This window comes from Pseudophryne corroboree, chromosome 3, assembly GCF_028390025.1.
Source record: "Pseudophryne corroboree isolate aPseCor3 chromosome 3, aPseCor3.hap2, whole genome shotgun sequence".
Classification (NCBI taxonomy): domain Eukaryota; kingdom Metazoa; phylum Chordata; class Amphibia; order Anura; family Myobatrachidae; genus Pseudophryne; species Pseudophryne corroboree.
Window position 1 is genome coordinate 53,288,500 of NC_086446.1, and position 60,948 is coordinate 53,349,447.

At 45.5% G+C, this 60,948-nt stretch overlaps 1 protein-coding gene and 1 pseudogene across 1 annotated transcript; one reads left to right on the forward strand and one right to left on the reverse strand.

Annotated features, from left to right (window-relative positions):
• The first annotated feature begins 12,889 nt into the window (after window positions 1-12,889).
• On the forward strand, window positions 12,890-13,007 carry LOC134898406 (5S ribosomal RNA; annotated as a pseudogene).
• Window positions 13,008-14,460: 1,453 nt separating this feature from the next.
• LOC135057151 (NACHT, LRR and PYD domains-containing protein 3-like) lies at window positions 14,461-59,588 on the reverse strand. Its single transcript, XM_063963050.1, has 10 exons — window positions 59,318-59,588; window positions 51,891-52,181; window positions 49,982-50,020; window positions 46,506-48,219; window positions 43,466-43,564; window positions 36,065-36,232; window positions 18,646-18,813; window positions 15,864-16,034; window positions 15,580-15,747; window positions 14,461-14,533 (listed from the first exon to the last, which is right to left on the reverse strand). The coding sequence occupies exons 1-10, from the start codon at window positions 59,586-59,588 to the stop codon at window positions 14,461-14,463; spliced, it is 3,162 nt and encodes a 1,053-aa protein (XP_063819120.1).
• Window positions 59,589-60,948: the final 1,360 nt, after the last annotated feature.

Below are 60,948 nucleotides of genomic sequence, written 5' to 3' on the forward strand. Positions count from 1 at the left end.
ACAATCTGCTTTCACAGGTGATCTCCCCACTAACTGGGGGCATTTTGCGCATGTCATCCATCTTCCACAGAGCAGTAACTGTGAGGCCACCATGTCTTGGTACCGTAAGCCATCACTGTCCCTAGAGAACCTTGCTGCTTGCCCACAAAGCATGCCTAAGGGACAAAGAAGGCATCTCATCAGACAGCATCCAAGGTACCTGAAATAATCCTGCCTGAGACTCCATCATTGCTACACCAGTAGGTGACCCTTCTCTAGTGCGCTGTCATACTATCTAATATGACCCATTCCAGGAGAGACAAAAGTCACGGTGCCTACTCTGTTCTGAGGTCTACCAGGTGGTGCTTATTCAATTCCGCTTGCCCAGCAGTCCTTTGGCCTACTGCTAAGCTAAGCTTCACCTTAAGAAGCCACCTTTCCAGGTTGAATTAGGTCCACCCCATACTCAGATCCCCCCAGGACTTATGAATGGACAAGGTGACTATGGGAGGCTGGGCAAGAGAATGGTATAGTGCTGAGAGATGCTCACAGGGTGCAACCTAGATAAACTGCCCAATACACAACAGATACAAGTAACCGAATGTACGTGGGTGCAACAATGCACAGGATGATGTTTGAAACTGTATGAGAATGCAACAATGCACAGTGTCACGCCTGAGGGTTTGGTTTGGACAGGCGTTTATGAATGGAGCTGACACAGAGGAATTATAAATTAATTGAGGAGGCTTTAACCACATATGGCGCATAGATTTGAAAGCATTATTGATGTTTTAGCAGTGACAAGCCTAGAGGTAATTATAATAAAAAATAAAAATGTATTAAAGAACAACATGTTTCACTGTAGTTACTGTATGCTGACAGAAGGTACCTGGTTAGCCACAGGAATGATGACTGGAATGAAACTGAATTGGACTGAAAAAGACAAAGTTCAAATAACAGTAATATCCTGGATTGGACTGTAGAAGACAAAGTTCAAATAACAATAATATCCAAAATGAAACTGAATTGGACCGTATTGCTGACCGGGCTTGATCTGGAATCTAGACACTTGACAGTATTATAGTAAGACACAGTTCAAATGACAATAGTATCCGGAAAGGAACCGGAACGGACTGGAGTGCACCCTGGGCTTGATCCAGAATCTTAACAATGGCAGTATTGCAGAAAGACACAGTTCAAATGATAATAGTATCCAGAATGGAACTGGAACGGACTGGAGTGCTCACCGGGTTTGATCTGGAATCTTGACACTGTCAGTATTTCAGAAAGACCCAGTTTAAATAACAGTAGCATCTGGAATGGAACCAGAACTGACAGGAGTGCTCACTGGGTTTGATCCGGAATCTTAACACTGGCAGTATTGTAGAGAGACACTGAAGAAAGGCAAAGTCCAAATAGCAATGGTAGCCGGAATTAAATCGGGACGGACTGGATAATACAAAGTCACTGGAATGAAGGAGCTCAACACAGAGCTGTTAGAGACTGGATAGAGACTGTTGTACTGATGAATTTGTAATCCCCGCAAGTTACCTTAATACCTTGCAGTGTGGATTCATTGGATGTCGCAGTCAGCTGAGGAAAGGAACTCCAAGATTGGACAATGGAGGATCAGCTGATTGAATTCAAGATGGCAGCACCCATGTCTGAATTTGGAGGGAAACTCTGACTATGCCCACACACCAGGAAGTGAGCACAATGAGAAATAAACACTGAAACAATGGAAGACAGTGCTGTGAAGTGCTATGCAGGAGACTTCATGCTGGATCAGCACTGGTGGACCTCTGGGAATGATGTGTGGATACAGAGTGTAACACACAGGGTGGAATAAGCAACTGAGGATTACTGTATTTGAATGCAACAATGCACAAGATGGTAAACAATAAAGATCAAAAGATAAGAATATGTGTGGACGCTCCACACAAAACCTGATTTCAAGGTGGACTGGATCTGATCAGAAACACAACAAGGCAAAGAACTGACTTCAGGAATATGCTAAGCTGACAGGTTCTCACATGAAGCAGGAACTTATAACCAGTGATTTGGGAGAGACCAGGAAGGGAATATAAATGGTGCTTGCACCAATCAGAATCCTGTAGTCTAATTAAACAAACTGTATGCAGCTGCCCTGTGCACATACATTACACCCTAAGCAATGGGGAATGCCATCTGCCTCTGACGTCACCGCTGCTAGGAGTCTGGCGGCTCGCAGCACCCGACGTTAGCCTGTTGCTAGGTGCCGGGTGGGGACCAGGAGGCATTGCTCCCGGCATAAGCCTGTTCTAGGCGCCGGGTGGGGTCCAGCGGGAGGCATGGCATCCCGGCTCCCAGGCAAAGGCCAGGATGTGTGCCTCCCAACCCTGCTGCTGACAGTACCCCCCTTTAAGAGGGGTTAAGAAACCCCTAGATACAGGTTTCTGGGGATATTTCTTGAAGAATACTTATTTTAGTACAGGAGCATGGAGGAACCTCCCAGACACCCAAGGTCTTTCCTCAGGACTGTAGCCCTTACAATGAACCAAATAATGTACTTGGCCCTGCACAAACTTGGAGTCCAGGATTTTCTCCACAATGAACTCCTGACATCCCCGAACCATGACTGGAGAAGGTCTCCTGAAACCACCTACTTTAAATTTTCTAGAAACAAATGCCGGTTTGAACAAAGAACAATGGAAGGCATTATTAATTCTCAGAGATCTGGATAATTGAAGATGAAAAGCAACAGGATTCACTTTCTGGATGATTTGAAATGGTCCAGTGTAATGGGGACCCAATTTCTGGGATTCCTGGTGGAGCTTGATGTTCCGAGCAGATAACCACACCATGGGGTATATTTACTAACATTCGTAATTTTCGGAAAAAGGTCAAAGTTCAATCACGAATGACATCGAAAGTGTAAACTTGCAACTTTTTGAATTGATTACGACTAATTTACTAAGCTGTTGTATTCTGCATTTTCATTTGTTCCGATGTCGATGTCATTCGTGTTTTTTTTTACTTTTTTTACGGCAGTGATTAGCAAAACACTGCCGACTTTTTAAAAATGAATCTCGGCCGGATCTGTGTGATCCGTGCTGGGGTTCATTTTTTTTTTTTAAACTAAACACTGTAAAATTAAAAAAAAAATTGCGTGGGGTCCCCCCTCCTAAGCATAACCAGCCTCGGGTTCTTTGAGCTGATTCTGCCCTGCAGTTGACCGAAAGTGACCTCACCGCTGAGCAGAAAGTTACCACCATTGGTTACAATGGAGCGCATAGGCGCTACATTGTAACACTGCCGTGTGCCGCCTGTCAGTCAGTACAGGAGCACACAGCCGATCAGGAGAGTGCTACAACGTGGCGCTCCCTGATTGGCTGAAGAAACCCACTTAGACAGAAGTCAGAGTGGGTTTCTGGCAGTCGGGGAAAGGGGACCCATGTGCAAACATGGGTCCCATTTCAGTGCGTGGCTCGGGTGTCCGTTTTTTTATTTTTATTCAAGTACGTGGATTACAAATGGATGCTACGAGGAGCCTGGGACCCTGGAGCTGGTGAGTATAATTTATTCAACAGGTACCCCATGGATTCTACTGGACAAGAGGACCGACCTGCGTGGGGCCATAGGTATGTATGTATGTTTGTGTGGATGTATGTAATAAATCTTTACTTTCAAGGTGTGTGTGTCTTGTCTTTTTTTGGGTATTTTTTTAGTAATAGTACTACAGGTACCAGCGGGCCCGTTTTTCCGCCGCATGCTGGTACTTGTGGTTCTCCAAGTACCAGCATGCGGGGGAGGCTTGCTGGGACTTGTAGTACTGCTACTAAAAACAATATCTTTACTTTTTCAACAAAGGCTATCAGCCCCCCATCCGCAGCCAATTGGATGGGGGGACAGCCTCGGGCTTCACCCCTGGCCCTTGGGTGGCTGGGGGGGGACCCCTTGATTGAAGGGGTCCCCACTCCCCCAGGGTACCCCGGCCAGGGGTGACTAGTTGGATATTTGATGCCACGGCCGCAGGGCACTATATAAAAGTGACCCCCGGCTGTGGCATTATCTGTCCAGCTAGTGGAGCCCGGTGCTGGTTTTAAAAATACGGGGGACCCCTACTCTTTTTGTCCCCCATATTTTTGGAACCAGGACCAGGCGCAGAGCCCGATGCTGGTTGCTTAAATATGGGGGAACCCCTGTCAAGTTTTTCCCCATATTTCTGCAACCAGGGTCGGCTCAAAGAGCCCGAGGCTGGTTATGCTTAGGAGGGGGGACCCCACGCAATTTTTTTTGAGAAAATAAGCACTTTCCCACCCCTTCCCACTGATATACATGCACGGATCTCATGGATCCGTGCATGCCTATCCAATCACGGATCAAAAAAGCAGGACTGCTTTTTTTTAGCACTTTTTTACGAGTTGTAATTTTTCACGGCAGTGTTTTTTTTGTTTTTGCTTTGCACTTCTTAGTAAATGACCGAGATTCATACTTAAACAGCCGCGTTTTGACCGATGGTGTATTCATTCGTAATTTTTTTGTTGGACTTCCAAAAAAATACGAATGCCCTCATCACTGCCGTGATTTGAGTTTAGTAAATTACCGAGATGACACTTTGAAGAAAAAACAGCATCTCGGTCAAAATCGGGATCTTAGTAAATATACCCCCATGTCTTCTACTTTGAAAGAGCAAGGTTTACGAAATTGATCACCAATTTCTTAGACCAGATTGCCGCATCCTCCAGGGCTTGATGTACCTCCCTCCAAATCCTCCTGAGAAGTGACACAAGAGGAAAAGATGAATTAGACTGTAGTGATGAAATGAAAGTATTATATTTAGGATGACATGACAACCGGATAAACAAAACAATGGAGACATGGAAATTGACGAATGTCCAGAATAGTTATAAGTGAACTCTGCAAAGGGTAGTTGGTTAACCCAATCATCCTGACTTATAGAGATATAACACTGCAGATACTGCTCCAAAGACTGATTACCCCCTCTGTCTGCCCATTGGACTGTGGATGATATCCTGACAAAAGGCTGATGTTGATAACCAGTTCAGAACAAAAGGACCTCCAGAAACATGCCACAAATTGAGAGCCTGTATCAGACACAATGTCTTGTGGGAATCCTTGAATGCTAAAGATGTGTTGAATGAACAAAGCAGCAAGATCCTTAGCACTAGGCAATTTATACAGGGGAATGAAATGAGCCATTTTACTGAAGCGGTCGACCACCACCCAGATGACTGAAAAATTTAGAAGATTTCGGTAGACCCATAATGAAATTCATAGATAAATGGGTCCATGGTTTGAAGGGTACTGATATGCACAGGTATTGCATGCCTTTACAAACTCTGGTACATCAGTCTTGATAGTATGCCACCAGACAGAACGCGAGAGAAGATCTAATGTTTTGACAATCCCTGGATGACCTGAGGTCCTACAAGAATGGAATTCAGATAAAACAGCAGCCCTAAGTTTTTCAGGTACAAACAGGAGTCCAGAGGGTGTTTCAGATGGAGCCTGTACCTGTGCTGACAGAATACGTGACTCGAGATTAACAGTGAGCCCGGCAAAAATGCACTTCGGGAAAACAATGGGCTCGGGGGACTTACTGACTTCTTGAATTAGCATAAAACTCCTGGATAAAGCATCTGCCTTTACATTCTTGGATCCCCGCCGAAAGGTAATCACAAAATTGAATCTTGCAACGAATAACAGCCATCTTGCTGTCGAGAGTTTAATCTTTTTGCTCATTCAATATAGGCTAAATTTTTGTGGTAGGTGAGTACTGTTACTGTATGCCTTGCCCCCTCTAGCTAGTGCCTCCATTCCTCCAAAGCCCATTTGACTGCGAAGAGCTCTCAATTTCAAACATCATAGTAGCTAGCAGGGGAAAATTTCCGAGAAAAAAAGGCACAGGGGTGGAGTATATGACTGACTGGATTCTCTTGCGAAAGAATAGCTCCAACACCCAATTCGGAGGCATCTACTTTGACAATAAAGGACAGATCTGGATTGGGATGCCAGAGAACAGGAGCAGAGATAAATGCTGGCCCTCAAATGCCTTAACCGCCTGTGGTGACCAATGAGCAGGATCCACACCTTTCTTGGTTAAACTCACAATTGGAGCTACTATAGTAAAGAATGAATTGATAAATCTTCTGTAATAATTAGCTAAACCAAGGAAACATTGAGTAGCTTTCAGATTAGAGCAGGCTTTTTCAACCAGTGTGCCGTGGCACACTAGTGTGCCGCGACCAGTTGCAAGGTGTGCCGCGGAGCCAGAGCAGCTTCCTGCACCTTCAGAGTGAACTGTTTTCCCGGGCTCTTCTTAAAGGATCATTCATGCTCCGGCTGTGACCTGTGCCTTGATAACGCTGCGGTGTGATATCATAGGTCACGGCCACCGCGACTCACCACCCAGCATACACATCTTCCAGTTCCCGCCTGCATCCACAGCTTTCTTTGCCTACCCGCATCCTTACCTGCCTGCCCGCCCGCCCACTGCTCAGTATTCGCAGCAATCCACTATGAACAACCCCCGCCACTGAGGGACAGGGAGGAGGACAGCTGATATTTGTTATTTTATTTCTCCTGTGGAGAGCAAAAGGATTTATGTGGGGAGCAATGTGATTGATTTATGTAGGGAGCAACATGATTTATGTGGGGAGCAATGTGATTGTTTTTTCTGTGTAGGCCAATGTATGTGTGTCTCTTTTATTACTGTGAGGGCCAGTGTGTGTTTTTTGTTTTTTTTCCTGTGGGGAACTGATGGTGTGCCTTGGCAATTTTAAAATATTGTTCGGTGTGCCGTGAGTAAAAAAAGGTTGAAAATCACTGGATTAGAGGGACAAACCCAATCAACAATTTCATGGAGTTTCTTAGGATCCATAGAGAAACCCTTGGACATGATGATATATCCTAAGAAGGCCATCTTCTCTACCTTAAATTCCCACTCCTTCAGTTCTGCATAAAGATGATTTTTCCTGAGCTTGGTGAGGACTGCTTTAACATGAGCTCGTGTTCTTTGACGGAGGCAGAGTAGATCAAGATATCATCTAAATAGATGACCACAAATCTTCCTAGGAATTCCTGAAGAACATCGTTGATGGGATCCTGAAAAACGGCAGGGGCATTGTAGAGTCCAAACGGCATTACTAAACTACTCGTAGTGTCCTGAGTGGGTATTAAAAGCGGTTTTCCACTTGTCCCCCTGCCATATTCGAATGAGATTGTATGCTCCTTGCAAATCAATCTTGGAGAAGAGTGAGCAACGTTGAATCTCTTAGGGAATCCTCTCATAGCTGCAGCCTTGTGATACAATTAATTGTATCATTGCAAAACAATTTCCTTTATGTACATAAAACGGAGGAATTGTAGTAATCAAGCATTTGGCATTTGAAGTGATATTCCTGATTAAAGGGATATTCTTGTATAAAGGTATACACAGATTTATGACGGGTTATGGTGATACAATTTTCAACGGTGTACATATATGTACTTACAGTACATCCCATGAGGGGATATGCCCTCAATATCATTGTGCTTATAAACCAAAAGTGTGACCTTTATGCATCTGTTTGTGGTGTTGACACTGACATGTCCTTAGGAGGCCAAAATTCAAAGGTCTGGTGACACACAAGCACACAAAAAATACATATTAGCAAACAGCCGCAGGGAGATGTTTGTTCCCTTGTAATACATTTCTTTGAATAAGATACAATGCAAAGTGGTGATTAGCAATGTTGAACCTCCCTATGGCTGCAGCCTTGTGATACAGTGAAATCCAGTTGTTGCATATTTTAAAACTTAGGGGGTCATTCCGAGATGATCATAGCTGTGTGATGATAACAGCTATGATCATGTTCCCTGACATGTGGGGGGACGCCCAGCACAGGGCTAGTCTGCATGTCAGTCCCCCCCCACCCCCCCCCCCGAACAAATACAAACGCATCGCACAGTGGCGATGCCTTTGTGTTTGAGGAGTAACTCCCGGCCAGCACAGCTCCTGCGACTGGCCGGGAGTTGTTCGCCGCTCCTGCTGGCTGCAGCGGCTGCGTGCGATGACATGCAGCTGCCGCGGCCCGCCCCCCAACGGTCCGGCCACGCCTGCATTGGCCGGACCGCTCCCCCTAAACGGTGGCTTAAAGCCGCCGTTCAGCCCCCACCCACCCAGCGACCGCCTCTATCTCAGAGACGATCGCTAGGTAACGAAAGCTGCCATGCGCAATTCCGACACGATCGCTGGACTGCGACAAACTGTAGCGAGCGATCGGGTCGGAATGACCCCCTTTGTGCTTAATAATTGTTGTATTGTAGCCGACAGCAAAGATACAATATACTGATACATTGTAGTAGTGTTGATATAGTGGATATATGACAATAACCACTTATGAGTAGTTCCGGGATTTAAAATATGTCCTTATGCTAAATTATTTCTTTTTCTATTAATAATTGTGAACCCAATGCAAATATGATGGTTTATTAATGTAATTCTCTCGGGTTCTATCACATGATGTATTAGGAATCTGAGATTATAAATTTTCTTTGTAATATAGGAAGAGTTTAGTGCTCAAGAGGAGCACTGCAAATAATTTTGTTGTACATAATTAGGGTGTGATAGCTATTGGTACCATTTTACCGATCACATGCAAATGAGGCCATTTTTTGTATTCCTTTGCACCCCATATTTTTTATAAGAAGGACTTGATGGCTGGAGACATAAGATGGAGGAGACTTGATGGCTGGAGACACACAAGGGGAAGAGATTTGATTGCTGGAGACACACAAGGGGGAGATTTGATTGTGGAGACACACAAGGGGAAGATACTTGGTGGTTGCAGACACAAGGTGGAGGGAGACTTTATGGCTGGAGACACACAAGTTGAAAGATTTGATGGCTTTAGAAACATAGAGTGGGAGGAGACTTTATTGCTGGGGACACAAGGTGGGGGGATACTTGATGGCTGCAGACAGACAAGGGGAAGAAACTTAATGGCTAGAGACACAGGATAGGTAGAAGCTTGATAGCTGGAGACACACAAGGGAAAGAGACCTGATGGCTAGAAACACACAAGGGGGGAGATTTGATGGATGGAGACACACAAGATGGGGGATATATAATGGCTGGAGACACAAGGTAGGGGGAAACTTGATGGCTGGAGACACACAAGGAAAAGATACTTGATGGCTGGGGACACGCAAGGGGTAGAGATTTGATGGCTGGAGACACTGACATCCTCTACCTTCCTAGTCACCACTGTCATGAGGCCACACCCATTTGGTGGAGCCAGGCCCTCTTCTTATACACCTGCAACGTAGCTGCATGCAGAGGGTCCCACATTGGAAGAAGAGGGGGTACCATCCAGAATCTTGCCTGGGTCATCAAATTGGCCATGGCGATCTCTGTGTACATAGCCAAACCATTTCTGGTGCCTAGTATATAAAGCAGATACCTTTTATCTTCTATTATATATATTAATAATCTTTATTTGGATGACAGTGTATAAAGCTGTGCCACACTTGCCGACTTTCAATAACCCTGCTCAAAGAGAGTCCAGAGGGGGCAACCCTATCTGATGGGTAGGGGGCATGGTGCTGCATCCTCTTCATTGTGACTCTATCCCTCAGTGTTTAGAGCTGCTGGTCACTGTATTTTACATGGGGGGTGAAGCTACATGTTATTGTGGCCACACCCCCACTGTTCAATAAACAATTTGCAGTATTTTGCAGTGGGGGTGGGGGTAGAATGAAGCTAGGTGAACATTATTCAATGTAAATTATGTCATCCAACCTCTGTTGGAGGCTGGGAGAGCTTTTTTTTGTTAGCACATTGTAACCAAAGCAGTGCGTCCAGTCATGGCTGCCTCACATGGTACTCTGTGTAGAGGAAATAAAGCATGGTTCTGATGAGCTTGCAAGGTTCTCATCTAATAATTTTCTCCCTCATTGTGGGACATCGGTTCCAGGCATCACCTATTCCACCTAATGTGTTCCTATGTAGTGCACTTAAAATGGCTGCCTCACTGGGATCCTTTGTAGGTAGGATGAATGATCCTGCAGTTAATGACCCAAAATTGCTGCTGTGCCTTTGTATTATCTCCACAGTCTCTTCTGCTTTTCTTGCAAATCCAAACCTCCCTAGTATGTTCATACCTTTGGTAATGTTTTGAAAATATAAACCTGTGTATCCCGTTCTTAGTATCTGTCAAGCACATTGAGTCCCATGAGAGAAAGAGCGCTATATAAATAAAAATAATAATAATAATTATTATTATTATTATAAGTTTGAGCTGATCCTCAAAGTCATGCTGCCTATCCATATGCAACAGGGCCATGCTGGGACTTGTAGTTCATGAAAGTCAATTTGTTCTAAATCTATATTTATTACTATTACTTCCATACCTACTAGGCACTGGCTGGATGGAGGTCATTAGGTCGACATGAGTTAGGTCAACATACAGTGGGTTGACCACGTTTGGTCGACATGTACTAGGTCGACATGGAAAAAGGTCGACATGAGTTTTTCACAGTTTTTTTTTACCTTTTTCATACTTAACGATCCACGTGGACTACAATTGGGAACGGTAACCTGTGCCGACCGCAGTGGTAGCGGAGCTAGGCACCGTTCCCAAAGCATGGCGAGTGAAGCGAACCATGCGAGGGGACACGGTGCACTAATTGAGGTTCCAAGCGAGCCATGCGAGGGGTCACAGTGCACTAATTGGGGTTCCAAGCGAGCCATGCAAGGGGTCACAGTGCACTAAATGGGGTTCCAAGTGAGCCATGCGAGGGGTCACAGTGCACTAATTGGGGTTCCAAGCGAGCCATGCAAGGGGTCACAGTGCACTAAATGGGGTTCCAAGCGAGCCATGCAAGGGGTCACAGTGCACTAATTGGTGTTCCAAGCGAGCCATGAAAGGGGTCACAGTGCACTAAATGAGGTTCCATGCGAGCCATGCGAGGGGTCACGGTGCACTAATTGGGGTTCCAAGCGAGCCATGCAAAGGGTCACAGTGCACTAACTGTGGTTCCCCCATCACTTTTCAAAGATAACGACACCAAAGTAAAAAAACTCAAGTCGTCCGTTTTCCATGTCGACCTAGCACATGTCGACATAATGAACATGTCGACCTAGTGGTCATGTCGACCTAATGCATGTCGACCAAACGTGATTGACATAATTTATGTCGACCAAACTCATGTCGACCTAATGAACCACACCCACACTGGCTATGCAGAAGAGCCCTGGTACTAATGAGGGCTGATTATGCCCAGAAGGGAAGGGGGGGAGGCTTACATGCATTTTTTTTCTTGTACCCAGGCCCCCTGGGAAAACATGCGCTGCATTGTGCAATTATTTATATTACCGTCTACATACATAATAACTATTCCATCAGTATTACTACATAAACTGAACCTGTCACAAATCGCTAATACTGTATGTCACTATTGTGGAAACAGTACATTCAGGTATATATACATTACACATACATTACTCATTACACTGAATGTGCTCAATGACTCCGGATTACAGCATATAACAGGAACAAAATTATATACACCTTGCAGAGACACATTTATTACAAGTATGTAAAAGAGCTTCTCGTCCTTCCACTGGTAACACCATCCTCATCTTCCCATAGCGTTATGTGATGATCTAATGACATTTCTGGTAATGAATAGATGATCTTATTATCAATGAATTTCCATTCTTGGGTAGTAGCGCCTCCATGGCCGGGTCACCGGACACATTATCTGCACACATGTTGAATGGGAAGAAATTGGACATGGAAAGAGATACAGTACATCAGTACATGGGGCAAAATAATTATGGACTGATATTTCTATAATTCTAATTGGGTACAGAGTTCACAATTGGGCAAAGGGGTATATTTACCAACCCGCGACTTGTCAGAGTCGTCTATGGGCCTAACTCAGACCTGACTGTTTGTGATCAAGCTAGTCGCAGCCCAGAGTGTGCAAGTCTGCGTACGCCATGCGAAAAGTTTTGGAAACGCCGGTTAGCTGCAAATCCATTCACAACTCACCATCGAATGATTTTTCCAGTCTGTGCGTAGCCCAGGACTTACTCCTAGAGTGTGAAAGAAACAGGCTGATCGGTCCGGAGCTTATGTCACACACCTTCCATGAAAATGCTTGGGAATGCCTGAGTTTTTCCTGACACTCCCAAAAAACCTTACAAACAAATATGGGTTTGATTCCGCACTGGTATATTGTCAATTGCAAAAATTTCTATGTAAACCAATATAAGCCAGATATCTGGGCCAAAGAATGCCCTTATATGTTTAACTGGTGGTGCACCCAGAAGTCAGTAATTGCTTACTGTAAACCTGAAGTACAAGAAAAAGAAAGTAGACTTCTTTGTGGGCGCACTCTTGTGAAGGAATAATGAGATATTATCAGAAGTTAAAATCTAACTTTTATTACGAATGATTAAAAAATTATTAAATCTCCTGAAAACAAATAAATAAACAACAAGCGGAATAATTGGTTTATGGATACAGAACAGGTTCAAACTCTAGGCTGCTGTTGCAAATAGCCTGATCTTGATTTTCTGAGGAACATTATTTATTTATTCTACACTCCATTTTTTGCAGAGCAATACTAACTATTCCACAGAGCTACAATAGCAGTGTGTTAATATGGGGGATATCTAGAAGGCAATCTAGACCTTTAATTTCTCAGGTCAGGGATTTGCCCTCCTTATATCATACTCTTTTTGATTCAGGACTCTCATTGGTGATTTGAGGGACCTCTCTTCCCACGGCAGCTCCCAAGCTGGTGGGACAAGGGTCCATCACCTAACACCAAAAGCAGATCCACTTTATCTTCTCTTTCTAAGTATTGATGAACTCTTATCAATGATTCAGGAGATGGTTGCATAAGAATACGGATAACCTACTATCATACCTCACTGCTTGTGCCCAATACCGTCCGATCTTGGAAGCGAAACAGGTGAGGGCCAGGTTAGTACCTGGTGGGGGACCACCAGAGAATACCTGGTGCAGTAGGTTTAGAATGAGGAGAAACTCCTGTCTAACACTGACAGCAGATTCACATTTTTTCTATTATTCTAAACTTGGCTGTCAGAGGCATCCCACCTAAAATCCACCATAGCCTGCCTTCCAAACATTATCTTAATACATAGGCATTTGAGCCATTTTTGTCAAGGTTTGAGATACTGGACCATCTATACCAGTCTGTCACAGTTTGTATTTTGACAATGATTAACTAATTTCTCTTGCCGCCGGATTAAATTGCATATATTCTGATTATAAATACTATATTTATTCTAAACACTTCACCATTATGCTTCCATTGCCAACCGCTTTTTAATTGTCCTGTATGATGTGTCCTTGTAATTGTTGTTTGTTTATTTGTTTTCAGGAGATTTAATAATTTTTTTAATCATTCGTAATAAAAGTTAGATTTTAACTTCTGATAATATCTCATTATTCCTTCACAAGAGTGCACCCACAAAGAAGTCTACTTTCTTTTTCTTGTACTTCAGGTTTACTCCCAAAAAACGGGCAGTTACCACCTACAAACGTCCACTTCCTGTCAATCAACTTGCCTACGCCTAGTGATAAAAACAGACGCTGAACTCATTCGTTCGCAATTTGGCCTCTCGCCTGCACATTATGATCTGTATGTATGCACAGTCATTCGATAATCGTCCGCCTTGATATTTTGCACAACAGCGATCAGGTCTGAATTAGGCCCTATGACCAGTGTCTTTGACCGATGGATTTAAGACGGCTAGTTTAGCACTTATCTCTGTTGCCATTTCAAATCCATTGGTCACACTGTCCGATCATCGGTGGCTTTGACAAAACGCTGGTTAGTGGATCTATGCCTGCACATCTCTGAAGTACCAAGCAAGACATCCTCATGGCTGATCCGGTTGTTGCAAATTTAGTATTCTGTGACCATTCATTACCCTGCATAAACTCATATGTAGCCAAGTACCATGATTTCTAAATTACTTTTCAGGGATTAAGTTCCATAACATTTTGACCTTTCTTGCTATTATAGTACACAACCCTATCTGATGTTCATGGTCTCCTTCCATTGGACCCCAGCATCGAGTGTATAGAGACGGTGGACAATGGGCTTTGGGCAGCATGCTGTTAAATATAAAATCAACACCAGGCTGGGCAGACACATAGTCATCAGGTGCCACCATCCCTACGTCACCCTCCCTTGCTCAAACCTTCTGCATGGTGTACAGAAAGGGACAGACACTAAATCTAGTGGGAGATATGTGGTTCTATGTTCAGGGTAACCGGTATCCCATGGGAAGGTTCTAGGTGGCATTTCTAATCACAAAAGGGGGCAGGCATATTTTGTTGCAGCCAGTTGTAGACCAAACCCTAACAGTATACTATATACAATGCATTCATATCTAGAGTTCAGTTGCTCAGTTTGTACAAGATGTAATAGTTAAGGAGTAGACAAGTTACCTTTTCAACTGGAAATGCACTCGGGCTTCTTCAATTTCGATCTCTTTAGCACTATATCACGGAAATCAACAGTCACCCTAGAGGTGCCAAAAACAGTTACTCAAGGAAGAGCAGATAAAAATGAAGCAAGGGTTACACCAAATGTACTTTACAGAGAGGTAGCTCCTTGGCTACTGCGGTAGTTAAAGGGAATATCTGCTGTGGTTCCTCTATGTTAAATGCTGGGGAACCTTAATATTTGTGGATATCCCGCAAAGATTCATTAATAAATATGCCCCTATATCTCTCTAATTTCTCTGCTGTTGTTCCTAAATTGCCCCTCGGGAGACGCCACCATTTCTTGTATTTCTGCGCCAGCTACGTTGGAAATCAGTTGTAGCTTCATGATTCTTCCTTAGCTACTATAAATTCACAAAATATGCCCCTACTCTTTATCTGAGACTTATGGGGAGATTCATCAAACTTTCTAAAGAACACAAGCTGAGGTGTTGCCGATAGCAACCAATCAGAGTACAGCTATAATTTTTCTGGTATAGTCTATACAATGATAGAATCTGATTAACTGCTGTTACATGTCTTCCAATTGTCCTTTTCAGAATGTTTGATACATCAACCCCCTACTTAGAGTGGAACTTGTTTGGAAGTATGATCTGAGACTTTGGCCATCATAAAGCCTGATTCTGATTGAAATGCAGCAGTGGCCAAAAGTACAAGGACTCACTGTAAGCGTCCATAGATGTAGTAATACAGATTGGTGAGTCCCTATATGCCACCAGCGGTATCACCATGAAAACTTGCACTAGCTCTATAGCAAAGCAAATAGACCCCTGAGTTTGGAAACCACTCTACTATGCCTTGGAGAGAGTTAAAGTTGAAAAAGATAAACTACCAACCAATCAGCTCCTGTCATTTTTCAAACAGCCTGTTACATGACAAGAACTGATTGGCTGGTACTTTATCATAGGCTTACTACAAATCCACCATAGAGAGATGTTTCCCAATTCTGTCATTACAGTCCAGGTTTGGTGACTCCATTTTTTACCTCAGTCAATCTGAATTGATAATCTGGGCTCAAGTATGGATATGCATCTGCCCTCCAAATCTACGTAACACAAAATCTCACCACAGCTCCTGCATGGTAGAACCCATGTTGAGTCTCTCAGACAGAAGTTTAAGCCCTGAATCTTGGATATTATTCCCTGTCAACTGCAGGAGGACCAGAGAATGGTTTTTAATTATGACAGAGCGGATGTCGTCACAGCAGGATGATGTCAGACCACAACGATGAAGCCTACAGTAAGAAAAGAAAAAGACTGAAAGGAATGAGTTCACTTTTACTGATTCTCCTGTTATTAATCTTACACCCAGACCTGCAGGTTACTATATAATATACAGCATAATCCTCACCTCAGCTCTTGTAGAGTACAGGCCTGATGTCTGAGTCCCTCACACAGGAGTCTTACACCACAGTCCTGTATCTTATTCCATGACAGGTCCAATTTTATCAGAGATCGGTTTATAGTAATGACTGAAGAAATGTCCTCACAGCAGAACTGGGTCAATTCACAGTTGTACAATCTGCAATGAAGTAAAGAGAAGTAAAGCGATGTGCAATTGCAGCCCCTATCGTGGCCAGGCGCATAGAGAGCCTCCCCGGGCCTCGGTAAAGAGGGTGTGGACTAAAAAAGGTGTTTGGCGATGCTCCTTGATATCAAAATATTAATCTAATAATTGTGGGGTCGCAAATTAGAGGGGTAGGGCATCCACTTCCTACCTTACTTGAACAGGAAGCGGGTCCCTCCTCCCCGGCCAGAACCATTTTCCTAGTGATATTTGGGAAGATGACACTGGCCACTAGAGAGCAAAGACTCTGGCACAGTGCGACATCTTCCCGAAGAGATCACCGGAATATGGCCTAATATCATCTTCCATGGCTTACCATTCCTTCTGGCAACATCAGAGGTGGGACAGCAAAAGATGGGTGTTTCTGGGCAGTGACTGGAGAGTGGCCTGGAGCGAAAACAAAAAAAAGCCAATCTCATAGGTGTGTTATGGGAGAGGTGGGGGCGTGTTATGGGAGAGGTGAGGGCGTGTTATGGGAGAGGCGGGGGCGTGTTATGGGAGAGGTGGGGGCGTGTTATGGGAGAGGCAGGGGCGTGTTATGGGAGAGGTGGGGGCGTGTTATGGGAGAGGTGAGGGCGTGTTATGGGAGAGGCGGGGGCGTGTTATGGGAGAGGTGGGGGCGTGTTATGGGAGAGGTGAGGGCGTGTTATGGGAGAGGTGAGGGCGTGTTATGGGAGAGGCGGGGGCGTGTTATGGGAGAGGTGGGGGCGTGTTATGGGAGAGGCAGGGGCGTGTTATGGGAGAGGCGGGGGCGTGTTATGGGAGATGCGGGGGCGTGTTATGGGAGATGCGGGGGCGTGTTATGGGAGAGGTGGGGGCGTGTTATGGGAGAGGTGAGGGCGTGTTATGGGAGAGGCGGGGGCGTGTTATGGGAGAGGTGGGGGCGTGTTATGGGAGAGGCAGGGGCGTGTTATGGGAGATGCGGGGGCGTGTTATGGGAGAGGTGGGGGCGTGTTATGGGAGAGGTGGGGGCGTGTCATGGGAGAGGCGGGGGCGTGTTATGGGAGTGTTAGAGGGCATGTTATGGGAGTGGCGTGGCCGTATTATAAGAGTGTTGATGGCATGTTATGGGAGTGGCAGAGGCATGTCATTGAAAGCAGCTGCAGCCTGTGGCAATGTTCAGACGGAGAAACTAGCCATAGGGTTAGTGCTAGTGTCAAAGGTGTGCAATAGTGTGCAGATAGTAGCATGTGAAGAATCACCGGCAGTGTTACAGTCTGCACAGACACGGCAAGTGGCCACCTCAGTGCTTACGCATTCAGATGCAGGTACTATATCTATACCAGGAAGATGGCTGAAACTAGCCTTTGCTAGGGCTGCAGTCCCTTCTGCCCTATTGCTACTCTGGCAATAAGTATAGGCTGATGCAAGTGTACCCTGATGATTCTGATGGGATAGCCGACCCAAGCATCCAAATAGGGGTTGGGTACACCACAGCATAGGTCCAGGAGCACCCACGGAACAAGCCACCCACTAAAGCTAGCCCCGCCGCAGCCCCCGCAATGGATTGAGACGCGCTGGGGGCTGCGGAAGGACTTCCTTACATTACAGTGTAAAAAGAACTACCAAAAATGGCCACCGCCAAGGAGGAGACAAACGCTATAAGGTCACATTTGACCTCTAGTGATTGTCTCCCTGACGGCAGGCATTTTACGTTTTTTTTACATGCAATGTACGGAAGCCCTTTCGCAGCCCCCATCGCGTCTCAATCCACTGCGGGGGCTGAGCACACGAGGGAGGAGGGGGGAAGGGTACTGTTATGTGTGTGTGTGTGTGTGTGTGTGTGTTCTATTTGTGTGTGTTCTATGTGTTTGTGTGTGTTATATGTTTGTCTTTGTGTGTGCTTGTATGTGTTCTATTTGTGTGTACATGTATGTGTTCTGTGTAACGTGTATGAAACTCACCCACCACCCCTCCCCTACAAAACCTGCATTTACTCCTACCAATCATGTACAGAAACCTCCCAGAAAAATCCTGCATTTGCCGCTGGGCTAGCAGCACATTATACTTAGTGATGCCCGCCTGCACCCACCCTCCCATTCTTTGCTGGCAATGTGCAGGAGACCCCTGGAAACACCTATTAAGCCCCTGGCAATGCACATGAACATGAAACCCCTGGCAACGCGCAGGAGACCCCTGACAATGAGCATGAAACCCCTGCCAATGTGCTGGTGACCCCTGGCAATGCGCAGGAGCCCAGAGCATGAAACCCCTGACAACAGGCAGGTAATTTATAAGTTATTAGAAGCATAATTTGTAAGGGGCATTGTTGTGTGTGGGGCATAAAATGGTGTCAGGGCCATAACTGTTACAATGTGTGGCATATTGCGTAATGGGCATTACGGTGTGTGGCATAATGTGTAATGGGCATTACTGTGTGTTGCATAATGTGTAATGAGCATTAGTCACTGCCGCGGCCGCCCGTTCATTCCAGCTCCCGCCGAGCACCCACCAGCAAAAACATAAATCGGCACCTGTGCATCACAGGATGTGCTCAATACTGCATGGGGACCTATATGGTCTAAGAATAGAGGGCTATCCATGTACTTAATCAAACAGTACTCACATCAACTTTTGGAGAGTACAAGCAAGATGTCTTAGCCCTCCACAGAGACGTCTCACTCCAGAGTCCTGCAAATGATTCCATGACAAATCCAGCTTCAAAAGAGACTGCTTCATAAGGACAGAGCTGAGATCCTCCCAGCAGGACTCGGTCAGTCTGCAGTAGGCCAAGCTACAAATGATGGGAAAAATGTAACAAATATATTTTTACCTCATTTATTACATCTGTAATAGAAAGTGACATATCTGGCATGACAGCCTACAGTGCTAACTCATTTAATTTTATGCTCTTACCGTAAAGAACCCTTACCATTTTTTTTTAAATAACCCTTGACTGAAATAATTATGAGAAACACAAATAACAAAATGGTTTTAAGATCAAAGAGTATAAAAGAGAGTGCTGGGGAGAACAGTACAGTTTTTTTTTACTGGCTGGTGGGCACACATCCTCAACTTTTATTGCATACACTTTCTCATTATTTATTTCATAACAGGGCTGGACTGCAGGTCCATCTTTACAGCAGTGTAGGCCCCTGTGCAAAGTAATGCACTCTGGCACCTACTCATCCTGCAGCAATTGGGGTGGGGGATTCTATCAGCGGAGGCTTTGATGTACCGTGGGCGGTAGAAGGTGAATCTTCTGCTCAGCATGTAGGACATGGAGCAGTAATTTCTGCTAATTACTCCATTACTGCACAGATGGTGGGACATGAGGTGAGAGGGAGAACACTAAACTGTAGAAGGGGGCATTGGGTTGAATGAAATTGTTTAATATGTAGGACAGGGGTGGATAGTGGAGTGGGCTTAATATTCATAATTCTCCACGGGAGGGCTGCTTGCTTGACTGCACATAGCTCCGATTTCTGGAAATATATTTCTTAGCTTTCAATAGGATAAAAAACTAAACTAGAGAATCCTTTCAGGGTCCTTTCATGAGGTACTGTGGACTTGGGGATCCGGAGCCAGAGCATTCCACTGGTGAACATATAAACCTGCATACCAGGTGTGTGGAGCTGGAGCTGGAGCTGGGTCCAGCTGTTGGAAGGCTGATATCTCTGGTTCTGGGCATAGTAGAGACAAGTTGCCAGTGTTCACCAAAAGGGGAACGTTCCAACTTTTGGAGTATACCCTAAGAAAACTCTAAGCAGACAGAACCCTAGATTTCTGGCTGCAAAGAGCAATTAACAGGCTGGGATGCGAACCGTTGCTTTGAAGTCAGATATCTCCGGTTCCCCAGGGCCAGTTTTCAAAAATCTGGTATTACTGGAAAAAGGAGAAACTCAGCTATCAGCCTAGGGCCCTTATACTCCTGAGGACTGTGGACAACTGTCCATTGAGCCCATATAAAAAGATGGCCCTGCCGGACTGGCCATTTGGAACTGCTGGCAAATGGACAATATAAAGCCAGGGTTGGTATGAAGCGCCAGTCATTTCTTGAAAAGGGTGTGTAGCTTTGCCAGTAGTGGACGTGGCCTCACAAAAGTCCCTCGATGACATCACTACAGAGGGTGTGACCTCATGGGAAGCCCCCAATTACCTCACTCTGGGGGTGTGCCTAGCATCTCCGGAGATGCCGTGCCTCCCCCAGAGAAAACAATTTTAAAAAATGTCACAGTGCTAGTAGCAAAGCAAATTCACAAGGTAGATGAAACATTCATTTGTCTCCTATTGGCAGCAATAATCATACCCTGGCTAGGACTTTCTCTGGAATCATGTCCATATTGGGTTGTCAGAGGCTATTGGTGTGTACCAATTGAGTCCTATTTAAGGATGAGCGGGTTCTGTTCCCTGAGAACCGAACCCCTCCAAACATCACACCCCGAGCCCAAATCTGAGTTCGGCTCGGGTTTCCCGCCAGACTCGGAGACCAGAACGAGGTCAAATGTCATCGTCCCGCTGTCAGATTCTCACAGGTTTTGGATTCTATATAAGGAGCCGCGTGTTGCTGCCATTTTCCCTCCAGTCCTGGAGAGTGAAGCAAGAGGACATGTCTCCTCAGGGTCTGTGCGGGAAAGGGGCGTGGCGCGTGGGGCGACCTGCTCTTTTGTATCATTCCAGTGCTGTCTTGTGCTGCATCAATCCAGTGGTGGTGTCTTGTGCTGCATCAGTTCACTCACAGTGGTGGTGTTCTGTGCTGCAATAAGTCCAGTGCTGCTGTATAATTCCAGTCCACTGGTGCTGCCGAATAAGTCCAGTCCAGTGGTGATGCCATATAAATCCAGTCCAGTGGTGCTGCCGTATAAGTCCAGTCCAGTGGTGTTGCCGTATAACTCCAGGGGTACTGACATATAAGTCCAGTCCAGTGATACTGCCGTATAAGTCCAGACGAGTGGTGCTGCTGTATAAGTCCAGTGGTATTGCCGTATAAGTCCAATCGAGTGGTGCTGCCGGATAAGTCCAGGGGTACTGTCGTATAAGTACAGGGGTATAGCCGTATAAGTCCATTCCAGTGGTGCTGCCGTATTAGTCCAGTCCAGTGGTGCTGTCATATAGGTCCAGGGATACCGGCGTATAAGACCAGTGGTGCTGCCGTATAAGTCCAGGGGTACTGCCGTATAAGTCCAGGAGTCCTGCCGTATAAGTCCATTCCAGTGGTGCTGCCATATAAGTCCAGTCCAGTGGTGTTGCCGTATAAGCCCAGGGGTACTGCTGTATAAGTCCAGGAGTCCTGCCGTATAAGTCCAGGGGTACTGCCGTATAAGTCCAGTCCAGTGGTGCTGCCGTATAAGTCCAGGGGTTCTGCCAGATAAGTCCAGGGGTATTGCTGTATAAGATCAGTCCAGCGGTGCTGTCGTATAAGTCCAGGGGTACTGCCGTATAAGTCCAGTACAGTGGTGCTGCTGTATAAGTCATGGGGTACTGCCATATAAGTACAGGAGTACTGCCATATAAGTCCAGTCCAGTGGTGCTGCCGTATAAGTCCAGGGGTACTGCCGTATAAGTCCAGTCGAGTGGTGCTGACAAATAAGTCCAGTGGTGCTGTTGAATAAGTCCAGTGGTGCTGCCGTATAAGTCCAGGGGTACTGCTGTATAAGTCCAGGGGTACTGCCGTATAAGTCCAGTCCAGTGGTGTTGCCGTATAAGTCCAGGGGTACTGACATATAAGTCCAGTCCAGTGATTCTGCCGTATAAGTCCAGTCGAGTGGTGCTGCTGTATAAGTCCAGTGGTATTGCCGTATAAGTCCAGTCGAGTGGTGCTGCCGGATAAGTCCAGGGGTACTGCCGTATAAGTCCAGTCGAGTAGTGCTGCTGTATAAGTCCAGTCCAGTGGTGCTGCCGTATAAGTCCTGTCCTGTGGTGCTGCCGTATAAGTCCAGGGGTACTGCCGTATAAGTCCAGGGGTACTGCATTAAAAGCCCAGTCCAGTGGTGATGCCATATAAGTCCAGGGGTACTGCCATATAAGTTCAGTCCAGAGGTGCTGCCGGATAAGTTCAGGGGTACTTCCATACAAGTCCAGCATACTGCCATATAAGTCATGGGGTACTGCCGTGTAAGTCTATTCGAGTGGTGCTGCTGTAAAAGTCCAGTGGTGCTGCCGTATAAGTCCATTGGTGCTGCCATATAAGTCCAGGGGCACTGCCGTATAAGTCCAGCAGTACTGCCGTATAATTCCAGCAGTACTGCCGCATTAGTCAAGTCCAGTGGTGCTGCCGTATAAGTCCAGGGGTACTGCCGTATAAGTACAGTCCAGTGGTGCTGCCATATAAGTCCAGGGGTGCTGCCATATAAGTCCAGTCCAGTGGTGCTGCCGTATAAGTCATGGGTTACTGCCATATAAGTCCAGGGGTACTTCCAGATAAGTCCAGCATACTGCCGTATAAGTCCAGGGGTACTGCCGTATAAGTCTAATCAAGTGGTGCTGCTGTATCAGTTAAGTGGTGCTACCGTATAAGTCCAGTGGTGCTGCCATATAAGTCCAGGGGTACTGCAACATTAGTCAAGTCCAGTGGTGCTGCCGTATAAGTCATGGGGTATTGCCGAATAAGTCCTGTCCAGTGTTGCCGTATAAGTCATGGGGTACAGCCGTATAAGTCCATTCCAGTGGTGCTGCCGTATTAGTCCAGTCCAGTGGTGCTGTCATATAGGTCCAGGGATACTGGCGTATAAGACCAGTGGTGCTGCCGTATAAGTCCAGGGGTACTGCCGCATAAGTCCAGGAGTCCTGCCGTATAAATCCATTCCAGTGGTGCTGCCGTATAAGTCCAGTCCAGTGGTGTTGCCGTATAAGCCCAGGGGTACTGCCGTATAAGTCCAGGGGTACTGCCGTATAAGTCCAGTCCAGTGGTGCTGCCGTATAAGTCCAGGGGTACTGCCAGATAAGTCCAGGGGTATTGCTGTATGAGACCAGTCCAGTGGTGCTGTCGTATAAGTCCAGGGGTACTGCCGTATAAGTCCAGTACAGTGGTGCTGCCATATAAGTCATGGGGTACAGCCGTATAAGTCCATTCCAGTGGTGCTGCCGTATTAGTCCAGTCCAGTGGTGCTGTCATATAGGTCCAGGGATACTGGCGTATAAGACCAGTGGTGCTGCCGTATAAGTCCAGGGGTACTGCCGTATAAGTCCAGGAGTCCTGCCGTATAAGTCCATTCCAGTGGTGCTGCCGTATAAGTCCAGTCCAGTGGTGTTGCCGTATAAGCCCAGGGGTACTGCCGTATAAGTCCAGGAGTCCTGCCGTATAAGTCCAGGGGTACTGCCGTATAAGTCCAGTCCAGTGGTGCTGCCGTATAAGTCCAGGGGTTCTGCCAGATAAGTCCAGGGGTATTGCTGTATGAGACCAGTCCAGTGGTGCTGTCGTATAAGTCCAGGGGTACTGCCGTATAAGTCCAGTACAGTGGTGCTGCTGTATAAGTCATGGGGTACTGCCATATAAGTATAGGAGTACTGCCATATAAGTCCAGTCCAGTGGTGCTGCCGTATAAGTCCAGGGGTACTGCCGTATAAGTCCAGTCGAGTGGTGCTGCCAAATAAGTCCAGGGGTACTGCTGTATAAGTCCAGGGGTACTGCCGTATAAGTCCAGTCCAGTGGTGTTGCCGTATAAGTCCTGGGGTACTGACATATAAGTCCAGTCCAGTGATTCTGCCGTATAAGTCCAGTCGAGTGGTGCTGCTGTATAAGTCCAGTGGTATTGCCGTATAAGTCCAGTCGAGTGGTGCTGCTGGATAAGTCCAGGGGTACTGCCGTATAAGTCCAGTCGAGTGGTGCTGCTGTATAAGTCCAGTCCAGTGGTGCTGCCGTATAAGTCCAGTCCTGTGGTGCTGCCGTATAAGTCCAGGGGTGCTGCCGTATAAGTCCACGGGTACTGCATTAAAAGTCCAGTCCAGTGGTGATGCCATATAAGTCCAGGTGTACTGCCATATAAGTTCAGTCCAGAGGTGCTGCCGGATAAGTTCAGGGGTACTTCCATACAAGTCCAGCATACTGCCGTATAAGTCCAGGGGTACTGCCGTTTAAGTCTATTCGAGTGGTGCTGCTGTAAAAGTCCAGTGGTGCTGCCGTATAAGTCCATTGGTGGTGCCATATAAGTCCAGGGGTACTGCCGTATAAGTCCAGCGGTACTGCCGTATAATTCCAGCAGTATTGCCGCATTAGTCAAGTCCAGTGGTGCTGCCGTATAAGTCCAGGGGTACTGCCGTATATGTCCAGTCCAGTGGTGCTGCCATATAAGTCATGGGTTACTGCCATATAAGTCCAGGGGTACTTCCAGATAAGTCCAGCATACTGCCGTATAAGTCCAGGGGTACTGCCGTATAAGTCCAGTCAAGTGGTGCTGCTGTATCAGTCCAGTGGTGCTGCCGTTTAAGTCCAGTGGTGCTGCCATATAAGTCCAGGGGTACTGCAACATTAGTCAAGTCCAGTGGTGCTGCCGTATAACTCATGGGGTACTGCCGTATAAGTCCAGTCCAGTGTTGCTGCTGTATAAGTCATGGGGTACTGCCATATAAGTACAGGAGTACTGCCATATAAGTCCAGTCCAGTGGTGCTGCCGTATAAGTCCAGGGGTACTGCCGTATAAGTCCAGTCGAGTGGTGCTGCCAAATAAGTCCAGGGGTACTGCTGTATAAGTCCAGTCCAGTGTTGCTGCCGCTGCCGTCAAACTCCAGTGGTGCTGTCCTGTGCTGTATATGATTTACTCCAAATAAATTGGTTATTAATATTTAATCCAAATAATTTTTACAGGGTTTGCCCTGTGTGGTGTAGGGGTACGCTCTCCTGTGCCGCATATTGTCTATAACTCCCCAAAAAAATGGAGAACAAAAATTTGGAGGATAAAATAGGGAAAGATCAATTACCACTTACTCCTACTGCTGCTGCTGTTGTTGCTGCTGATAGTCAATCGTCATCCCAGAGGGGAAGTCGGAAGACCACTTGTACAACTTCAACTAAGCAATTGACTGTACAACAGTCCTTTGTGAGGAAGATGAAATATGACAGCAGTCATCCTGTTGCAAAGTGGATAACTAAGGCCTAGACAGCTATGTTGGTGTTAGAAGTGCATACCACGTCCCATCTAGATTCCACTTCACTAGAGAAGTGATTCCCGGGCTGTACAGGGACATTAAGAAAAGTGTCCTCGGTGTCCTGAAAAATATGGTTGTACCCAGTGTCCACTTATCCACGGACATCTGGACAAGTGGAGCAGGGCAAACTAAGGACTACATGACTGTGACAGCCCACTGGGTAGATGTATTGCCTCCCGCAGCAACAGCAGCAGCGGCACCAGTAGCAGCATCTCACAAATGCCAGCTCATTCCTATGCAGGCTACGCTGTGTATCACCGGTTCCGTAAGACGCAAACAGATGACAACCTCTTACGGAAACTGAGGAACATCATTGCATAATGGATTACCCCAATTAGACTCTCCTGGGGATTTATGATATCGGACAATGCCACCAATATTGTGCGTGCATTACATCTGGGCAAATTCCACCACGTCCCATGTTTTGCACATACAATTAATTTGGTGGTGCAGAATTTTTTTAAAAATGACAGGGGCGTGCAGGAGATGCTGTCGGTGGTCCGAAAAATTGCCGGGCAACTTTCTACATTCAGCTACTGCGTGCCACTCCTACATGGGCTAGGTGTTTGTGCCACCCACTTGGGTCGCTTCGCTTAGTCATCCAACAACCTCGGTGCACCTCTTTTTTTCTTTCCATCATGTGCTGTTTGGGGCCTAGTTTTGAAAAGTTCCATCCTGTCTGCCACTGCAGTGCCACTCCTAGATGGGCCAGGTGTTTCTGCCGCCCATTTGTGTCGGTGCAACATTTTGGCTTAAAAACAATATTGTGAGGCGTGAGGTGTTCAGAATAGATTGGAAATGAGTGGACATTAATGTTATTGAGGTTAATAAAACTGTAGTATCAAAATTACCCCCAAAATCTGTGATTTTAGCTGTTTTCATGTTTTTTCAAAAATCACCCAGATCCAAAACCGAAACCCAAAGGGTGGTTTAGGCAAAACCAATCCAGATCTAAAACACGAGCGGGGATCCAGATCCAAAACCAAAACACAAAACACGAAAAGTGCTCGCCGCACATCTCTAGTCCTATTGCATCCCAAGTCTCAACACAGCAGTGTGCAATGGCTTGATGTATAGGGGTGTCTCCAGTTTCTCTGTAAATGCCAGTAGGTCCAAAGAAAATATGCAGTCCAATTTGGTACCAGGGTAGAGAGATGATGAGACACACTCCAATACATGCTCCTGAAGAATCTGGGTTGTTTGCACCAGCGAAACGCATTGAGCCTTGGTGGACACTGGTGGTCATTCCGAGTTGTTTGTTCGTTATTTTTTTTTTGCAACGGAGCGATTAGTCGCTAATGCGCATGCGCAATGTCCGCAGTGCGACTGCGCCAAGTGAATTTGCTATGCAGTTAGGTATTTTACTCACGGCATTACGAGGTTTTTTCTTCGTTCTGGTGATCGTAATGTGATTAACAGGAAGTGGGTGTTTCTGGGCGGAAACAGGCCGTTTTATGGGTGTGTGCGAAAAAACGCTGCCGTTTCTGGGAAAAACACGGGAATGTCTGAAGAAACGGGGGAGTGTCTGGGCGTGTTTGTGACGTCAAACCAGGAACGAAACTGACTGAACTGATCGCAGTTGCCGAGTAAGTCTGGAGCTACTCAGAAACTGCTAAGAAGTGTCTATTCGCAATTCTGCTAATCTTTCGTTCGCAATTTTACTATGCTAAGATTCACTCCCAGTAGGCGGCGGCTTAGCGTGTGCAAAGCTGCTAAAAGCAGCTTGCGAGCGAACAACTCGGAATGACCACCACTGTCATTATCATTTGGACTCCCATCATCTCTCTACCAATCACCTCTGACAACTCAATGTGGACATGATTCCAGAGAAAGTCCTAGCCAGGATATGATTATTGCTGCTAATAGGAGCCAAATGAATTTGTTATCTATACATAATGAATTTGCTTCTAGCACTGTGACATTTTTTAGAATTGTTTTTTATGTATTATATTGATTTTGCATATTAAATTTATTGTATTATCTATTTTACAACCTACCGTCCTGGGAATAATTTATTAACTTTTTAGTATAACACAATCATTTATACACAACCAGCGCTGGTATATGTTACTTTTTCTTTATATATCTATATCATTAGGGGAGTTTACCAACCCCTATATCAGCCGCCAGTGCTTAAAGTGGTCCTAAAGAGGTGGAGGAACTCACCCCCCCTCCCAATGGCGCCCATAGAATAAAGGTATTGCGAGCGTCGTAGGTGCGCGTCGCAAAGAGGTGCGTGGTCTCAAAAAGAAAGGGGCGTGGTCACACCATAGTAATAATGGCCACAGTAGTAGCACCCCATAATACACATAATGCTCACAGCAGTAGCGCCCCTTATACAATGCCCACAGTAGTAGCGCTCCTTATGCAATGTCCACTGTACTGGTAGTGCCCACAGTGGTAGTGCCCCTTATACAGAGCCCATAGTAGTGGTGCATCTTAAGCAATGCCTGCAATAGTAGTGCTCCTTATGTCCCCAGGAGTGAAGCCCCTTATGATGTGCCCCCTTTACAATGCCCTCATTAGTAGTGCCTCCAGTAGTAATGACCTTAATGGTAATGCCCTTGTGTAGTATTGCCCCCAGCAGTAATGTTGCCTGTAGTAATGCCCCCAGTCATTTAGCCCCAGTAGTTATGCCCCCAGTGGTAATGCCCCTGCAATTATGACCCCAGTAGTTTAGCCCCCCTTTAGTTTAGCCTCCCAGTAGTAATGCCCCCAGTAGTTTAGCCCCAGTAGTTTGCCTCTTGTAGTTTGGCCACCAGTAGTAATGTCCCCAGTTGTAATGCCCACTTGTAGTTTAGCCCCTGTAGTCATGCCCCCTTGTAGTTTAGCCCCCAGTAGTAATGCCCCCAGGTAGTAATTCCCCCAGTAGTTTAGCCCCAGTAATTTAGCCCCCAAGTAGTATTGCCACTGTAGTTATGCCCCCAGTAGTAATGCCCCTGTAGTTATGCCCCCAGTAGAAATGCCCTCCTGTAGTTTGCCCCCTTGTAGTTTGCCTCCAGTAGCTTGCCCCCAGTAATAATGCCCCCCAGTAGTTTTCCCCTGTAGTTATGCCCCCAGTAGTAATGCCCTCCTGTAGTTTGCCCCTTGTAGTTTGCCTCCAGTAGCTTGCCCCCAGTAATAATGCCCCCAGTAGTTTGCCCCCAGTAGTAATGTCTCCCAGTAGTTTGCCCCCCGGTAGTTTGCCAACAGTAGATGCCCTCCTGTAGTTTGTCCCTAGTAGCTTGCCCCCTTGTAGTTTGCCCCCAGTAGATGACCCCCAATAGTAATGTCCCCCAGTAGATGCCCCCCAGTAGTAATGTCCCCCAGTAGTTTGCCCCCAGTAGGGGCCCCTCTGTAGTAATGCCCCCCAGTAGTTTGCCCCCAGTAGATGTCGCTATACAAAAGAGAAAAAAAAATACTCTATATTCACTTAGCCCTGCTCCGTGTCCGGCCTCTGCAGTCCTCTGGGCGCCCGCTCTTCAGCACTATGAGAGAGACGTCATGACGTCTCTCCCATAGCGCACAGTGACAGAGCCGGAAGCCGGAGCTCAGTACTGAGCTCCTGCCTCTGGCTGCCATTGTAGAAAGAGAGAGCCAGCCGCCCGCTGGTAACACCATCTCAGTGGGCGCCCGACATCTCCCTGCAACGTCGGCCACACATCGGGTTAGGTGAGCCGGAGGAGACGGAACGCAAGTGGAACTGACAGGACGCAGTTCCGCCTCACTTTAACCCCTGCCAGCCGCTATTGATGGAGCACTCAATTGTGTTCTGTTTTACTCCCCTAGAGACTCTGGCTGCCGACACCATTCCACTCACTGAGGAGGAACCAGAATTTTGGTGTCACTCCCTGTAAGGGTGACATCCAGGTGCGTCCTGTTCTCCGCTTGTCACGCCTCTGCTGTGAGATCATTTATCTGCTGCACAGCACAAATTTACCCACTCTGTGATCCAGGCTACCCACTAAATGATCTTCCCACTGGTGGTAAATATAACAATGGTGGCTGCCACCCAGGGCCGGTGCAAGGTTTCTCTGCACCCTAGGCAAAACTTCTGCCTTCTACTCCTTCCCCCTACCCACCCTTCAGATGAAAGGCATGCTGCTCTCACCCCCTCCCCCCTACTCTTTTAAATGTCTGCTGTTCTATCCCCCCCACAATCTGTGTGCATGCTGCTGCTCATCCCCCCAGACTGTGTGCATGCCTGCTCCTTATCTCTATCCCCCCCACCCACTCACCACACCGCTGCTCTCGCCCTCTTTCCTTATCAATGCAGATAATGCACCATGCAGCCACCTTATCTACAGACTGCAGCAGAGCCAGATTAAGGGGGGGGGGGGGGCAGGGGGTCAATACCCCAGGCCCCCCAGCCAATACTGCTCTGCCACGCTCTGGTGCTGCTGTTCCCTCTCCAGCCTCCACCACCAGCAGCAGCTCTCCTGGCAGCAGCGGAGGCTGGAGATTGCTGCCTGCCCTGTCTAAGTCCCTGATCCAAGCTGCTCGTTAGGAGGGGGGAGGGAGACACACTCACAGCCGTGAGCGGGACATCACACACCCGCTGGCAGTACGCAATCCTCCCTCCCCAGAAGCCAGTAGTCTTCTCCTCCTCGCTGCAGCTCCTGTTGCCGGTGTCAGGTTTTGTTCGGGGGTATGCCGCGATTCGGGCGTCGGAGCAGAGGAGACAGAGCAAATATAAGATAATTGTTGTCATGTTGACTCCGCCCCCTTTCCGTTGAGCCGCGAATCACAGCATTTTTGCCGTGGGGGCGGGGCCTAATGGTGAACTGTGTCCCTTGCTCCCTGCAATATGTCCTGGTTGCGGTATCTTCACCCCTTTCCTCAGGGCAGGCTTTAGTGTAAGTTTACAGAATGTGTTCTATGTGTGTATGTGTTCTATCTGTGTATACTGTATATATGTGTATTTGTTCTATTCGTGTATATGTATGTGTTTTGTGTGTGTATGTATGTGGGTATATGAGTGCTATGTAATGTGTATGTGTGTGTGTGTGTGTGTGTGTGTGTGTGTGTGTGTATGTGTGTATGTATCTATGTATGCATGCACGTGTATTTGTGTGTGTGTGTATATATATATATATATATATGTATACAGTATATATAAGTTGTAACACTGTAGGGGTGCAAGGCGCCTCTTCCTGGGGAATATGGCAGCACGCAGCAGCTGAGGAACAACACAAGTCCAGTTTCTGGTACAACTGGCCCCGGCCAGTTTTATTGAAACAGAAAATAAAACAAACACCAAAAGAAAATACCTTGCCTGTCCGGCACTAACTAAACACAGGATATTCCTAACTGTCACTAAACAAAAACACAGAGTTCTCCAGTAAATACTGTGTAGCTCACTTGTATCAGAAAGTGTGTTCCTCTCACACAGACCCTGCAGCCTTCCCAGGCAGTCTGCCCATACTAATCAGGCTAGCAGCCCTATAACACTCTTACACAGCTGAAACCCTGATTAGCCCTCTGTGAGGCCAAAGACCCGAACTGGGACCAATGTCTAGAACTCGCCTTATCTCTCTCTCAGAGCCTTTACCCAGCTTTTACAGCAAACTGAAAAGGTTCTGACAAAACAAAAGCATTTTTCCTAGAAGTTAACATTTTCTAAAACATGTAAGACAAGAACCTGGGACAAACATACCTGCCCTCAAACACTATCCCAGTGTTCTTGTCACAATATTTATATATATATATATATATATAAATACACACAAATACACGTGCATGCATCAAAGGGTACTCCCCCCTTACGAATCCTGCTCTTGCCCCTGAGGGGGGTGGTTGCTGGTGGGCGGGGGCCCTGTCTTGTGTGACCTGGGCCCCCCAAGGGCTTAATCCGGCCCTGGACTGCAGTGCAGAGTTGGAACTGAGTAGTCTGTGAAAGAGCCTGGAGTGAAGAGCAGGGCTGCATGTCACCCACAGCCAGGACTCCAGGAGCTGTCAAAGTTACTGCCGGAGCCGGGTGGAGGTGGAGCTGGAGGCTGCAATACGGGAGCTTAGCAGTCATGGCTACTGTAAGATACGCATTCAGGGGGATTGCAGTGGCTGTGAAAGGTAGGACAATGCTACCTTTTTTAGGCAGCTGTATCAGGCCGCCCCCTCAGTTCCTGGCACCCCTAGGCAGCTGCCTAAAGCTGCCTAGTGGAGACTCTGGCCCTGCTGCCACCCCTGCTCTATCCTGCAGATTGAATATGATCAGGTGGGCAGATGAATGGGGCAAAAGCTGTATACTATCTAGACTGCAGCGCTCGGAGAAAGACAGCATCAATGGAGGGCTCCGGGTGCACCAGAGATCTCTATTGCCCTCAGAAATCCAATTGCCTTCCACCATTTTGATGTATTCCTAATTGCAAAGATCAAATGAGGACTGTTTATTATCTGGAGGTGATCCCCCTAAAGGAGTCTCCAATTTTTTGTTTGGACTGTGGATGTGCTGCTAAATTTCTTTTAACTCTTCTAGCACTGGTGTATCTATAATAGGTGCAGTATGTGTAGTTCACACGGGTCCCCAGGGGTCCAGAGGGCCAAACATCACACACCCTCTGTCCCATTTTTACAACACTTACCCTCTGGAGTCCCGTGTCGGCAGCAGCGCTGCAGAAATCACTGGGAAAATGTGTGTGGTGGCCATTTTCCAGGAGTTTTGCACATGCACAGTAGGAAAATCACTGGGAAAATGGCCACCGTGACATTTTCCCAGAGACCTGTGCACTAGATTCTGGGACAGCGCTAGGGTCTCCCAGTGACCGTAGTGCCCAGAGTCTATTGTTCTGCTTGCTAGAGAGGAGGGCATACATAAAACTGGGAAGACCTAAAAGCCAGATACTAATGTAGGGATACTGTACATTTTTGGAAGGAATAGAAGGATGGAAGTAAATATTGTGTGGCTACATTAAGGACCACAACATACTCTAGCAAAGACTATTAGTTTATGCATGATGTTTGCAGATAATTTCTTTCCCAATAATCCAGATTATGCAATACTGTGCCCAATTATGTGTGGCCGAAAAGAGCGGATCAGAGTGCTGAGTCTTTCACAAGGAAGCTTGCACTCATGCAGGGGGAGCCAACCCTGGTCCTCAAGAGCTACCAACAGTTCATGTTTTCCAGGCCAACTGTGGATTTGTAGAATGTGTTGCTTAGTTATGTGCACTGGTTAGGTGGTCTGGAAAACGTGAACTGTTAGTAGCTCTTGAGGACTGGGTTGGCTACCCCTGCTTGAACAGTTCTGCAGGTTATTGTATAATATATAGTGTGATCCTCACCTCAGCTCCTGCAGGGTACAGCCCCGATGTCTGAGTCCCTTACACAGAAGTCTTACACCACCGTCCTGCAGATTATTCCCCCTCAGATCCAGTGTGGTCAGAGACCGGCATGTAATAAGAACAGAGCAGAGAACCTCACAGCAGGAGGAAGTCAGGCCACTGCTACGCAACCTGAGTTAAAAGGAAATATCTAGATTAGTTTTCTTCTTCCTCTCATTGTTCTCTTTCTCTCCCTCCCTCTTCCTCCTCTTCACTCACTCACTTTATCCCTCCCTGCCATCTTTCTCTCTCTCTCTCTCTTACTCCCATCTCTGTCTTTCTTGCATCTCATTTCCTCCCCTTCTTCCTTCCATATATCCTCTCTAAGCCCTCTCTCTGCCCTCTTCTTCCCACCTCTCTCCTCCTCTTCCTTCTGTCTCTCTCCCCCTCTTCTCCATCTCCATCTCTCTCACTGACTTTCTTCCTTTGATCACTCTATACCCTTTTCCTCCCATCTCTCTCCCCCCTTTCCTCCCATCTCTATCAAGTCCCTCCACCCATCTCTCTCTCCACTGCCTTCCATTTCTCAGTCACCCACTCAGTCGGTCACTTTCTTTCATCTATGTCCCTCTCTTCCTCTCATCTCCCACTGTCTCTTTTTTCTTCCCTCTCATTTTCTCTTCCTCCCATACTGTATGTCTTTTTATGCCCTCTCTCTCCCTCTCTTCTTCCCACTTCTCTACCCTCTTCCTACCATCTCTATTTTCTCTCTTCCACGTATATTTATGTCTTCTTTCTCCAATCCTCAACTCACTTTTTTCCTTCCTCCTATCAGACTCCCCCCTTTCTCCCATCTCTCTCTCCCAGGGCCATCTTAACAACAGTGTAGGCCCCTGGGCAAAGCAATGCACTGGGTCCCCTTCCCATCCTCCAGCGGTAGGGGTGTGGGTGCTATCAGGACAGTTTTGATGTCCCGCGGGTGGTAGGTGCAGGGCCGTTTCTTGGGGCAGGCGAGCAGTGCAACCGCACTGGGCGCCCGCCGCGGCACTAACTGTGGCTCCCTGCTTCCTCCTCCTATTTCTCCCCGAGTAACCCGCTCGGGGGGCGGAGTTTCACGGAATGACGCGGTTGCGTCGTTACGTCACGACGCAACCCCATCACTCCGCGAAACTCCCCCCCGTGCGGAGTACAGAGGGGGATCCAAGTTAGGAAGAGGGAAAGGCCGGCGCGAGGAGCGACTGGTGAGGCGGGCCGAAGAGCGGTAATCGCCTCTGTAAGTATTCTCTCTCTCTCTCTCTCTCTCTCTCAATGTGTAAAATGGGGACACCTGCCGTACTGTGTGAAATGGGGACTCTTGCCTGCTGTAGTGTGGGGATTTAATGTATCAAGGGCATTGCAGTGTGTGGTATAATATGGTGCAGGAGGCATTACTGTGTGGGGCTTAATATGGTAGAATTTTTTTGTCCTGTGGTGGTCGTGATCTGTTGGAGCAGGGTCAAAAACTGGATTGTGAGGTAGTCTTTTCAGACGAGGCCATGCCCATTTAAATGAGGCCACACCCATTTCGACGAGGCCACGCCCCTTTCCGGTGCGCGCGCAAGTTTTTTTTTATCTAGGTGTGGGGGGGGGGGGGGCACATTTTTTTATGTCATGGGGAGGCGCACTTTTAAATCTCGCACTGGGAGCCAAATTGGCTAGAAACAGCCCTGGGTAGGTGGTGTTCTATCTTCTGCTCAACATGTAGGACCTGGAGCAGTAATTTCTGCTAATTACTCCTTTACTGCACAGATGGTGGTAGATGCAGAAGGAGGGAGAACACTAAACTCTAGAAGGGGGTATTGGGCTGAAGTAAGGGCCCCTGGTATATGACTTCCAGGGTGGTAGGGAGTGTTTTATATGCAGGGAAGGAGTGGATAGTGGAGTGGGCTTAATATTCATAATTTTCTGGTGCGAGAGTAGCTTGCTTGACTGCAGATATCTCCAGTCCCTCGAAATAGATTTCTTAGCTTTTTATATTGAGAAATACTGGATAATAAACTAGAGTGTTTCACCTTTCAGGAGGTACTTGGGACCTGGGGATCAGAGTTTAGGAGCCAGAGGTACTTGGGACCTGGGGATCAGAGTTTAGGAGCCAGAGCAATCCACCAATGAAAGTATAAAGCTGCATGCCGGTTGTGTGGAGCTGGAGCAGGGACCAGCTGCTTGAAGGCTGATATCTCTGGTTCTGGGCATAATAGAGACAAGCTGCGAGTCCACATACAGGGGAGAGTCCCAGCTTTTGGAATATCCCCTAATAAAAACTCTAATGACTTGCCTGCATAGTCTATCTAGCCTTGCGATACTGACCCCACGGGAGTATGCTTCGGGATCGAATCTGTATCTCAAGTTGCCTAAAGGTGTGTACACACGGTAAGATCTTTTCTTCCGATTCTGACTATATAGTCAGAATCGGAAGAAAAGATAGTGCAGATCGCAAGGTGACAGTCACCTTGCGATCCCGATCCGATGCCGATGCGCGGCCCCGACCGAAAAAATAGGCTGTGCAGGCAAGTCAATCCTGACTATCTCTATAGAAGAGATAGTCAGGATTGACACTTAGCCAAAATCGCACATAGCCAGCATCGCAAGCACACTCATTATGTGCTTGCGATACTGGCTAAGTGCCGACCCGGCCCCCCGTCGCACAGTGAGAATCGGATAAGTCCGAATCTCACCGTTTGTACACACCCTAACACCTTAAGATTTCCACTAACTTTCCTTGCGATTTTGACTATATAGTCAAAATCGAAAGGCTATATCTCACCATGTGTACACACCTTAAGTCAGACAGAACCCAAGATATCTGCCTCGGAAGAGCAATTAACAGGCTTTGGAATCAGATATCTCCGGATCCCCATGGCCAACTTTTAAAAATCTGGTACCCCTGGAAAATGGGGACCATCAGCTATCAGCCTATGGCCCTTATACTCCATTGAGCCCATATGAAAAGACATCCCTGCTCTCTCCATTTCTTTCCATCTCTCTCTCTATCTCTCTCTCTCTCTCTCTCTCTCTCTGGGGTATATTTACTAAGTTGCAAGTATTTAGAAGTGGAGATTTTTGCCCATAGCAACCAATCAGATTCCAGCTTTTAATTTCTAGAAGGTGCTAGATAAATAAGTAGAATCTGATTGATTGCTATGAGCAACATCTCCACTTCTACAACCCCACACCTTTGTAAATATACCCCCCTCTCTCTCTCCATTTCCTCCCATCTGATTGTCTTCCTCTTTTCCTCCCATCTCTCTGTCTTTTTTTCTTCCATTTTTTTACTTCCATTTTGTTCTCTCTTCCTTCTAAAAATTCTGTAGCACTGACACAGGAGGCTGTGTTCAAATTGAGCCTGCCAATGATGATACATCTAAGTACGCATGGGAACGGAATAGTGCTGCTGCCTTTGTAGGCTGAGAATCGGTTGTGGCATTTGCATAAAGACGCAGACGCAGTTGCATGCACCTCTGAATCAATCCGTCCTGACAGATGCCACCAGACAACAATGTGATTCGCAGAAAAACCAGGTAGTGTCGCATACGTGCGTGATGTCACATATCAGCATTTGTGCTGCAGTTACACGATACTCATTGAAGTAACAGTAACATTGTAAATACTAAAGACAGTTCTTACTTAAGCTCCTGCAGGGCACAGGCCGGATGTCGGAGTCCCTGACACAGGACTTTTACTCCACAGTCCTGCAGATTGTTCCTTGTTAGGTTCAGTTTGATCAGAGGGCGGCTCTCGATAACAATGCGGAGATCTTCACAGAAGGATGAGGTCAGATTACACTGAAACAGACTGCAGACATATACAGAAGTAACAAACAGTAACAGCTCACTGGGATTAATTTCTGTGACAGTAGTCATAGAAAAATAGGTTTTGTCCAGTCTACTTTTGTTATATTGGGGCCCATTTATCATGAATCGCATAATAAATGTAATCTGGGCGTGATATTAGAGCCCAGGATCTCATTGCAAAATGCGATCACATCGTCAGGACATACTAATACGCACCCACAGGGACACGAGCTCCGAAAGAATGCTAAAAATGCACAGCGGCCATTTCCACTGAGGGTTCTGGGGGGCCGCATACATATGCAGTGAGTGATCCATTGGATACAAAGGGCTACCACCATTAGAGCCGGCATTAGCTATAGGCAGGCTAGGCATTTGCCTAGGGCATCCAAGCATGTCTAGGGCCACCCAAGCATGTCCCTGCAGTATCTCATGCTGGGAGGGACAGTCTGCAAACTATCTGTTACTTTTCAAATGTATTCAATCAGTACTTGTATACACTGCTGTTTACATTTGTCAAACAGAATGCACACTGTCCCTTGAACTCCCTCCGACATACTTCAATGCCCCTGACTTGTGAGACCTCAGACAGCAGAAGCCCAGTAACTGCAATTCCTGGACCTCTGACATTTTCACTGACTATATAAGGTTATTACTGGATGGCTCCTTATGATACCAGGTGTATTTTGGAAGACTGCTCCACATAAATCTGAAATCACCTATACTGCTTGTGCACATGGAGGAGGGGGACCCTGCTAACCTGTGTCCCTTATCCCTGTGCAAACCCCAGGTATCTGCAAGGATATAACATGGGCAGTATTCTCCCCACACTTTATTTCTCAGTCAGTCCGTGCCATAAAATTCCCCTGCCATCCAGCACTGTAACGTGGTCAGTAAGTTGCATTGAGCTATTCCTATATGATACATCAGTGCAGCGTGACTTTCAGATGCGTCAGACTGGAGAGCAGAGCATGTTGCTTCCGCAGTATAAAATAAAGGCCATGCAGTTTCCGGGAGTAACAGACACCAGCAAACACACTGAACAGTGAAGAGAATGGAGAGTTGCTACATGTTTGATACTGGTCTTTTTGCATAACCAGCAAGTATGGCAGTATCTGGACTTTGCTGCCATCTGTGTCCAACTAGCAAGCTCAAATAAAGGATGAAGCTTGCAAAGGACGGCATACCCTGTGAGGTCACATCCCTTGTAGGGGTGCCCCTTTAATGGGTGCGAGCGCAAGCACTCACCCACCCTGCCACCAACATCTCACATAATGCAGATCTGGGGAGCTGCATGGGCACATACACTGACTGCAAGCATACCAGCAAGCAAAAGTAAGTTTTATTTAAAAAAAAGCTACTAGCATTACTATTGTGGGGCATATGTGTAAGGTGTGGAATTTTATTTATTATAGGCATTACTGTGGGGCATTATGTAGGGTTGAACTGGCCCACAGGGGCAACCCCTCATAGAACTAGCGGCGGTGCTAGGGGCCACCAGCCAAAATTTTGCCTAGGGCATCAAATTGTCTAGGGCCGCCTCTGACCACCATCTTCATGATTTGATCAATCTGCAGCATCACAGCCCCCATAGAAACCTATAAGAGCTGCAGCTGCTGGTGGGAATGGAGGGATCACAGCAGGTAACGAAGATAACTGCAGCGGTCCCTCCTACATACATTCAGGGGATAGATACCTAATGCTTGTGGCTAACACTTGAAAATGGGAGTTTTTGGGGAAATAGCTAGAAATAATTTTTGATAAATGGGCAACATAATGATTTTTGTTGTCCCATCTGTGCCAACAGCTCCCATTGCAGCATCTGGATAGACCAGCTGAAGAGAAGGGCTGATGCATGGGACTGGGGTAAGTAATACAGCAGGGAAGGATGGTGCAGGATGGAGAGGGGAGGCGGCAGACTGAGATGATCCGGTCTATGTTGGTTCTAAATGACTAGTATTATATATTTAGTATTTACCATTTAATTATTTCTTCAAGACCAGTGGAAGACTTCCCAGCTCCTACAGTACCTGTGTTTCCTGAGCTAACTTTTAACTCTCATTATTCATTCACTGATTATTTCCAGACTGGATTACTGTAATCTCCTCGTAACTGGCCTCCCTGACAATTACCTCTCTCCACTCCAATCTATCCTCAATGCTGCAGCCCGGCTCATCTTCCTCACCAAACGCACTACATCCACCTCCCCTCTCCTACAGGCCCTTCACTGGCTTCCCTTCCCTTCCAGAATCCAATTCAAACTTCTCACAGTCACTTGCAAAGCACTCACCCACTCCTCTCCCATTTACATCTCTCACCTTATCTCCCTTTACTCTCCCACCCGTCCTCTTCGCTGTTAATGCACGCCGACTCTCCTGTCTTCTGATTACTTCCTCCCACTCCTATCTCCAAGATTTCTCACGTGCTGCTCCCTTTTTCTGGAATTCTTTACCTCTCTTCCTCAGGCTCTCCACCTCTCTACATAACCTGAAACGGGCTCTTAAGACCCACTTCTTTACCAAACCCAGCCAAATCTCATCCTAACCCTCTGTCCCATGCTCAGTCTACCCCATCTGTGCCACCCCTGTCTGTCTGCCCCTCCCCTTTAGGATGTAAGCTCTCATGGGTAGGGCCCTCTTCCCTCATGTGCTTATCCTTTTCTTACTTTAATAATCCTCAACTGCCCAAATCCTGCTGTTTTTGGGCCACATTGAAACTTATCTCTATGTTGTCTACTGGTGTAGTTATGCTTAGTTACACTGTACTTGTCCTATATTGCCTTCAACTGTAAGTCACTCTTTTCCTGTTTTGATTATGTGCATATGGACTCTGTAATTGGGTACTGCGGAACCATTGTGGCGCCATATAAATAAAGGATAATAATAGTCATCTAACACACTGTGAATGCCACTTTTTCACCTTTTTAAAGGCAATCTGTCCACTTCATGACACTAACTATGTAGACAATATTTAAGAAAAACCAAATAGCAACATTTTCTACACCCAAAAACCACCTAATGCCCCCTATCAGGCATCACTTTTTCAACCTGCAGATGATACCTTCTTGACCCACAAAATCTGTTTTCTTTCCAGTAAAATTGGGTGCAATTGTGCAAGAGTAGGCATGTGAGGCCACAAAACACAGGACCGCCAACAGGATTCTGTCAGTCCTGGGCACCACAATTTCTGATGGCAGCCCTGACAAAACGAATTAAAGTACGTGAGTTGTGGTTTACCACTTTTCTGCGAATTCACACATCACCTTTATCATGTTTATTTTTTCTAAGTAAAATTATGTATGAGGAATACAAGTGCCAGCTTGCTGTCTATGGGCATGCAATTCCAATGGGTGGGGTGTAGAAACTTGACTCTTCGCTGCTCACTTTGGGCAATGGGGGTAATTCAGACCTGATCGCTAGGCTGCGTTTTTGTACAGCGGGCGATCAGGTTTAAGCTGCGCATGCGTAAGCACGCAATGCGCAGGCGCGTTGCACGGGAACAAATTGGATCGCCGCTCAGCGATGGGTTTGTGTGGGGAATCCATTCGCACGGGCAAGGATATTGACAGGAAGAAGGCGTTTGTGGGTGGCAACTGACCATTTTCTGGGAGTGGTTGGAAAAACGCAGGCATGTCCAAGCGGTTGCAGGGCGGGTGTCTGACGTCAATTCCGGTCATGAACAGGCTGAAGCGATTGCAGCGGCTGAGTAAGTCCTGGGCTACTTAGAGACTGCACAAAATCTGTTTGTACAGCTCTGCTACACATGCGTTTGCACACTTGCAAAGCTAAAATACACTCCCCTATAGGCGGTGACTATGCGAACGCCAGACTGCAAAAAAACCTAACGTGCAAACAGGTCTGAATTACCCCCAATGTTACTATTCCCAACAGATGTTCATGTGGATAGTAATAATAATTAATAATAATAATTTTATTTATATAGCGCTCTTTCTCCAATAGGACTCAAGGCGCTTAACAGATACATAGCATAACATAGTACAGAAAATAATGAAGTACAGAACAGCTTTTCATAAAATACAGAAGCATGGAGATACTAAAGGGACATTTGTGGAAATGCTTGAGTAAAAAAGAAAGTCTTGAGTCTACTTTTGAAGGATTCCATAGTTGGGGCCTCTCGCACTGTGCGGGGAAGTGAGTTCCATAGAGTTGGAGCCGCATGACTAAAAGCTCGACCCCCAGATGAATTACGGGAGATTCTAGGTACTGTTAAAAGTCCTTCATCTACAGGTCGCAGTAATCGAGTGGGGCAGTATGGGGTCAGTAGCCTGTTCAGGTACCTTGGGCCCTGGTCATGTAGTGCTTTCAAACTCAGCCAATCTTGAAGATGATTCGCCATCGTACAGGCAGCCAGTGAAGGGAGTAGAGGATGGGTGTTATGTGGCTAGAACGGGGCTGGTTGGTTAATAGCCTGGCAGCTGTGTTTTGCACCAGCTGTTAAGTGGTGCAATTATTTTGCTGGGAGACCAAGGTAGAGGGCATTACAGTAGTCTAATCGAGATGATACAAATGCATGGATGACTTTTGGCAGATCATCTGAGGGAATTAAGTGCTTGATTCTGGCTATGTTCCTCAGGTGAAAGAATGAGGATTTGATTGTGGCTGATATCTGATGTTTAAGTGTCAAGCCACCATCCAGGACAATGCCAAAATTCCGCACACGATCAGTGGTTTGTAATTCTGAATCCCCGAGTGTAAGTCCAGTTGGTTGGCTATGCTGCAGTCTTGTCCTTTGATGTTGCGGTCCTATCATAAGGACCTCTGTTTTATCCGGGTACAGTCGCAGCCAACTGGCACTCATCCACTCCTGGAGTTCAGCTAGACAGCCATTTAGGGTTGCTATTGGGTTATCAGTGCCCGGAGCAAAGGACAAGTACAGTTGTGTATCATCTGCATAGCAGTGGTAGACTAGCCCATGGCGCCTGATTATTTTGCCCAGTGGGAGCATGTATACTGCAAAATGCATGGGGGATAGTATAGAACCTAGTAAATAAAGTTCATGTTGTAAAAACGTGTCCACCATTGAAAATCAGGCGTCGACCATTTGTATGTTGACCATATTGGCCAACTACACAAACATTGGCATAGCGACCACTTCTGAATCAGGCCCAACGTCTCCTAATATCCAATGAGGGTTTAAGATGTTTGGAACTTATATAAATGTCATTAGTAATCTAATAACCAATGCAAAAGCAACAGTAAGAAAATAAGGTACTAAGAACAAAACCAAGACAACCTACATTAAAATTAAAAAAATAATGATAGTAAATTGAACAGAACATTGCACAAAAACATATATAACTCAGGTGACGTAAAAGTACAATTTTGTTTCATTTTGCCTTGTGTGGTCTGTGTTACGTACTGAAGGAACTGGGGTCCATGATTTTACTAGTAAATAAAAAGACAGTGCTTACGTAAGATCCTGTATGGCAGAGGCTGGATGTTTCAGTCCCTCACACAGAAGTTTTATTCCAGAGCCCCGCAGGTTATTCCGTGACAGGTCCAGGGTGGTCAGCGACCGACTCTCAATAATAATAGAGCGGAGCTGATCACAGCAGGATGAGGTCAGTTTGCAATAGCACAGACTGTGGAGATATACAAGTAGCATACAGTAGCAATTTACATACAAGTTCACCTCAATTAACCTTGTGGTTTCCATCACTTACTGTATTAAAAGGTTAATAGAGGTGTGGTTCCCATTACAGGACACAATGTAGCTGTTCCCACCATAGACTTCAATGGTGATTTCCTACCATTGAAGTATATGGGGGTAGGTTTGATTGACAGGGCAACCACTCACAGCCAATCAGAGGGCAGCTCCTATGGTGGCACCTCCTGATTAGCTGGCAACTTCTAATTATAGGAGTCACCCGAGTCCCGCTCAGTTGCATAGAGGAAGTGTATGTGTTAACACATACACTTCCTCATGTCCGTATTGGTTCGGGTTTGCAGGTTTTCTTTTCATATTATAGAGCTATCCACCAATCAAAGTGCAGCATTCTCTATCTGCTTTCCAACCAGTAGCTAGACAGGTTATGACTGTCAGCATGCTGATTGGTGGATAGCTGAAAGCATCAACCAATCAAAGTGGCGACAGCCATTCACTATATGGAAGCATTTTCATTTACTCCTGTGAACGGGTGGATAGGGGTCCCAGCTCATTGCTTTGCACAAGCCCTACAATGCCCTTTGCAGCACTTGGAGCATGGTGTTTTTCAGAGACTGTGTGGGAAGGGGAAGATGAAGGGGGAGTGGTTATACCTTCCTATTTTGCTATGTCCCCTCACACCACCCCCCACCCTTCCCCGGTACCCGAGCCGTGCTGATCTTTCAGTGGCCCTGGCTCCACATCATAGTGACACCACTATTTCCAGACATGCCCCCATTGTGAAGTCAAATGCCCTCCACTATGATATGTGTCTCTTATGCCTACCACTAATGTTCATATACAGTGCATACCTAGGCCCTCATTCAGATGTGTTTGGAGGTGCTATCACTGCTGTTTACATGGAAGCAGCAGTGATAGCACTAACATGGTAATGCAGCAGAGGGCGTCATGCCACCTGCTGCATCACTGATCCGAGCTGCATCCTAGGGTCCAGTATCGGATCTTTCCAGACACCATCCACTGGCTGCGTGACCTATGGGGTCGCAAAAGCCGACCACCGCAGCTGCCACCTAGAGGCCAGGAACTCTCAATCCTCTTATGAAGATCCTGGCCTCATTCCTGCTCTGCAATGGCGGCGACAGGCTTCCATTTGGAGAAACAGAGGCTATTGATGCCCGCAAATGGCATCAGACTATAAATCACTGGCAGGTTAATGCCAATCTGCGTCCGTCGTCACAACACCCATTCGCTCATGTGCAGAATAGACCCTGCACAAGCAGCACCTCCAACCAGGGGTGAAGGAATAGTTTGTGGTTGGGGGGGCATAGTAAAATATCCATTTTGCCCCCCCCCCTCTACGATTCACCCACCCCACCACCGTGCGGGGAACGCTTACCGACGGCTCCCCGCAGAAACTTCTACTGTAAAAAGCCTGCGCCTCTTTCATGTTGGGGGGGCATGCTGTCCCCTTGCCCCCCCCCCCTCATTCCAATGCCATTGCCTCCAGCCACATCTGAATGATGGCCCTAGATGGTCCCAGGGATAGTAACTGGTTTACTGTGCTAACTGTGGTGGGTGTTATTATTTGCTTGTCTCTCAGTATTCTGCATACCTTAGTAGCTGCATTTGACACTGTGCAAACAATCCAGACAAACTGGCGCCAGCTTGATAAACATCTTCCTCTTTATCCAGAAATGTGCAGCCCCTGAAACTGTGGGAACACACACAATGACAAAACAATATTTACTGTAGAGAGAAAACCCTGTGTATTCTTGTTTGCATTTCATTTGTGTTTATTCTATGCCACAAGTTGTGCATATACTGTCTACCATACAAAGTCAGTCAATAGGTCGACATGGAAAAAGGTCGACAGGGTCAAACGGTCGGCACAGGTTTTTTTTGTTTTCTGGTTGTTTTCTATGCTTCACCATATCTGAGCCAAATTAGTGGAAACGTGTACCTTCGCGGGCTCGCTTCGCTCACCATGCTTCGGGCAAGGTGCCTCGCTCCACCACCAATCCGCTTGGCACAGGTTACTATTCCCAATTGTAGTCCATGTGGATGGTAAATGATAAAGAAGAATGCAAAAAAACCTTGTGTTCACCATATGGGTTGACCATTGTCACTTCAACCTTTTGCACCTTTCGACCTTAAGCACAATTTGGGGTCAACATATTGACTGTCTATCTTTTTGCTGTAGATCTATCAACCAGATACCATCCTCACTGGAGGGGTGAATTAAGAGAGGAGAGGGCTTGTATGCAGTCTCCATGTGGGCCCCCTCCGCTCTTGCTATGGGCCCAGCAGCCCATGTGTACCACACACCCTGTACCCATCAATGTTGGATAGCATCCCCTATAGCATCAATGGTTTTCTGCTGATGGTTTTAAAACCATCAACCATCGATTGTAGAGTCATTGATGTCCATCACTACGTCTGCTGTGACCTGCAGATAAGAGCTGCCACTGTAGTCTGTACACCAGCTGTTCGGTATGGAAACCAGAGCCTTTTGGCATTGATTTTCCTGCTATTCTGCAGTCCAGATCCAGAGTAATAGGTAAGGAGGAACCAGTAAAGAGGTGCTGCAGCAGAAATACTCAGCTCCAAGAAGTGAGCAATTTCAGGTGCCGGTGAAGGAGCTTGGTGGCTGCAACAACTTCTCTTATATAACTGCTGAGCAGTTGCAGGAGAGTAGTCCTACAGTAATTAGCAACATTTTAGTGGCTAAGTAACACCATTGTGCAAGAACTGTGAGCAAAATTTTGGTAGGGTCTTGCGATACCGCTGTAGCCACTGAGTCCACATGTTATGCTCTCAAAGGAACTGAACAGGGGGGGGGCTCCACGGACTAGAGCCAGACTACGACCTCACGGGGCCCTTGGTGGGACACTGGCATAAGGACTTCTATACACATATGTCTCCCAACTGTTCTGATTTCCTGTGGGATTGGGTGGGGGGGAAGGTGGCCCAATAGGAAACAGAGAGAGAGGTGGCCAAGAGGAGAGTGAGAAAATGAGGTGGCCCCAGGAGAGAAAGACTAAGAAAGAGAGGTGGCACAGGAGAGAGAGAGAGAGAGAGAGAGAGAGAGAGAGAGAGAGAGAGAGAGAGGTGGTCCACCAGGGGAGATAAAGTCCGAGAAATAGAGAGACAACAAGGAGAGATGCCCAGGGGAGTATGAGAGATGCATTCTAGAAAAGAAAGAGAGGTGTCCCCTAGGAGAAAGTGAGAGAGAGAGAGAAAAAATACACATAGAGAAAGATAGATAGATTAGATAGATAGATAGATAGATAGGTAGATAGATAGATCGATAGATAGATAGATAGATAGATTAGATAGATTGACATTTATAGCACCCTTATACTTCCTTAAACAGTCCAAGAAAGGGATTTGAACACCAAACCTCAGATACCATAGTCATAATCACACTATGACTGAGCTATCAGTCATAGTGTGATTTGGGTGCCCCTTGTCATTCAGTTACATCCCCCTTTATTTAACATGGACAATTGAGTGCATACCATACATGGGACTCAAACTCCCAACCTCATATAACTGCCTCTCACCACTACGCATGTGACTATCAGAATAGGGTCTTAGGGGTATATTTACTAAAGGGCATGTTTTTAGAAGTGATGTTGTCCATAGCAACCAATCAGATTCTAGCTATTATCTTGTAGAAGGTGCTAGATGAATGTTAAGAAGAATCTGATTGGTTCCTATGGGCAGCATATCCACTTCTAAAAACCTGCACTTTAGCAATATAAACCTCTTTTGAGAGTAGAGTGGTGGTTTCAGGAAGGGATCTGGGGTATCAGGTGTTGAGAAGAGGCCTCAGACCAGGAGTGCAATCTGACACTGCCAGGCTCCCCTCACATCAAGGCCCTGTAGTGGCTGCACTCTGGCACCAGTGACAGTTTTGCCCCTGTCACTAGGCAAGATAATTAACGTTGGGTTACTGTCGAGAAAGGGAGAACCAAGACAATTGTCTTTTTTCAACCTCAGAAGCTATCTAACTGTCACTATGTAAGACAAATCTGTAAAACCCCCAGAAAGATTGCTAAAATAAGCCGATCCCATCATACCTTGTCACAAAATCTCATGCTTAAAAAATGAATATTATATTAATATTAGCTTCACCCTGAATACACTTTCAAAGTATAGGTCATATGGAGACTATGGCCCTCATTCGGCCCTGATCGCTCGCTAGCGTTTTTTGCATGGCTGCGATCAGGTCAGAACTGCGCACGCACCGCAATGCATAGGTGTGACGCACGGGCACAAAGCGGATCGTTGCTGTGCAAAGGTGATTGACAGGAAGAGTGCTGTGCGTATGTGGGTGGCAACTGACCATTTTCCAGGAGAGATTGGGGAAACGCAGGTGTGCCTAAGCATTCGCAGGGTGGATGTCTGACGTCAATTCCGGCCCCGGACAGGGTGAAGTGATCGCAGCGGCTGAGTAAGTCCTGGGCAAGTCAGAAACTGCACAAACCATTTTCGTATCACTCGGCTGCACATGCATTTTCACACTTACAAAGCTAAAATACACTCCCTTGTAGGGGGCGACTATCTGATCGCTGGACTGCAAAAAACTGCTAGCGTGCAATCGGGTCTGAATGAGGACCTATGTTCTCAGTAAAGGTGGAAATACATACCAAAGTCTTAAACATTTATGAAAAGCTGGAGACAGAACACTCCGAGCCTTTGGTCCTATTATATAGTCATCAAAGGCAACAGTATGGTTTACTGTACTTCTCTCCAAGCAGTAGGCCACAGCTCGGCAACCAATGTCCTCCTGCTCCCCCTTTTTACCATAATGTAGACCTTTTATTTTCACGTGAGAAAAATTAGACATCATTCTCTCCACATAGTCGACATCCTGAGTCTCGTACAGGCAGCAAAGTATCTCATTATGGTAATCTGATGGATGTCTCCTAAACCATTCCTCTAAGGCTAGTTTAGCTCTGAAGGAAATGGGACAACCAATGTTCCTCTGAGTTTCCTGAATTTGTTTTTCACTTGAAAGACCAAATAAGAATCGTACAGTTAATTTCAGATGGGCCCGACCTTCTGATGCCTTCAGTAATTCTTTTACTTTCCTAATCTTCATGAAATGAAAGTGTTCTTTCACTGATTTCTGATCTAGGACATAGTAGAGAGCAGCAAAGAACTCCTGCACACTCAGATGGATGAAGCTGTAGCAGGTACGGGTGTCAACATCCCTGTGGAAGATGTTCTCATTCAGAAACACAGACTCCAGCTCTGACACAGAGAGTCCATGTCTTACAAGATCGGATTCTTCAAAGAGAATTCTTTGGTCCCAAACTCCTTCATTGGCCAAAGCACACAGCTTCTGTATACATGTGCTTATATGCTGGGCAGAGTCCCTTCTGTGATACTTTATTAAACTCTTTAGGTAAAGTAGGTATATGGATGTGGATGTTTTTGAACTGATTGTGTGTAATCTCTCTTGTAATTGCTGTTTTATTACAGTACATACAATCCAGCAAATTATAGGGACAGCGCACATGGTGTACAGAGTGTCATTGTCCTTTATTGTACTGAAAGCCAGGTCTGCTTGATCTCTGGTTTTAAAGAATTTATAGAAATATTCTTCAAGCTGATTCCCTGTAAACCCCAGAATCTCCACATATCGAGGACATTTGACAAAGTGCTTCAACGTCATCATTGAGAGTGGCCTTGTGGTGATGATCAGCGAGCTGTCACCTAGAACAGTTTTTCTAAATAAACTGTTGAGAAGGATCTCTCTGGAGACCTCCTGAAATGGTTCATCACAAACCTCTGTGTCATTCATTGGTGACCATTTTAATTCATCGAAACCATCAACAATAAAAAGTATTCCTTTAGACTTTCTGAATATCAGATGTAACAGATCAGATGGACATTTCAGTAGACAATAGTTGGATAGATATCCAGCCAGGCTTATATTACCAGTGATGGTGTTGACTTTTCTACAATTTATGTAGAACACAAACTGAAACTTGTCCTTATACAGATTCCCGGAGGCCCAGTCCAGCATGATCTTCTGGGATGTCATAGTCTTTCCTATCCCAGCCAGTCCTTGTAATACCACAGTTTTGGGACTAATTCCAACATCATCAGGACTAAAGAGATCTTGAACGGTAGTTGGCAAATACTCATCTGATGATCTGTCTGCCATAATCTGTAGATGCCTCTGGCCAGAAGCTGTTATCTCATGTTGTCTCTCCCCCTCATCCCGATAATTCTTTATCAATAAAAGTCTTACGTATCTTTTCTCCAGATAGATTGTTTCCCCTAATCTTGCGTTACAGTCTTCAGTAACATGGTATTTATCCAATGTGTAATCCACATATCTTAATCTGCAATCTGTAAAGGATTTAATAATACTGTATACATTAATAACAATAAAGACTAGGGCAGTCTAAATCGTTAGCTTTATTAATGAACGGTCAGGCACAACCTTGATGCACGGAAAAAAAACACACACACCAGAACCCTCCACAGGCGACGTATCCCCAAGTGTAAAGCTGACACCTTCCAACAGAAAACTTACTTGACTCTTTTTTGTGTGTAACAACCTTAGTGCAGGTCTTTAGATTCAGGGCTTGATGTTTTGAGGGGTATATTTACTAAAAGCAACCAATCAGATTCTAGATATTATCCTCTAGAAGGTGCTACAGTATATAAATAAGTAGGATCTGATTGGTTACTATAGGCACCATCTCCACTACTGCAAACCCACACTTTACTAAATATACCCATACATGTGTGACTGTAGCCGGCTACAAGAGGAAGGCTGTACTACCCAATGTCCCACCACCCAGCCGCAACCATCAACATGATACTCCCATGAGCTGGATCTATTCTGTGACACTACACAGTAGCTGCCCAATTGTCATCCAACAAACACCCATGTTTCAGAGGGAGAGATCCACCCACATGCGGCACACACCGGACACTCTCTTTTCGCACTGTAGATGCAGTGAAGCACCACTTGATCTGGACCAGGCTTTGTCTTGAACTGCACAGGAATTGGTTTCATATATGTACAAAGTGGCAGATGAGGCACAACGGAACTTGGTGAGAAAAGAGCTGCTGCCGCTGCATTGTAGCAAGTCATATACAGATTCAGAGTCATTCGCGAGCAGATGTACAGTACATATGTTGCACATCACATTGATCAGTGCAGTTTCATTTACTGCATCCGATTGTTTCATTTGAGTGACTAAGATGCACATTTGCGCAAAATAGATGCTCAGCGCAAGCCAAGTCGCAGGGGACCTGGCACGACGAGAAGTGCTGTTTGGCGCACCTGCGGCACATGTATGAGGACACATCTGTATTTACTATAGACAATACCAGAAACAAGCGACAGTCAGCCGGCAGGAAGGATAGAAGGTAAGTAAAGCATTGGGTCAACCCATTATAGATACACCATTGCATTAAGAGTAAATCATTCACAGAAACCAGTAAAAAAAATAACAACAACACAGGGGGAGATTGATACAATGTAAAGACTGTGGACAAGTGGAAATTTTGTCCATAGCAACCAATTACCTTTGAGGTAGCATTTATATCAAGTACATTCCATAAAACGACAGGTGATCTGTTTGCTATGGGTGAATTCCCCACTTGCCCACTCTTTACATTTGATACATCTCATCCAACCACATAAATGGATTACTAATGACTTCAGAGATAGCAGCAGTATTTGAGAATGTGGCATGTTCATAATGTGTGCAGCTTTTCTATGGGCTGAACTTGCCCTGTAGGGTGGACACTGGATAAAGCCTCCCATAGTGTTCGCTCAAATTGTAAGTTGATTGCACTGTGGGTGTAAGAAACTAAAGTTAGCACCCCTTCCTTGTCAGCCCCAGACACTGGTGTATTTATTAGTAACTTAAAGGTCTATGCACTAAGCCATGAATAGAGATAAACTCGAAATAGATAAAGTGCCAACCAACCAGCTTCTAACTGTCACTTTTCAAACACAGCCTGTAACATGGAAGTTAGGAGCTGATTGTACTTTAGCTCCCTCCACTTCATCATTCTCCAACGCTTAGTGAATAGACCTCACTGGTCACTGTTAGATTCATGTTACGTTAATTAAAGAAATAATTTTACTAACCTTCAAGTGTTTTATTTGAAGACATCTTCATTAATTTATCTGAAAAGATAAAAGACAAGAGATTCTAAGCATTACAGAAGGAAACATTTACCCCGGTGTAAGATATAAATTATATTAAAAGTCACATCACTTATGTATTATACACATAGTAATGTGATTCCAGTATTATGCGATAAGAAACACTAAGGGCCTAATTCAGCCACCTTGACATGCGGGGGGGGACACCCAGCACAGGGCTAGTACGCCCTGCATGTCTGGCCTTCCCCCCACTGAATGCTGCAAGTCCCTACCTGCGCATTGCTGCGCTGGTAGGCGCCTGTTCACTGCGTCCAAGATCGCAGCGGCTGCATCGGTCCGAGCACACCTGTGTTGCACAAACTACACCCTCAAAACGGCGGCCCAACACCGCCGTCCCGCGCCCTCCCACCCAGTGAACGCCTCTGCCTGTCAATCAGACAGAGGCGATCACTGGGCTGAGATGCCGATCGTATCTCTGGCAGCACATGCGCACTGCGGTGCCTGTGCATGCGCAGTTCAGACCTGATCGTCCGCTGCGCAGAAATTGACAACAGCGTTCAGGTCTGAATTAGCCCCTAAGTATATTAACACCAGCCATGTTAGTGTTCATTCTAGTACCCTGCGCATTTCAAAACCTGTGCAGTTCCTCTTTCCTGATTAAGGTGTCACTCTAGGTTGTGGTGCTTCTAGCACACTCTGGTCTGCATCCCAGTGCTGTGATACAGACCAAAGTGTGCTAGAAGCACCAAATCAGAGAGCGACACTCCAGGCAGGACTGAGGAACTGCATGGGATTTGAAAGGTGCAGGGTGCTAGAATGAACACTACACATCATGCTATCTCCCGACAAGCCCGGAACAATAGATTAAGGGGGAAATGTATACATTTTTGGAAAGAGATATGTTATCTACAACCAACCAATCAGGTTGTGTCATTTTATAGCACAGTCTGTAAAATGACAGTAAGAAGCAGATTGGTTGGTGCTTTTGAGGAATGGACCAAGCAGTGAAAAGTGAAGAACTGAACCAATGGAGAAGTTGCCCCTGACAACCAAGCAGCTCCTAGCTAGCATTTATCAAATACACTCTATAAAATGATAGGTAGCGTCTGATTGGTTACTATGGGCAGCTTCACTCTTTTCACTGCTTGATTCATTTCCCCCTTTATCTCTCTCAAATTGTTAATACATTTCCCCCATAAGTGACTGCCAAAAACACTACCTGCCTCTGTTAATTACACAAAATACACCTTGAATTGGTGCCACCACCACCCTGGCTGTGCTTATGATTCTCACAGCATTACCGGAATTGGGATGGCCAACACTGCCCCATTACGGGAATTGGGTTGGCCAACACTGCCCCATAGATTATACCAGAAACACACCCACAGATCTTCAGTACTGCACAAGAGGAAGACAGTTCCTTGTTTCAGCCAGTATGAGAGGAGTGCAGCAATTGGGAGGATACAGGACCTCACCAGGGTGGGACTGGCCCACAGAGGAACAGGGAAAATCCCTAGTGGACCCCACCCCTTCCTCAAAAGTCAGGTTCCAGACTGTGCAGTCAAACTATACATTGTTTCTCTATTAGAGCTCAGTTACATAATCATTAATGGCTGGTCAAGTCTCTTTGGGTGTTGGCCCCAACCCCTTTGGTAACTGACCATGCCCTTCAAGCATGGGCTCCTGTCACTGCATTCCCCAGGTGGGCCCTTCATTCCACACTCTGACACTGCCCATCACCCAGGTGTGCTCAGTAGTAAATACGACTCCTCACCTGTATTTAGATGACTGCATGTGTGTGGCTGCACTCCCCTTAACTTTTAAGTAACATGTATAAACAAACCATATGAGAAAACTGTCTCACTTTGCCTCACTCCTTAACAGGACTCACCAGTTTGTGTCACTTTGTGCCGGAGATCCTCTGCCAGTCCCATAAGGCCGATCAGTTGGAGGACCTCTATGGTTACATCCAGCACCTCTTCTTCTCCATAAACATCTATGAGAAGGTTTTTTGAGGTAACATAATCAGCCGTTTCCAGGCGCCCACGTGGGATGGGGCCTCGCCCTCTATAGGAGAAATCAGACAACTTGTCCTTAAATCTCTTGAAGTCATCATGTGTCAGATCTTGCAGAGCCTCATACAGAATGTCTCCAAGTGTCCTGTTCCCCTCACACTCAGGCCCTGGGGAGAACAGAGTAATGTCCTGTAACTGTTACATGGAGAAACCCCTTCACCTTTTGATAATGACATTACGTAATTGGCTACTACATGCTCCCCTGCTACTCATGTTAAGTACACTGCTCTTCTTGTCTTCCATCTGGTGTGTTTCAGTCTTGCCCAGATTGTTTATTTATTTTTTTATTCAAGTTTTATCATGAAAAGAATATAACAACAAAGACAGTCTGTGTATGAAGTTGTGACAACAAGGTCAAAACAGATCGTCATCGTACATAATACAAAAACAGATAGATCAAATGGATATACAGCAAATACAGAACAATGGATCTAAAAATGGGTGTGGTATGCGTGACCGAGCGGGCTTGGTGGCGACCAGCGGTCGCCATGGGTACTATTCCCACTGTATGGGTGTCGTGGACACCCATGAGTGGGAAAAGTCCCTGTTGGTTGGCATGCCGACAGTCAGGATTGTGAGGGGGTGGGATGTAGTGGGAGGTTATGTGACTGCCGGTCACATGACTATATCCCTCCAAAAACAGGTCTCTAGTATCAAGGAGAGATATTCCTGATACCTCATATCCAAAAAACAACAGACCTTCAAGAAAAACAATAAAATACACAATGGAAAGAAATAAGACAAGGATGGGAAGAGACACAAGAGGAAGGGGGGATTGGGGGGTCTGTATATTCACTTGAGCAATCATCATAGGCCTTTAAGAATTCAGTAACACTTGTCTGAGTAAATGCCATTCTGTTTTCTCAAAAAACATATTTGGTCAAAAACCATATTTGGGATTGGGTGGCCTGGGGGAGGGAATCAATATACAATCCCCAACGTTTAAAGAATCGGAGAACACCAACTTCAAAAACAGTCAGGGCCGTTTTGCAGTCATAATATAAAATTTGCATCAATTTTCTATGGACCTCTAGTATTGAGGGTTTAGATTTGGAGATCCAATGGGTAAGAATCACTTTTCTGGACAGTGTGACTAGGATTGTTAAGAATGGTATAACTTCCTGGACATGTGAACCCAGATCCCATGATGTAAAATTTGCACAGAGACATGCTAGAGGGTTAGGATGAACATGGGTATGAAGAAGGTTATTAATAAATGAGATCACTTTGTTCCATAATTTTCTAATATAACCACATTCCCAAAAAGTATGGTAAAAAGATGCAGACATTTAGAACATTCTCTTGTGCTTAAAGGATTATAACTAGGGACGAGAGGGTTCGGTTCCCTGAGAACCTAATCCCCTCCCCCGAACATTAAGTTCCGAGCCCGGATCCGAGTCTGGCTCAGTTTTTCGTGCTTAACTCGGATCTGAAAGCGAGGCAAAACATCATCATCCCGCTGTCGGATCTCAAGGATTTTGGATTCTATATATAGTCCCGGTGATCGGCACCATCTTCACTCCAGACTTTTAGAGTGCACAGTAAGAACGTGATCCTTCTGTGCTGTAATCGGATAGGCAGGTTAGAGAAGGGGGCAGGAGAGAGCAGAGGGGTTGCCGAAGGACAGTTGAGTTAACCTGGGGTGCTGCTTGTGTAGGTGTGCTGTGTAGGTGTGCTGTGACTGTCACTGTGTTAGGGCTCTGCAAAGTAGACAGTGCACTGCATATAGCATACTGTGGCTTTGTATAGGACCAGGTGTTGTTCTCTGTCGAAGGGGCTGTGTACTGCCGTACACTACTGCTATATATCCACTGCATGTGATCCAAAGCAAAAAATATATTTCTATTGGTGAGTTACTCTGACTACTAGTACTGCGGCTGCCGTACACTACTGCTATATATCCTGTGTGTGTGATCAAGTTAAAAAAATATATTTCTCTTGGTGCATCACTCTGACCACTAGTATAGTGGCTGCTGTATACTACTGCTATATAATCTGTGTGTGATCCAAAGCCAAAAATATATTTCTATTATGTATTTAAAAAGGGTGCTCTTTCTGCTGTATCTGAAAGGGGTGATCTGTCTGGCTATCCAGGGGCTCCGCCCCAGTGTAAAATTAAAATAATAAAATCTAAAAAGAAAAAAAGCCTAAATTTATTACAGGTTGAGTATCCCTTATCCAAAATGCTTGGGACCAGAAGTATTTTGGATATCGGATTTTTCCGTATTTTGGAATAATTGCATACCATAATGAGATATCATGGCGATGGGACCTAAGTCTAAGCACACAATGCATTTATGTTTCATATACACCTTATACACACATCCTGAAGGTCATTTTAGCTAATATTTTTAATACCTTTGTGCATTAAACAAAGTGTCTGTACATTCACACAATTCATTTATGTTTCATATACACCTTATACACACAGCCTGAAGGTCATTTAATACAATATTTTTAATAACTTTGTGTATTAAATAAGGTTTGAATACATTGAGCCATCAGAAAACAAAGGTTTCACTATCTCACTCTCACTCAAAAAATTCCGTATTTCGGAATGTTCCATATTTCGGAATATTTGGATATGGGATACTCAACCTGCATTACAAAAAAAAACTATTTTTTGTTTATGCTGTACCCCACAGTACTATACAATTTTTATTTTATTTTCATAAGTACTGTGACACTGCCGGTCAGACCGCAGTATATTATTTCCTACTCATAAACACATTGTGCGATGCTGTCAGTGTAGTCAACTGCAGTGTGTAATTATTATATATATTTCTGATTCATTTGTGTGACACTGTAACCTCTGGTGTGTGATACAGTATAAAAAGTATTTCAACATATTTTTTGACTCAATGTGTGCGACACTGTAACCGTAGTGTGTGATATAAAAAATAATAAATACATTTTTATTTAAATTAATATTTAGTGCTGTGTCATCCCATTATACATCCAGGGACTGCAGCTGCTCCGTCCATCTAGAGGGGTTCTGTCAGTCCACCCAAAATAAAAGACATCTTTTTTTATATTTTGCGCTGTATCCTCCCAGAATACATCCAGGCCGTCCATTTCAGGGTGTGGTGTCTGTAGCTCATATTCTTATTATAATTTATTGTCCTATGTCTATAACTCTTCTTATCACTGCATTTTAATTAATTACAATTAATATTATTAATAATAATTATAAATTAGATACATTTTAATTATATGGATATAAATAAACACTCCACACTCATATAGTGAATGTTCTGCATATCGAAGATATCTTGGATGAAAAAGAAGAATCTAATTCTTATAAATTAAATTAATTAAATTAAAATTAAAATAAATTAAATAAATTAAATCTAAAATATTGTCTTCTTTTATTCTTATTTGCCTTATTCATCTTTTTGTGAACTGAAATCTTGAGCCTTGCCTAATGCTTCTTTTTTTAAATACAATTCTTTTTTGTTGTTGTTATATTTTGTCCTCCCAGTATATACATCCAAGTGTTGCTGCTGCTCCGTCCAGCTACATCAGTGCAACCCTTTGGCCTAAACTGGATAAAAACAATATTGTGAGCGGTGAGGTGTTCAGAATAGTCTGGAAATGAGTGGAAATGAATGTTATTGAGGTTAATAATACTGTAGGAACAAAAACACTCCCAAATTCTGTTATTTTAGCTGTTATGATTTAAAAAAAAAAAATCCAGATCCAAAACCAAAACCTGCAAGGGTGGTTTTGGCAAAACCAATCCAGATCCAAAACATGAAGGAGATCCAGATACAAAACCAAAACACAAAACCCAAAAAATGGCCTGGTGCACACCCCAAATTATAACGGGCGTGTTGGGCCTGAGGTATATATGCTCTCTGCACTTCTTGTAGATAAGACAAAATCTGCATGGTAGTCATAATATTTACTAAGATGCGTGGGGTCTATCAGAGCAGGAATATCTTTTTGCCTTTGTAGAAGTAGTTTATCTAAGGTCAGAAAGGATTTTAGTAAGGAAGGAGTAGATAACGTTTGTCCTATATGGTATGCGCTCACATAACGTAATCACCGATTGTAATAGATCCGAGGCCTTGGTGAGGGAGGTAGATAAGGAGAGGGGCCTGATATATGAAGAGAGGTAATGTCATACCTGTAAGTACATATAAAAATGTGTTTGCAGAATGTTATATTTATATTTATCTCTAAGAACAGTGAATTTGAGTATCTTCCCTCCCGGGTCAAAAACCTTGGAAGAATTAGATAGTTCCTTGTCATGCCAGTCTGTGAAGTTAGAATTGGTGAGGGAGCGGGGGAATGCAAGATTACCCCAGAGAGGAATTCAGAAAGTATGCAAAGGATTTCTGTGGAGTTTCCTATTTAGCGTGACCTATGCATAATAAATATCGTGGAATAAAGGAGAATGTAAAATGTGTAGAGCAGGGGCGTAGCCAGAACTATGTGGGCCCCATAGCAATATTTTGAAGGGGCCCCCGTCCCAGTGCTTCTATAGAGACACTTCTCTGCAGCAGTTGTTCATTTTATGCCCTATAATAGTGCCCTAGTTCATTTTCTGAACCATAGTAGAGCCTTATTTAATGTTATACCCCATAGTAGTGCCCTCGTTTCTTTTATGAATCTAAGTGGTGCTTAAGTTCACCTTATGTCACATTTCAGAGCTGCCAGTACACATTATGTCGCACAGTACCCCCAATTCACATCATGATATATAGTGCTCCCCGTTCATATTGTGCCTCATTACAGTGCCCCGGATCATATTATATAACATTAAAATGCCCTCCAGTTCATTTTATACCACACTACAATGAGGAGGTCCAGGAGCATACCTAGATATATTGCAGGCCCCAAGGAAAAAGTTTGAATAGACCCCTACGTACAACCCAATGGTGAAAAATGTATATAACACATGGAACTATAACAGGGAAGGTGGGCCCCTCTCAGCTCTGGGCCCCATAGCAGCTGCACTGCCTGCACCTATGGTAGCTACACCATTGGTGTAGAGGAATGTTTTTTGGGTAGGAATGCAAGAGAGCACTAGGGAAAAATGGGTGAAATAAGGCACAATCAAATTGAGAGTCAGTAAAAGAGTTCCTTTCCATCATCCAGTCAGCAGCACATATAAGTGGAACCGACAGGGAGTAGGAGAAGAAATCAGGTAAGCAGATTTCTCCAGCAGTTCGTGGCACTGTAAGTTTATCAAATGCAATAAGGGGTTTCTTCCCTTTCCAGGGGAATTTAGACAGAATTTTACAAATATGGAGTAAGTCTCATCGAGATAGGCCAATGGGCAACATCTGCATATGGTAATACAACCGTGGGAATATAATGCTTTGTAAGACTGCAACTCGTCCCAAAATAGAGAGGGGCAACAATTTTTAGGACTCCAAAGAAGTAGTTAGTTTGGCTAACATAGAGGAGTGAAATTTACAGCATAGAGAGTGGAGAGATCCGATGGAAATTGCACGCCCAGATAGGTGATTTTTGAAGAGGCAATTTTGAAAGGGTAGGCTGAGGATATATGAGGGAGGGAATTATGGGAGTTCGCTAGAGTAACAAATCAGATTTTGTGACCTTGATACGGTATCCCGCTTTAGCTCCAAACAAGGAAATTAAATGGAGGATCTACGAAATAAAGGTATCGGGATCGGATAACATATGAAATAATATATGAATATGCAGATAATATATGAATATGCAGATAATATATGAAATGCAGCATATCATCTGCAAACAAAGCTACTTTCAGTTGAACATCGACAATCTGAATTCCTTTAACCAATGTGGAAGCTCGTAATGCTATTGCTAAGGGTTCAAGGGCTATAGCAAATAGAAGCGGGGATTGCGGACAGCCTTGTCTGGTGACTTTACCTATATTAAAGGGAGCAGGGAGGATACCATTACATGACACCTGAGTCTGTGGGTTGGAATAGAATAATTTTATCCAGTTAAGAAATGTGACAGGAAATCCAAAACGAGCAAAGGATTGAAATAAATGATCTCATTTAACCAGGTCAAACACCTTCTCGGCGTCAAGGGAGAGAACGAAATAGGCCTGTTGTAAATTAGATGAGGTATGGACTGCAGAAAGAACTCTGTGGACATTTAGCTCAGAGTGTCTACCCCATATGAAGCCAGTCTGATCTAGGTGGATAATATGGGGCAAGAGGAGTTTTACATGGTCAGCAAGTACTTTAGTCAGTAGCTTATAGTCTAAATTTAGCAGGGATATGGGGCGATAGGAGCCCGGGAGCGTGAGGTCTCTGCCTGGTTTTGGTAGAACCTTAATTATCGCAGTGTTAAAGTGTAAAGGAAGAATCCCAGATGAAAGCAATTCTGGGTAAGAGAATTTTGTAAAAATCAGCAGTAAAGCCATCGGGTCCTCAGGCCTTATTACACTTAAAATGTTGGATTACCTTGCGTACTTCTTCTAACATAATCGGAGCTACAAGGGGCTGATGGAGGTCCAAGGGAAAGGTAGGGTTAAGTAGAGTGTCTCAAGAACCTTGTGGAGGGGGGGATGCAGGGAGGTCATGAGAGGCAGAAGCAGGTGATTACCCAGTGTAAAGGTCCAAATAAAAAGACCTCATGACTCAGAAATTTCTGTGTTAGTCATGGTGAGTGTACCTGAAGGTGTCCGCAATGGACGAGTTGTCATCGGTGGACGAGAGCCATTAAGTAGATTAGTCAGCAGCTTACAACAGTTTTGTTACTGAATTTATGGTAACGGTAGTTGACATGAAATAAATACCTATCACCCATGGACAAGAGGGGGCGGAACGGCAGCATTTGGCCGCCCATTCGTGGGTTTGGTCCGGCCAACGCAGGCGTGGCCGGACCGAATGGGGGCAGGCCGCAGCGGCTGCGTGACGTCACACGCAGCCGCTGTGGGCCGGGGACCGATGAGTAGCTCCCGGCCAGCACGCTAAAGCTGCACTGGCCGGGAGCTACTCTTGAAGTGCAAAGGCATTGCCGCTGTGCGATGCCTTTGCACTTCTGCGAGGGGGGCCGGACTGACATGCGCGGCGGGCTAGCCCTGTGCTGGGCATCCCCCCGCATGTCAGGGAAGAAGATTGTAGCTGTGGTAAATTTAGCACGGCTACGATCAACTCAGAATGACCCCCTATATACTTTGATTAGGCTATCAAAGACTGGAATTATTATTTTTTTTAATAGACAGTTGGAGCATACACATTGCATAATACAAAATGACAACCTGTAATCAGTAGAGAAATTAAAACAATACAACCTGTTGGATCAGTATGAACATTCAAGATTTCATGGGGAATGTGGCGTTTAAGTAAAATCACAACTCCTCTGGCTTTGGTGTTATAGGAACTAAAGACAATCATAGACCAGTTAAGTATATTTAATTTGGCGACCTCTTCAGGAACCAAATGTGATTCCTGGAGGAATGCGATGTCTATATTCTGCTTATTGAGATAAAAAAGAATTCTCCTGCGCTTTGCTGGTGAATTAAAACCACCCACATTCCATGACCCAATATTCAGCTTAGGCATAACTCAGGAGGAGGAGAGACATCACTGGCACCGATGAAATAATCATAAAAATAAGAAACAGAGTACAGTGACATAAGGGGGGGGGGGGGGGGGGGGTAGGCAAAATGGGGAGGAGAAGAAGGGGGAGATGAACACAAACCACATATTATTTACATTCGAACAATGAGTCCAACACCATAGCAACGTGCAGAATGGAGGACTAAAATGACAGTAGGACTCTGGATTTCCCAGACATAGACAGAAGGCCTCCATCCACATATCCACAGTAACATGTAAAGCCAGTAGTGGAAAGTAAGGGAGGAGATCCGCCTATACCATTCTGACATGGGAATAAGTATATATAATTAGTAATTCAAATCAAAACATATGAGAAAAAAGCACCAGTATATATGGAAGGTACCATTAAAGGGGGTGAGGGAGTGAAACCATGTACATCGCGTACTGACAGAATACAATGGGAACCATAACCAAAATAAAGGACAGCTTTATGTAATGTCAGTGGCAGTAGAAAATTGAGAGGCATACAATCAGTACAGCAAAACTAAATCAGATGACACAGATAGAGAACTAATATGATGAAAACTGCAGTAACAGGAGGGCCAAATAGCATTCATAAAGAACCTCAGGTTGCGGACTGTGCCGTAGGGTCGCTGATGTCCGATTCCAGGGGCCTGGGAAGATCTTTCAAATATGCCATTGCGTCTGCAGGAGACAGGAAGTCCTTGTAGGAAGAGTCATCATACACACGTAAACGGGCTGAGTATAACAAGACAAACTTGCGGCCCTCTGCAACGAATTGTGAGCAAACAGGCGAAAAGGCTTTCTGGGCCATGGTTAACTCCACTGAGTAGTCCTGGAATATGAATAGTTTTGGGCCTTTCCACTGAAGATTTCTGACATGATGCGACGCAGACCAAAAGGCAGTTTTATGCAGATAATTCAGGCAACGAAATACCGTGACCCTCGGGTAGTAGGAGTGGTTGTAGAAGCTATGTAATGCACTCTTTCAATCACTAGATTGCAACATTCCTGTTCAATCTCCAATAGATTCGGAAGGGAATTGCGGCCAAAAGGGAGGGTCCCATCACCGATTCGGGGAGACCCATCAGTCGGATATTATTTCTGCATGATTTGTTCTCTAGATCATCAAGCTTATTACAAACATGATAATTATCAGATGGTAAAACTTTTACAGACTGTTGCATCCCTTCAATATCATGCATGGCAGCTCCCAGTGTATTCTCAGTATGAGAGACTGTCTGTGTTAAATGCTGCAGCTGTTGTGTAATATCAGAAACAGCCTGTGAGAGAAGGGGGGTCTTGGTGGACTTGATTGCTTCCACCCCCTCATTATATGAAA

What these genes read in the sequence shown, in the direction of transcription:
- LOC135057151 (XM_063963050.1), bottom strand. Translation starts at nt 59,588, where the DNA reads ATGCCTAAGCTGAATATTGGGTCATGGAATGTGGGTGGTTTTAATTCA. An exon ending in TGTCAAATGCAGCTACTAAG is followed by an intron (nt 36,233 to 43,465) that starts GTATGCAGAATA and finishes ATATGTCTGCAG; the next exon opens with TCTGTTTCAGTGTAATCTGA. An exon ending in TCTACCATGCAGGAGCTGTG is followed by an intron (nt 14,534 to 15,579) that starts GTGAGATTTTGT and finishes TGGCACCTCTAG; the next exon opens with GGTGACTGTTGATTTCCGTG.